General features: G+C 42.0%; 1 protein-coding gene and 1 long non-coding RNA gene across 2 annotated transcripts; both read right to left on the bottom strand.

Moving 5' to 3' along the window:
• Positions 1-2373: 2373 nt before the first annotated feature.
• On the bottom strand, positions 2374-7613 carry LOC144494205 (uncharacterized). Its single transcript, XR_013497832.1, has 4 exons — positions 7562-7613; positions 6765-6852; positions 3482-3511; positions 2374-2493 (listed from the first exon to the last, which is right to left on the bottom strand). It is a non-coding gene; the product is annotated as an uncharacterized LOC144494205 (long non-coding RNA).
• Positions 7614-14263: 6650 nt separating this feature from the next.
• On the bottom strand, positions 14264-58038 carry LOC144494052 (Fc receptor-like protein 3). The gene is made up of 13 exons (XM_078213630.1): positions 57644-58038; positions 42235-42317; positions 39603-39848; positions 37854-38126; positions 35902-36180; positions 34712-34999; positions 30334-30636; positions 28199-28303; positions 26956-26986; positions 25146-25231; positions 18668-18733; positions 16738-16769; positions 14264-14498 (listed from the first exon to the last, which is right to left on the bottom strand). Exons 1-13 carry the CDS (start codon positions 58036-58038, stop codon positions 14367-14369), a joined length of 2319 nt encoding a protein of 772 aa, XP_078069756.1. The 3' UTR covers positions 14264-14366.
• Positions 58039-66839: the final 8801 nt, after the last annotated feature.

The following is a 66839-nucleotide window of genomic DNA, read 5'->3' as shown; positions in this document are numbered from 1 at the left end:
TTGATCACATTGAAAGTGCAAAATGTTCGACAGGCCGAGAAGTCTACTCCGATTCCGAATATTTATGTCCGTAGGCACTTAAGCATGTTAAGTAATTCATTGTTTGTCATCGAAGGTATATTCGTATATCAGTTTAAGATCGTTTTGGATGAAGGAAAGTTCACTTGGCTGACAGGTAGGATGATACCATTACTATGGCATTTGTGAAGGGCAGAGAGAGACAATGCACATAACTCAAATGGACCAGATCAGACACAAGGTAGGGAGAAACAGAGACAGTGAGTTAGAGAGAGACGTCCATAATGCAAGGCTGGGAGATAAACTGTTCATGTTTAGTGCTCAACTGTTAACAAGGTTAGTACATTATCGGCAGAACAACAGCCTTTTTACCCTTTTGCAACACCCTGTGCGATATTTATATTTCGAAAAGCATCACTATTTAGTCATGACCGTACACGTTTACTTTTGCCAAATTTCCTTCTGTGCAATTCAGGCGGGGGATATAAAGTGTTGGATAACGTACTGTTCAACGACAATTCTTTGACTTTCAAACGCTATCATAGAAATCATAGAAACCCTACAGTGCAGAAGGAGGCCATTCGGCCCATCGAGTCTGCACCGACCACAATCCCACCCTAGCCCCACATATTTACCCGCTAATCACTCTAATCTACGCATTTTAGGATTCTAAGGGGCAATTTTTAACCGGGCCAATCAACCTAACCCGCACATCTTTGGACTGTGGGAGGAAACCGGAGCACCCGGAGGAAACCCACGCAGACACGAGGAGAATGTGCAAACTCCACACAGACAGTGACCCGAGCCGGGAATCGAACCCGGGACCCTGGAGCTGTGAAGCAGCAGTGCTAACCACTGCGCTACCGTGCATACAACAGTATTTTGCTTTTTCCTGTACCAATTATAATTGCCAAAGTTCACATACCAATGGTTACCACATCCAAATGCTTGCTTCTCGCCCACCAGAGCGGAGCATTTTTTGCTTCACACGAGTATGATCCTCCACTTCCCATGTTGGCTTTCGTCTTGTAACGTTTATTTGGAAATCCAGGTACAGATTTGCCATCTTTATACTAAAAAAACGTTCTGCTGTGAGCTCACACTGAAGTTCGAACCACTCGCCTTCTTTTAGGAATCCATTCCTTGGATGAATAAAGGAAATTGTTGATCGCCAACCTGCCGAAAATAAACACCATCATATTATGGGCACAGGTTTTAAAACTGCTGTTAGCACTATCCACTGTCGGACTTGCGATAAAATTATTGAATCCCGTCAGTGCAGAAGGGTACCATCTCAGTGTTTATGTCAATGTTTTACATATCGGGTCCATCTGTCAAGCTATGTCATGATGTTTCCTGGGAGAATTAAATGGTAATCCCACTTTACATTGTAATGCCATCGATGTGTCTATTTGTAATGACCTCAGGTTATTCAGTTAGCACAGGAGAAATTGCAATCTGTTTCAATTGATAACTCATATTTACAATGAAAAGCATGATGGGGAACTTGAAGGCAACAATTTATAAATATCATTCACGACCACATGCTACCCCAAATGCAACAAAGATAACTAAAATACCTTAAGCGTAGCAACGTGTGACACGTGACTACCAGTGTTTTGCACAGAAGGCCTTACGGGCAGAAATGTGACAAAAAGGCAAACGCAATATGTCCTCTTTCGTTTGAGTGACATTGAACGACGGATCAATGTCCAGTAAAATACTTCAGTCACTTCCCAGCGATTCACTGAGATTTTTTTTCGGAGAATTGTTTATCATCTCAATAGACATATTAATAACCATGAAGGGGACTGCTAGCCACATTTAGAAATATGTTCACTGAAATGATTAAAAAAGATAGCCCATCAGAAAAATGATGCACATAGTTAACTGCAAGACAAAAATATCAACCAAGGCACCAAATTGTGGGCTGATAGTTTTCAGAAAAAAAATCTCGCAATGAAACAAAGTGAGCCTGTCTAAATGAGAGCTATGGCATTCACATATTGTAGGGAGGAAAATTCTGGAGACTAGTTGGATTTTTCTATCCATGGCTCAGTCTGAAAAGAATAATTAGCTCAGACATCGGACATGAGAGAGATGCTTAATATCTACAAATCCAGACTAATCTTGGATGTCAAGAACAGCTTGTAAAAATAATGAATTAGGCCACCAAACATTATAAATCCTTTGCATTTATTGTTTTTTACAAACAGGCGTGCAACGTTGGTGACTGGCATTTAACACTTGTATATTACACATGACAAAACCTTAATCAATAGTCGTGAGTGGATAGAGATAACTCCTATGCCATAATTGGTATATTCAAATGACAAGTAATCAAATCTGAAAGTAAACCTGCTTTCGTAATCCTGAATCCTGTATACTTCTTCGCTAGTACCAGGCCTTCCAGGGCCCTTGTATTATACCTCGGATAACAGATAGATATTTGAATATCTCTGTGGCTTGGTCGGGCTACTGAAAGTAAACAAAGAACACAGTTGTAGTAAACTACAAAGGTCCAACACAAAATTGTCCCACCATAGTGGGAAATGAATCTATAAAGTAAAGCAAAGAACGGTAACAACTGAGCCATACTTCAAATCCATGTTTCATGGAACGTCGCTCAGTTGCTCAAGGACTACGTGTATTCTGGTGAGCAAACAATCACGAGTTTTACTAGCAAGTGCAGCACGTACGGACAGACACCACATTAGTTAGCGTGAGGTCAGAAGGAACACAAATGATTCTGCGGTCCCCATGAATAAATAATCTGGGCTGTTGTGCTTCCAGACCGTTGCTCTAAGCTGTTTCGAACCTCTCTGGCGGCATTCTTTTGGCACTTATAGGAGAACTCTAAAACATTTAACCCTTAAACTGCTTTGGGAAATTAACTTCTGCAGATCTCAATCAATCCAAATCAGCCTCAGACGTAAAATCCTTAACCCTGGCCAATTCATGCTTGAACGACAAGCTGTCAATTTGCTAAAAAGGCCGACAACGACTTGTGTTAGCACCAACATTTGATGTGAGGTAATTGACAAATACGACTGCTCTGCAGCTCCAAATTATCCAAATTTCAAACCACATCTTTAATTTACCATCTCGTCAGCCTTAAGTTTACCGTCCCATTAGAACCATCATTAACAGTGCTACCTGATTTCGTTTCAACTTGAAAATAGTTACAAGGGTGATGTCATTGTTTCAGTATTGCCTTATTATAGTGGGACGACAGAGAGGATAAGTGAAGTCCAGGTTACGAGGTGCGGATGCTTGTTCACTTGCCCTCAACCCGACACCTTCCCTCAATTATGTCAGTAGCATGTTGAAGGCAAAGCATGTGAATGATGAAAATTCAACAGGATGTTACCTCTCGGCTTGCTGTCAAAGTCGGATTTCACTCTGGCTAATTGAACTCGACTGAATCATTATCAGTAAATGAACATTGTCACTGATACCATACCTTTTGTTTTCAAGTAAGGGATGCTTGTCACTGAAAAACAAAACATATTGGAATATTTGTTTTCTTATCGATAAATATTGCCACATGCATTCTAAACAATGTAAGGCACTTAATTAGAAAAATTACTCTGTGACAATCACACTCTTGGTCGTTAATCCCCATAAACACAACAACCACTGGCTTCAAAGACGATTCGTTATTTTGTAGGAGAGAGTACCGGGCAATTTGTCCCATTGAACGGCACCAATGAGATCATGGATGATCATAAACCTCAACACAAAATCTTCGTGATATCGCCATATCCTCTGATGTTATTAGCTTCCAGAAATCTATGGACTTGTGAACTAAATATGCTCAATGATTGAGCTGCAACATTCACCGAGGTGTAGCATTCCAAATATTCTCCACAATCCGAGTGGAGTTCCACTTTATCACATTCTCCAATAGACCTTCCCTTCGTCTGAAACCATGTCAACTGGTTCTGTGCTCAGAAATCGGGAAAATAAACTATGTGCATCAACATGCCACTAACTATAAGAATTGTATAAACTTTAGCGTGATCACCTCGAAGTCTTCAAATACCTAGAGAATATAGATCATGCCTTCTCAATATCTCCTCTTATGATAATCCTGCCATCCGAACGTGTTTTGTCTTTTGTGGATCTCACTGTACTCCCTATGTGGCAAGTGTATACTTCATGAGATAAAGAGAGGAAAACTGCACATCATACTCCAGGTGCAGTCTCACCAAATCTCCATAATATTTGCAGCAAGGCACCATTACTCCTATACAGGAATTCCTTTGCAATGACCCTACCTGATTTATTCCTGCAGTCTCATATCAGCTCTCATTGAGCCTGAACAGGGGCACTTAACGTCTTTTCGATGGCAACACTTCGCAAACATCTAACCATTTAAGATATTTGCTGACTTCTTTTTGTTTACCAATATGGTAAATTCACACTTCTGCACTCTATGTTTAATCTGCTATGCTCTGGTCCACTCACTTGCTCTGCCTTATTCCATGGAAGCCTCTTCCATACATTGCATGGCTTCCACACCCGACAATTTCTGTGTCATTACAAATTATACAATTGCTAATTGTAGTCAATGTATTTGCGTGGACCAATAATGTTCCAGATTTATCTGATGTGATGCATGTAGTTGTTTAGAAGATTGCAACAATGAATGTAGGAGAGATGTGAGGTAGCTCTTCAAGCAATCTAAAACTGCAATTTCGTATCTGATGCCCTATATTAACAACGTCCGATGGAATGGAAATTACAATTGAGCACGGTCAATAATGGATGAACAGTACGATGTGATGACAGTATGACCAGGCAGCGAGTTGGACATTTAGCATTCACAGATGCCAGAAGCGGAAATTCATCTTTCTCTTCTTCATGGGATGTAAACATCACACTGAAGCAGTCCAGGATCCTGTCATGCCACCTGTTTAATGAATTGTGAGCAACACAACTTTGGAAAGGATTTCTCTCTCAGTAGACCATTTAATACAGTCTTCGCTTGCTATCCGCACACCCACCTTTCTCATTCTGAGGTCAAATATTTACAAAACTAAGCGAAACCAGACGCAAATTAGCATATATGTTACGTTATTCAACTCAGCATTACTTATCGCCTTTGGTTTTGCATTTTTTCTTGTAGAAAGTAAGGAATATGTTAATTTATCACAGGATACAAATCCAAAATCTCACGAAGCTCACGATTAAAGCATATTGTTTCAACAGAAAGTATAGACGGAGCATGAGGAAGAAATTTGTTAACGCAGAGCTCGTCATAGCATGACTAATCAGTGTATTTAAAACGCTCTTTCCCCTGTATTTCCTTGCAGGTAACCATAAGACATAGGAGCAGCATTAAAGACATCGGAGCAGAATAAAAGACAGAGGAACAGACTTAATCCACAGCAATGTTAAATCTTAAATTCTCTCTGAAAGGATGCACTGTGAAAACTTCCGAAGTTATTTCCTGTACATAAGAAGTAGACCAACGCCAACCCGGCCAATTATTGCTGCATCAGTATATTCTCGACCATCAGTTAAATGATGGAAGGTATCATGCAAATTGCGATCAGAACCGACGTTAACTTCACAAATCCTGTCATCACAAGCGTCGGTGAAACACATCTGCATCAGTCGACTTTACACTTTGAACTTTGCAGACTCTTTAACAAATCGTTTTTATTTTATCATATTTAATTTTCGAGAAGCTGGTTCTTTCCATTGAGTCTGATAATGACCTTCTCTATTGAGGTGTAGCAAGTTAAACTTCCCATGAACTCTGCCTCAACATCATAGTCTCAATTTATCCCCATTTAGACTTAATCTACTCGTTGTTTCGTCTTCCTATTGCGTGTCGCCTGTCGATTGAGATTGGTGCCACTGTTTCATGCTGCAGTCTAAGCTCTTCGCCTGCAGTCCCTGAAATTTCTTCTTTTACTTTTTAGCAATTTTGTCTACGTCTGTGCAAACAAGCCGGCGCCGCACTACACAATGGACTTTATTATTGCACAAGTTACTTTCTCCACATGTTTTTGTCTCTATAAATTACTACTTTAAAAGTCTTGAGATTCGGATGGCATTAGTTTCTTGCACGTGAGCATACGTCATTGTTTGTGTAGAAAAATGCCGAATTTAGTTAACTTACTATTTCACCTGTCAGCGTTTGATTCAAATATACAAAGGTTATATTGTTGAAACGGCACATATTGGCCATGCACAATCTGAGTACATTCCCCCGCCAGCATGTTCACCTGTGAATTATGCTTGACGCTAATTGTTAAAATTCAGCATTATTTAGTCTCTATCTATCTATCTATCTATCTATCTATCTATCTATCTATCTATCTATCTATCTATCTATCTATCTATCTATCTTTCTTTCTTTCTATCTATTTATCTATCTATCTGCCTCTCTGTCTGTCTGCCTGCCTGACTGCCGGTCTGTTTGACTGTCTATCCCTCATCACACGCCCCCTACACACACCCATTGTCGATCTGTGCATCGTTGTCCTTGGGTATTTAAGGGGGAAACTTGAGCTTCCAAACACAAAATGGGAGCGACGCTGATATGCTGGAAATTCGTACAACTTGTCTCACAACGTACTGCTAATTGTTAGTGAAATAAAGGAACCAACATGCGTAGAAATGTTATTGATGGACTGGCCTTTGCAAATGACAATTCGGTACTGCACTGCTTCTTATGGAGGCAACATTGCACAGACTTTCAAAGCACACACAAGTTAGTGACATCCACTTACAGAAAAGTTGAAGAAGGATAATGTACTTCATCTTGAATGCAGAATTACGTCAACATCTGTTCACATCACATGTCTTCTGATCCGCGACCTGCAATTCAGAGTCACAATCATTAGTGGCAGGAGCAGTGCAAGAGATTCTTTCGAGAAGTCGTCTTTCAGCATTAACAAACCTAATTTATCGCCCTCCATCCAATTCACACATGTGCACTTTTGATAACAACATGGCATAGAATCATAGAATCCTTACGGTGCAGAAGGAGACCATTCAGCCCATCGAGTCACCATCCACTCTCAAAAGACCATCTTAATCTCTTCTCCCGTCCCTCTCCCTATCCCCGTAAACCCACGCACTTACCTGTTAATTTACCTAACCTGTACATCGTGGGACACCAAAGGGCAATTTAGCTTGGCCAATTAACATAATCTGCACATTTTGGGACTGTGGGAGGATACCGGAGCACACGCAAGAAGCTCATGCAGACACGGCAAAAGCGTGCAAACGTCACGCAGTCACCCGAGGCTGGAATTGATCCCAGGTCCCTGGCGTTGTGAAGCAGCAGCGCCAGCGTACTGCCCACATATATGTTGCGCTTAAAATATTTCCCTTTGATTCAACACAACTTTTTCCTGTTATGGTAGTCTCATCATTTTCAGTGAACACCACAAAAAAGTGGTATCGCAAAACCGCAATAAACAAATCCCACCCGATTTTGTTTGTTTTGAATTATGCATCCTTCCTTTGATTTCATATACTACTTCTTCAATATTAATCACAAACCCCCTGAAATTCGACTTACGTGAATTGAAAAGGAACGGAGGGAGGCAGAGAGCTGTTTTAAAGCAGTTTGCAGCTGTGGACCTCAGTGCCCATGCGCGAGGCGTCAGTGCCGACCACATGAGCAAAACGGGGAAATTCCACCGGACGCGATGATTGAATCCACCCCGGAGCTAAAACACGAACGTGCCCCGTAAAGGATGGAAGTGCATTCTTATCAAAGTCAACAGCTTTATGATAGGGCGCAACATCTGTGCAACTGTTAGAAATATGATTTATTCCAAACCTAACCAGGAAATCAGAGAGTGGCCAAGATGTGTTCTGAAACTGTTGCTGCCTTTATTTACGACCTCGGAAAAGTGTCACAAAAAACTTTGTTTTATGCGCTTTGCTATATCAGATGGATTCGGCATTGGAAGGGAGCAAACCGTTATGAATTATAAACATTGCATACGTTTAACTCTGGCAAAATCAATTTTAAATTTCTGGATATAAATTCGGTACGTTGCAAAGCAGTTAACGATCAACCATTCCTTTGCATCATGTTGAGGCACCAAATTTAAAAAAATCTTACTCCCTCCAGCTCAGCGTTAAAATTCCTCCAACTGACCCAACAACTGGATCTTTTAAAGAAACAGATGGCTTTAAAAATGATTCAGCTGCTCACTGCAGATGTGTGGTGCAATAGAATGGTTCAGCGTCTCTTTGCAGACTTTGCTACAAAATGTATGCATGCAAGGTTTTTTTTTGTGGTGATGTTACATTCGGTGCAATGGTGTGAATAGTGGTAACAGTTGTTTAGTGCTACATGTGGCACCAGTGAAATAAATATCAGCCTGGTGCTATACAAGTTAAGAATGGAAATGGAACGTTCCATCCCGTCTTCAGGTCAAACTTAAACTCTCCTATTTGCTCAAGAATATGTTTTTTTTCCCAGAAATTACCTAATTGGTTTAAGGATACCATTACCACTTAAACACTCCTGTTCATTCAGACATCGGTTGCATCAAAAACTGTCGATTTGTGTACTCTTTCGAATGGCCAGCGATCATGAACCGCAACAACAATCCTTTAGGAGTGGGATTGGTGTTTTTTCTGCTTCTGATGTCTGCAGATATTGCAAATTGATCAGAATTATAATCATTTATGATTAGCAACGGTTATGTTCCCAATGGTTGACGTTAATGTTTAATTATTATACTGCCTTCCTATCGTAGGCCTACAAGTATTAACCATCCTGCCCTACCGTTTTATTTTACTGCACTATTCTTAGAAGTTAATAGGTCGTGCAATTATCCAACTGCAATTATTCCCTACATAGCATGAAAGTTACTGTTGCTAGGGCGTACGCAATCAAAACATAATATATCAATTACCAGTGCAGCACTGTCCTGCTATCAGGGGTTGGTTTAGCTCAGTTGGATGAACAGCTGTTAATGATACATTGCTTGAGTTAGTAATAAAAAGTTAGTGAACATACTCGATCGATCTGAACGCATATAATCAAAAGAAGGGGCCTTACCTATGTGTGAGTGGAGTCTGGGGGGTGGGGGGGATGTGTTGGGGGTGCGGGGGAGGGGGTGGGGGCTGGTGTTTTCTGTTGGATATTGCTCTGTCTTTCAACGTACCTATCCCAATTTTCAGTGGTGTTCTATGAGAGGTCACTCATAGAATACATGGTAGAATAGGTTAGGCAGATTAATGGGATACAACTAAGCTGAGTTGTGGGATGGGTGCAGGCTGCGCGATGAAGTAAGGTCATAATAAGATTAACCCATTAATGATGTGAATAGCAGAACTGACTGGCGGGGAAATTAGCCGACTCCAGATCCTAGTTCTTCCCTGTGTTTCCATAGATGGTCCCTTATTACATAAAAAATAGCAGGGTTTGAGAGTATTACGAATTTATTTTTTATTGAACGAAACAATTCTAAATTACAATTGTATTATTGCTTCTAAATGCTCTAGTCTGGAAAGACACACATCAGAAATGTCATTCAGGCCTGCATGCCTATCCTTTAAACAACCTTTAGAAGTCTATTTGCTTCAAATAGAAAAGCGAGCAAGTGATTCATTCTTCAAACTTTGATAAACGAAATGAGTGTCTCAGAAGACAAAACAAGCTTGTTTGTTCCCTTCCAATGGCATCTTCTTCAGCTTGTGTCAGAAACAAAAAAATGAAAATTAAGTCCACATTTCTGAATGGCAAATTCAAAGTCAATATGGCAATGAACACGCAAGTCAAGTTCAAGCACTTTTCCAGTAATAAATTCCACTCTTCAGTACTAACCCATCAGGTTTACAATCAAACAAATGTTCATTAATGAACGGCAGTGGAGTAGCAAAGGCTCCATCAGCTATGGACATCCTGGCATCAAGCACAAACACAGTTATAATTTGAGGGCACTTTCAGGTGCATTGTGCATTTATAGTTTATCTGCAAACCACAATCTGATTATTGTGTGGAAACATGGTTTAGTGCTTTCTTTTCCCATTTCGCTATTACATGCACTTTCACTTCCTCACTGCATCGCCCGGACCATTGGCTGACCTTCAATAAACTTGACTTCTTCAACGTTTAAATCTTTTTCCTACGTAGTGCATTAATAAAACAATGTTGTCAATTATTCAGCTTGCAAAGCCCCTGGAGGATATGCGCTGACGGGAAAATCAGTTTTGCAGCTGCTTTGTCTTTGGCAAGCTCATCCATTTATTTAGTCAAAACATACTTAATAGTGATCTTCTTTCTCTTAAGCTGTGGAGCAGAAATGACAACAAACTGCAAAATGGTAATGAGATGGAATCTTTGAGGAACATTCCTCGATTCTTCCATGCTGTACATCAAACGATCCAGTCTACTTTTAGTAATTCGAAATGATTACATATTACAATTGATGATAGCTCTCCGTTTCACCGTTACTAAAAAAAATCATTGAATTTCATGATTTACATTTGTTAAATTGAAATGCCACCATTTGTCAGTGGAACACCTGTCCACAGAATATCAGGTGGATCTGAGGAAGACTAGCCCAGTTATATTTCCACTGTAACGCGGTCTCACATTTGCTCGGGCAATCCCCCTGAAGTCAATGAATGTCTCTCCAACTTTTGTGGATCAAAACACATCATAGACTAATTTTGCTTTTGTCTATTAGTTCCTACCGCAACACGTAAATCACAGATCCACATTATGATTACTCAGATTATATTCATTAGAAAGCCACCGATTTGCTGCAGGTTTGTTTTTATAACACACGTCTATTCTGTCTGTAATCGTCAATGGATCCGCTTGATTTTACATTTCAAAGAACTGAGCGTAAAAGTTCTGCATTATAACTTTCACTCGCATCTGTATCAATAACTGAGCCTCTGCTAATGAGAAACAATTTCTATGTTAATAGTATGTCAGTAATTTCGACATTGTAGTATAACGGATCCAAATTTGATGACTACCGTATCTCACCTGAAGTAAGACTAAAGTGTAAGGAGACTGTAAGGAAGTACAGACAGGTTAAATCACTATATATTACTCAGACTGATGGTGAACAATGAACAATGTGGGAAAGTTGCTAACTTGTATCGGCAGAAGGAAACCATCCTCTTCATATATTTTTCCCTGTAAACCTCTTAAACCTCACGATAAGGTTCTATCCCGTATCCATTGATCCTTCAGTTAAATGGAACATACGTTTCCCATTCACCGTATCCATACCCCTAGTGCATAGATCAACCAGGTCCCCCTCTGCCTTCCTTGCTGCAAAGAAAACAGTCCGGTCTATCCAGCCTGCCTTCTTTGCTCAAATGATCCATACCAGGCAACATCCTGGTGAATCTCCTCTTCATCCTGTCCGGTGTGATAATCTCATTCCTATAGTGAGGCAACCAGAACTGCAAACAATTATCCAACTGTAGCCTAATCGAAGTTCTGTACAGCTCCAACATAACCCATGATAAAGGCAAAATGCTGCGGAAGTTGGAATGTGAAGCAAAAACAGAAAATGCAGGACAATTTCAACAGCCCTTACATCATATTTAGAGAGAAAATAGCGCCAACGTTTCGAGACGAGTTGAACTTCAGCTCGAGCTGACAACATAACCTTTCGTCTCTTATAATCTATGTCACAACTGATAAAGGGAGTGTCTCGTATGCATTATAAACTACCCGACTAACATGTCCCGCTGCCTTAGGAGATCTGTGGACTAGCATTCATATATATGTCTGTTCTTCTGAGCATCCTAAAATCTGCGATCCATTGAGTACTCCCTAGTCTTGTTACTCGTTCTCATATACTATTATACAAAATGTATTAATTATAGTGAGGATCAATGTTAGCAGGTGCATGTTTTACAAGCAGAATAAGATTTGTTCCTGCAACAAGGTTTATAGCAAGTAGCTACAGGAATTTCAGGTCTTTTCTGCTTTCTCGGGTGCATATGCTGGGCTACCTTCAAACTCCAGGACGCTCCAATGCCCTGGATACGCATTTAAGCAGGAAGGGTGGGCAACTGCAGCGGCTGGAGCTCCAGGAATTGGAGCTGACGCCGGACCTGGCATCACTGCAGTGTTTTTTTGAGGTCGAATGTTTATGGACATGGTCACACTGCAGCTTATGAATATTCCGAGAGCCAGAGAGACACGGGATGACAACTAAACAGTCAAACAGAATCAGGAAGCGAGTGCAAGAATCCGCTGAAGCCACTCCACGCACCAATGCTATTCGAGTCTGATGATTGATGAGAGGGATGTTGGGTTGACAAATGGAATTGGAGCTTAGACCATGGCCCCACCGCTGGATCATCTGTCGTGAGGGAAGGCGATGAGAGGAGCAGGAAACAACAATGGTGACAGAGGTTCAATAGTTGGGGGAACAAATAAGAATTAAAGTGACCGCGGACGTGAATAGAGAATGATGCACAGAACGGTTGATATCAATGAATGGGTGCAGAGCACCATGAGTGGGGAGGAGGGGGTGGTGAGGGGGGGAGGGGGGGAATGGGGCGAGGGGGTGTTGGAGAGGTGGGGTCTGGAGGTCTGCTGGATGGACAGCCTGGTATATAATGCCACCTGACCAACTGAAAACCAACTTAAATATACAACGTCCAGAGGTGACTTAAAATATATATAAGAGAAGCACGGGGGAAACATGAAAAGAAACTGGCAGCTAGCATTAAACGGAATCCCCATGTGTTTTATAGATATCTCAAATGCTGGGACTATGGCGGGCGGTTTGGGGTTAATACATGGTTTTCTCATTAAGACAGTTGGAGGAACTGGGAGAAAAAAAAGAAACAGTCCGTGGCAAAAAAAAATATTCAACCTAAGTCACAGTGAATTAACAGGTAACGAGTACATGTAAGGGTTCGAATAAATCTTTTATCCTTTCAAGTTTCTCAGATCTGTATTATTTCAAACACTGATATATCCTTTCACCAATTTTATTCCACAGCAATAAGCTCTGCTTAGTTATGTTCAGGTATTTTTTAAGAGACAATCAGCATCCACGTAATTTGTTTATACCCACTTAATTTATTTTACATCCGACTCGCAATATCCCTATTTGTAGCTGTCAATGTAAACTATAGCTGTGATGCAATCTGCGCTGGCCCTTGCATTGCACGTTGCGTGCTAAGGAAGAAACGTCAGACAGCTGAGTTATATTTTTCTGATGTCATTTGGTACAATGGTAAGGCCAGTTTCGTTTCAAATGCATGGACGCCCCAAATGCATTCACAATCAGCCAGTCGGTGTTGTTGAATTTCAATTGGAGATGTAGGATACAGTAGCAGGTGATATCTATCATAAAATGCCTCTGCTTCAGATTATGCAGACTTCTACGCGCAATAAAGAGCGAGGATGCAGGTAGATTGAACTTTTAAACCGTTAAACCAGGGAGAGGTTCGTAGCATTCTCACTGGACTAAAGACACGTAGGCACTCCGCAATGCTCTGGGGACCGTGTTCAAATGCCACCATGACAGATGGTAAAAATTGAATTCAATACAAATCTGGCATTAAAAGTCTAACAATGACCATGAACTCATTGTCAGTAGTTGAAGAAAAATATGGTTCACTATGGTCGTTTAGGGAAGGAAATCTGCCGTCTTTAAGTGGCCTGGCCACCAGCGCCACAGCAATGTTGTTGACTCTTAATTATTCTTGGGCATGCACGCTAAATGTTTCCCCAGACAACGATGCCCGCATACCATGCAAGAATTTTTTTTTAAAAATGAGAATATACAAACCTCAAACAACTGAGTATATTCTGAATTTATCATCATCTTGCCTTGGAACTATATGGCCAGGCCTTCAATGTCACTGGTTAAATTCCTGAAACATCCCTCGCCATCCCCCCCCCCCCCCCACCCCCTCCCCCCCCACCCCCCCCCCAACCCCCTCCCCCCCACCCCCCCCCCCCCCCCACCCCCCAACCCCCTCCCCCACCCCATCCCCGCCCCCGCCGAAACAGCACTGCGGGAGTATCCAATGCACTGAAGCGGTTCAAGATGCCTGCTCACCGATACCATTCTCAAGGACAATTACGTATGGGTGATAAACGCTTATGTAGCTAGTAACACACACAGAACACGAAGGAATAAACAAACTTGATGATGCAGGTTAAATATAGAGAGGCAGTGCCATGCGACGTGCAAAGCCAATATTCACCACATTGAAATCAACTGTGCAATGTGCAGTTTTCCGAATAATAATAGATATTCAGCCTCAGAGCGCCCATGTTAACTTCCGTTTTTAGCATCTTAGAACTGTACAAGCCCCTGCCACATTCATCAGTAGCTGAAATGGTGCAATCACTTTTACTTCCTCTTTCGCTAGTAGCTTCGTGGGAGGTTTTCATAAACATCACCTTCCTCCATTTCAAGTACTTCCAAATGATTGTCCTTCATGCCATGATGGAGAGTGGCATAGGTGACAAAATATTCGTTGTGACCTTCCCTGTTATTCTGAAATTTAAAGAAAAACATCAGACAAGATAAACATACTTGCAGCATCATCGTAATCTTGATTTATAATAACCCAACAGTCAGGGTATTAGTTCAAACGCCACCACAGCAGCTTCAGAGTATGAATTCAATTAATTCGTAAACTGAGGGTTAAAAGGGAAGGAAAAAGGTTTTCTTGCAATTGACAGGGTGGGCGTGGGGAGGTGGGGGGGGGAGCGGTGGGGGGGGGGGGGGGGGGGAGCGACGTAGTGCGGTCGTAATGTTACTGAATTTTTACATAACAAACTAGATAACCAGGCCATTCTCTGGTGACATGGGTTGAATTTCCAACAAAGTAGATGGTGGAATTTAAATTCAACATATATCTCTGAAATTTAAAAGCAATCTCCTAATGTTGAATTTCCATGGACTGTTATAAAGCATCCGCTTGACACATTACTGTCCTTTTCAAACTTCAATGAGGAAATATTTTGATTTTACCTAGTCTGGCCCACCTATGGATCCAGCACCACAGCATCGTAGTTTACCCTTGCATAGCTGAGCAGGATTAATCCATTGGCAAACATAATTAAAGTCGGCATGGAGATTTTTTTTTATTCTCGAGGCAGGACGATTGGAAAATAAAGCACAGTTAAAACGCAAGATGAACCACGGTCATGCTGAACAGGGCAGAAAACTCGATGGACAAAATGATCAGCTACTCCTCTTAGTTCTACTCAGAACTGGTGGAGCATATGCATGAGGTAAATGTGCAGACAATTCTATTCTGCACAATTAGCTACAATTAAGCATAATTGACAGGAATCGTCGTTCCCCCTCCCCTTTATCCGTTCGTGGGGTCTGAACATATCTGGCCAGGCCTGAATTGTTTGGCCAACCTCTGGATTTCTCGACCAGTGACATTACGGCTATGCCAACCTCTTCACCAATGGTTATGTCATTTTACTTCTGATTCATTTTGGCGTTGTTCTTGCAATAAAGGAAGACCCCCAAATAAAACATTTGCAAAAAGATTGCAGGTTGCAGTGTTGGCTTAGAATTTAACAAGGCGTATTTCGACAGCACTTGTCAACCCCGAGACCTTTTATGCAGTACAACAAGTGCAAGAGCTGCATAAAATCACAGGCCTCACTTAAATTCCCTCGGCTTGACAGACAATCCTGGCCAGAAAAATATCTCGTCTTCTTCACATCCCTATAGAAGCACTACAGTGACGTCATTTGTTCCATCAAAGCTGCACTGGATCTGCAACAGAGAACCCCATCCAAGCCCTATGCCCGAAACGTCAAGTATTACATCGCTAATCCCCTAATGCACACATCCTGTGACGTTAATTATGGCCAAACAACCTGCACATCTGTGGACTGTGGGAGGCAACCAGAGTACCCGGACGAAGCCCATGCAGACGCCGGAGAACGTGTACATTCCACAGAGACCCAAGGCCGGAATTGAATCTGGGTCGCTGGCCCTGTGAGGCAGCAGTGCTAACAACTGCCGCCCTCTTGGCTCTGTTTCTGGGACTCCTTACTGATACCAATGTGGATATCCCTTTAGTAAATGCACTGAAGGGTTTGAAGTGGGGAGCCTACCATTGCCCTCCTAAGGTCAATTATGAATATGTTTGATACAAAAATGCCCTCCCTTGGAGCATCTGCGTCCACTGAAGGGACAACGAAAATCCTAAAAAGTGAAGAAAAATAAAACACCCCTTCCAAATGTTCAATAAGATCTTGTTGCAAAACCATGACGAGTGCCTATGAAACCTGCATCCATCATTATTGTTCTGGAAGCAAGTGGGAATGAAATCTCTATTCTAATGAGCATGATATAAGTTATTATTCTGCTGATGCTTTATTTTTTCCGAGCCGATATTTGCCGTTTCTCAACGACGTTGCAAGCAAAAATTGAAAGGATTCATCAATTCGTTTTTTGGACTTGAAATTGGTACTGACTGAATCTGATAGATGAAAATTGGCCATTTTATGTTATATAGTGAAGGTCCTAATTAATGTCCCAGAAGCAAGTTGAATGTTCACTGCACTATAGAGAACGACGTTTCAAAATTGTTGACACTGTGGCATAAAGGATTTTATTTTCAGCACATGCATGTCTTTTCTAAAGTGCATATACACCAATTCGACGATTGCTATACTAATGCTGGGTTTTAATGTTTAAGCTGGAAACGTACCAGTATTTAATATGGTATTTATTGTCATGTTTTTCCATAAATAAAACGTACCTGATTACATCCTGTCTTGCCTCCATGGATACCTGAAAATTAAGCAACAGTATTTAAATAGGACTTAGACGACTCGACAGTGTTTCGTCAATAGTGTGCAAAAACGATTTTAGTGTGTTCTGCCTCAGCAAACACAAAATTTGCACCCATGGATTTTAATTCCTCTTTGACTCAAAGTAGAGTAAAATAAATTGAAAATGATGTCAAACGAACATTCGGCGAGTCCTATACTTTTCACTGAGGCCAAATGTGCCCAATCACATGTGTTATATTTACAAACCAATATTTCGAATGCCCAAGGTGGAAAGCATGAACTCCTTTAACCTTTGCAAAGAATTTCAAATCTCTATTTAACCAATATTATGCACTCAGGGAGACATGGTGGTATTGTAGCTAGCACGGAACTTGCGTGACTGTGTGCAGTTTTCACTTGGGCGGCAAGCTGACACATTGGTGAACATTGCTGCAGCACACCGCCAGGGACGCAGATTCGATTGCGAACTTGGATGCCTGTCTGTGTGGAGGTCGCAAGTTCCCTTCAGGCTGCGTGAGTTTCCTCCGTGGGCTCCCGGTTCTTCCCGCAGTACAAGGATGTGCCGAATAGGTCAATTGACCAGGAGAAATTGCTCCTGAGTGTCTAAATGTGTGAAGGATGGGTGGAATGGCCATGATCCATGTGCGCGGTTATGGGGATAGAGCGGCAATGTGTTCCCAGATAGAGAGTCCATGCAAGCTCGATGGAACAAAAAGCGTTCTTCTGCACGGTAGGAATCTTACGCTTCTATGAATCTACCTATCTAAGGTAGTTCAGCAGCATCAGTATGGTTTTGCGAAACGAAATTCATGTTTCAGCTAATTTACCTGAGCACTTTAAAGAAGTAACTGGTGTTGTGGATAAAATCGTACCAGAAATTCAGAAAACTCTTGTTATGCGAATGTTCTGGCAGTGTGGGTGTTATATATAGGAAGGATCGAAACATTATCAGCTAAGAGGAAACAGAGAGGAGGGAAATGTTCTGTTTGAAAGGATGTGATGAGTGGTGTGTCACAGGCCCGGGGCGGTAGGAAAATAAGTTTGGAGGAGGATATAAGGAGTCTAGATCAGAATATGTATCGGTTAAGTGCGTGGGCAAAGAATGGCAAACGGAACATAAAATGGTAAAATGTGAGATTACCCTTTTTTGGCAGGGCAATTAAACACGCAATGTTTTATCTGAAGGCTGCGACATTTCAGAGATCTGACTTGTCGAGTGATTTGGGTAACTCGGTGCATGAATCGTAAAATGTCAGCATGCAGGCGGCGCAAATAATTATCAAATTTAAGATAATTTTATTGTCGATTGAGAGGGGAATTGAATACACACTGTTCCTTAATACAGGGAATTTACGTGATCACATCTGGCAGTATTGGTCACCATATTTGAGGAAACGTGAATATATTGGAAACAGATCAGAGGAACGTTAGTAGATTAAATCTTGGAAGGGGCAGTTTGTCTTATGAGGAAAAAATGAAAAGTCTAAACTTGGATCGACTGGACTTCGGAAGAGTAAGAGACAAATTGTCGTAACATGCAGATCCTTAGGTGGCTTAACAGTACGCATGTGATAAGGATGTGCCCCGTTATGGGAGAATCTAGAACCTAAAATCTGTCCAACACATTCTCTTAAGACAACCTGCCAATTCCATATATTAGCCTAGTAAACCTTCTGTGAACTTCTTCCAAGCCATTTGCATCCTTGCTTAAATAAGGTGACCAATGATGTATCCGATATTCCAAATATGGTCTCAATAGTGATCAGTGTAACTGAAGAAGAATCTCTCTACATTGTTGATACAATTGTACAAAAAATAACATTTAGCATAAATAAACAAGCACTGACTGGAATTGTCATCTAACTAACACAGAATTCAAAACGTAACAGAGCTTACCAACGTCATGTGTTTTTGCCATTGAGACAAGTGAATAAACCAGATTGACATCGGTTTTCGTAGCGTCTAAATTAAATGAGACAATTGTTAAACTAGCAAGAAGAGAGCAGAATTGCTAAGAAATAATGCAACGCGAATGTTGATGTGTGTGTGTGCGTGTGTGCGCGTGTGTGTCTGTGTGTGCCTGTGTGTGTGTATGTGTGTGCTTGTGTGTGTTTGATTTACGTGTGAATGAAAAAAGGGAAAATGCGAGAGAGAAACAGAAAGATGGACAAATAGAATAATATATAGATAGGTTCATAAGCGACAGACAGATGGACGGTCGGATGGATCAACGATTGTTGGAGGAACGAATGCATAGAGGGAGAGACAAGGGTGCGAAGAAGAGATAGAGAGGAAGGGAGGGAGGGATGCGAGGGAGGGAGACAGAGAGCGATGCAGGGAGGGAGGGGGAGAGGGCGGACGGGTAGATGGATGGACGGATGGAAAGAAGGTGGACAGACCAACAGATGGGTGGGCGGATGGAAGGGTGGAGTATGGTCAAAATAAGGAATGTCAAATATGAAGGAGCTTAATGCTTTCGACTGGCATGTTTCAATATGGAACTCTAGGAAACGAATACTGTACATTTCTGTTTTCAAACATTCAACTTCAAATGAAACCCAAAATCTCTTGGTTCCATGGCGACACCTCCACCACAATTATCCTCAACAACGTTGTACCACAAGGCTGTGTCCTCATCCCCTTACGATATCCCTTACACATATCGCCGTGTGGCCAAACTCCGCTCCAACTCCATTTTAACATTTGATGATGACATCACTGCAGTGGGTCGCATCTCGAACAATGATGAGATGGTGTACCAGAAACCGATAGAGAATCTGATTAAATGTTGCGACGACAAAAAAATTCTTTTCCTCAATGTCAGTCAAATGAATGACATATTAACCGACTTCAGGAAGCATAGTGGAGTACATGCTTCTGTTGGCATCAACGTGGACAACATGGAAATTGGCGAGAGTTGCATGTGTCCAGCTATCCAGATCACCAATAACCTGTCCTAGTCCTCCACGCTGACGCTATAGTTTAGAAGGCCTAGCAAGGTCTTTGCGTTCTCAGGAGGCGAAGGAAATTCGGCATGTCTGCTATGATTCTCACAATTTATTTACAGATGCAACATAATAAACATCAACATTGGATGTATCACACATTGGTATGGCTCCTGCTGTGGCCAAGACCGCAGGAAACTACAAACGGCTGTGAATGTAAAACACGCAAATCGGCCTCCCATCTATTGACTTCGACTACACTCCCCGCTGCCTCAAAAAGCAACTAAGATAATTGAAGACTCCACGCACGCCAGATATATTCTTTTCCACCTTCTTCGATCAAGGAAAGATTACAAGATTCTGCGATCACGAATCAAAAATTCAAGAACAGCGTCTTGACTGCTGCCATCATGCCTTTGAATGGACCTACCAAAGCCGACGTCAGTCAAGGTTGTACCTCATAGAAAAACTAGTAGGAGCCATTCTGGCAGAAATCTTCCTATTCCAGGCTAAATTACACATGGACAGCCACGAGAAAATGATAGCCAACTGCCTCCTGGAACAGTTGAGGAATATGTTTGCGTCGTTAAACTAAAGACGTTGGGTTGAATTTCTACAATCATTCATTTTTCATCTCCTGATATCTACGGTTAAAGATTCATTTCAGGTTGCATCACATATCAGATAACAAATCTTCAATTGGCAGAGGACCTCAAAAGATACATGTGTCTGAAAAGCCATGATGCCTACTGATGCAAACTGCACACATTAAAAACACAAAATACCTTAACTTCAGTCGGGGTACCGACAATGCAACTGAAATGATCAACAGATATAACTTGCAAAATGATCCGAGTGGTGAATTCCCAACAATCAACTTTGCACAAAATACAAACATCGAACTATGGGATCCCTACAGTGCATACAGAGATCCAGGGTGAGGTAGCTAGATGGATACAACATTGGCTTGATGACAGAAGCCAGAGGGTGGTTATAGCGGGTTGTTTTTGAAACTGGAGACCTGCGACCAGCAGTGTGCCTCAGGGATCGGTTCTGGGTCCACTGCTACTTCTCATTATATAAATGATTTGATTGAGAATATAGAAGGCATGGTTAGTCTATTTGCAGATGGCAACAAGATTGGTGGTATAGTGGACAGTGAAGAAGATTATCTCGGATAGCAAGATTTCGGGATCTTGATCAATTGGGCCAGTGGGCGGACGAATGGCAGATGGAGTTTAGTTTTGATAAATTCGAGATGATGCATTTTGGCAGATTGAACCAGGACAGAGTTATAGAAAAAGAGATCTAGCGGTACAGGTTCATAGCTCTTTGAAAGCGGAGTCACATGTGGACAGAGTGGTGAAGAAGGCATTCAGCATGCTTGGTTTCATTGGTCAGAACATTGAATACAGGAGTTGGGACGTCGTGTTGATGTTGTACAAGACATTGTAAGGCCACACTTGGAACACTGTGTACATTTCTGGTCACCCTAGTATAGAAAGGATATTATTAAACTAGAAAGAGTACAGAAAAGTTTTACTCGGATCCTACTGCGACTTGATGATTTGAGTAATAAAGAGAGGCTGGATAGATTGGGACTTCTTTCTCTGGAGCATAGGAGGCCGACGGGTGATCATATAGAGGTCTATAAAATAATGAGGGGCATCGATCAGCTAGATAGTCAATATCTTGTCTCAACGGTACGGGAGGCTAAAACTAGAGGGCATAGGTTTAAGGTGAGGAGGAGAGATACAAACGTGTCCAGAGGGGCATTTTGTCACACAGAGGGTGGTGAGTGCCTGGACCAAGCTGCCAGATGTAGTAGTAGAGGCGGGTACAATGTTGTCTATTAAAAAGCGTTTCGACAGTTACATGGGTAAGATGGATTTGGAGGGATATGGGCTTAATGTGGGTAATTGGGACGAGCTTAGGGCTTTAAAAAAAGGGTGGAATGGACAAGTTGGGGAGAAGGGCCTGTTTCCATGCTATTGAACTCTATGACTCCATGACTCTATGACTCTATAAGTATACCACATGGCCTTCCTAATTTGTACCGAACCTGAAATACCACTCTAAATCAGCCACTCGCCCACCCAATCTTCATAACTCTGGGCATAGATCATGGCCAGTCGACATCACCTGCACATCTTTGGGCACAAAGGGACAACTATGCATGGCCAACCCACACACTCAGAATATTGTTGGACTGTGGGTGGAAACTAGAGAGCCCCGAGGAAACCTGCGGAGACACGGATAAGAACGTGATGAACCTGGAAACGTACGACTCTCAACCATTTCAGGATTGGTTATGGGAGCTATGACGACTTTCTTAATAAGTACATCATCCGAAGCAGCTAAATTTGTGGCTATGATTTTTAAGCCATATTATCGTTTACACGATGAAGTTATGGTTCGACATTAAAATCCGTTATTGCATTACAATGGTTCACTCTGTCAGTTGATTCAAAATTCCATCTCCGCACCAGACTATGACTGCATCCAAAGCTGCAGATGCAAGACATACAACAGGAAGTATTAATCCATCAGAATTATCCACGTTTCATTATTAGAGCCAAATTATCCAAAGGTTTTCTGCATTAAAAATAGGATAATGCTGCATGCTCTGAACATTCCATGGCAGCTGGTGGAATTAAAACTCAACACAGACTTTTCTAGGCGGCATTGCTGCCTCACAGTGCCAGGGAACTGGTCACAATTCGAGACTTGGATGACGGTGTGGAGTTTGCTCTGAGTGTTCCTGTCTCCTCCCGCAGTCCGAAGATGTGCCAGTTCGGTTGATTGGCCATAATAAATTGCAGGTTAGTGTCCAAAATGTGTAGGTTAAGTGGGCTCTCAGTGGTAAATTGAGGGAATCATGGAAGGCGGGGGTGAGCCTGGGTTGGGATGCTGGTTGGGGGGATCGGTGTGATAAATACGCGGGGATACTAGGATAGTGTCTGGGTGGGATACTCTTTTGGAGAGTTGGTGCAGACTCGATGGGCCAAAAGGCCTGCTTCTGCGCTGTAGGGTTTTATGACTTAAAATGGATAAACTGGCTTCCTTTTAAAAATTTAAGGCCCAGCAATGATTATTTTATTACCAATGGGGTTATGCTGACCAGCGGAATCAACCTCTTTTCCCTTAGGTTAGCCATCCAGATACCAGGTATTTCCTTTTTCGAAGAGGAACAGTAGTTTCTCGGAATATTTAATTATGATATTGATGCGAAGTCGGAGCCAAAGGTTCATTAAGTACTCATGGTGTTGTTTAATGTTTTCGACTGTCAGGTTCCGATAATAGCTGTTTGGTGATCTTCTATAAGCCACTGCCCTTAACAGCCCTGCCCGAACCGGAAGAGAAACTTTCAGCAAAAGAACAAAATGAAAAGGTAGTGTTCCAATAAAAGTTGATGTTTCTCCTGGACAGGTCAGTTCTCAAGGTGGAATCCAGCTTGATAGTTCCTATTGGGTTGTCTTGTTTAGAAACGTAAATCAAGGCTATTAACTCATCACATAAATTGCTGATGCATCTCTATCAAAACATTGAAACAATATGACATAGCGAATTGCTTCACACTGCGCCTTCACCTGAAATATTAACTTACAGAAATGCACAGATTGGTATGGCAATGGTGGAATTTGAAATCAATAAAAACAATCTGGAATTAAGAATCTACCGACGACCGTAAAACTATTGTTGATTGTCAGAAAAAAAAACCCACGTGGTTCAATAATGTCCTTTAGGGAAGGAAATCTGCGGTCCTCACCTGCTATGGCCTACATGTGACTACAGGGCCACAACAATGCGGTTGACTCTGAACTAACTTCGGGCAACTGGGGATGGGCAATAAGTGCTAGCCAGCCAGTGACGCCCGTACTCCACGAATGAGTAAAAAAAAACACACTACTCTCTGAAACAAATTGACAAAGATCACCCCAAGCAAGTTAAACGGCTTTCTCATAAATTAAGCTCTGCCTTTCACAAGAGGGATTCCAAACTCTGCTCTGGAACAACACGGCTTGGAATGTTTCCCAAATAGTTTATTTCTTCTGGATGACTTCATAAAGAAACCACCAGACGTGTCCCAAACTTTCCTTTCACTGTTCCTCCCTCTGGAGGACTACATGTGTTTAAACATCCAATACCCACACTCCCTCAGATATTCAGATGTACAACCACAACCCCACTTCTTCGGCGTCCTGGAGTAATGAGTCACCAATCGTTGAGTCTCCTTGAATCTCTGGCTTCTCGCAAATTTATGTCAGTTCAGGCCTGCCGCTTGCAGCCCGACCATTTTAATTACTGTCCATGATCCTCACTCGTACATTAACTTAATAGGAACAGTTTTCCAGACTGTTCTTTCCTATGAGAAAATAATCTTCTTGGTACTCAATTCTATCCTTGCCCCAAATGTTTGGATCTTGAGATTCTTCAGTTGGTGGCCTGCTATCGTCTGACTCCATCATGGCCTATTCGAGCAGAATATGTGAAAGGCTCCTTAATTCTAGTTCAAATTCGTCCAACTGAACTAAAACTGTGCTTTATTCCCTGATAGCCTTACTGTTGCTAGCACAGAACTATAGAAATATAAACTAACCTTCAACGTAAACTGTACCATAGCCCCAACACACAAAAATGCAAACGTAACTCATTTAACTATTTAAATTTCCTGCTAATTTAAACGGAATAAAACTTTCAAAACGGCACGATTTTGTTTAGGCATGCCAAACATGAGGGCAAATTTCAAGGAGGAACAAGCACATTTACAGAGCCCAAAAGAATCAAATTCCTCATACATTTGGATGGTACAAACTTCAACAAATACATTTCCTCTCTATGTGAAACCAAATAATGCTTGACATCTTGACTACAGTGACAGCGAACAACTGCCTAGATCATTCTCATACAAGCTAATAAAGAAATCAGGTATCTGAGGAATGTTTGCCCCACAGGGGCGGCACGGTGGCACAGTGGTTAGCACTGCTGCCTCACAGCACCAGGGACCGGTCGATTCCCGGCTTGGGTTACTATCTGCGTGCAATTTGCACATTCTCCCCTTGTCTGCATTGGTTTCCTCCGGGAGCTCCAGTTTCCTCCACACCTTTCCTCCCAAGGACGTGCGGGTTTGGTGGATTGGCCAAGCTAAATTCCCCTGAGTGTCAGGAGGACTAGCAAGGATTATGGAGATAGAGCCTGGGTGCGTTTGTGGTTGGTGCAGATTCGATGGGCCGAATGGTCTCGTTCTGCACTGTATGATTCTATGATTCCATGATCAGGCAAGGTGGAGGCAGCGGCATAGTGGTATGGCCATGGATTACAGCGCAAGAGCAGGGGACATGTTATCAAATCCCACAACAGATTCAATAAAACTAAATGCAATATAAATCTGAACTAAAAGTCTAACCATGGCAAAGCATATGACTTACCATTATTTTTAGCGGCTCGAAATTGTCCGAAATTGATTGCAGATGCGTCCTCATTCAAGGGTTGAGATCGACTTGCACTTGTCTCACTGTACAATAAAACATGTCCTCAGTTATTAACGAATAATGTCTCAACAACTGAAATTTCACGATAGGTTACGGACATATAAATTTACGAAAGTAATCAGGCATATCTTAGAAGTTTTCTTTTTCTTTTGGAATTTATTAGTACCGTGCAAATGCAAATAAACCACCAAGTTGTACAAAATCATGTACCTGGATGAACAACTTTAAAAATAATTATTTCACGAACTTCTGTCAAATTTGAATCTAAAGTATGAAACCAAAATACAGTGGATGCGGGAAATCTGAAGTCAAAACAGAAACTTAGAAAAACTCAGGAACTGTGGCGATGAATAGAATAAGTGTTTCCTATCTGTAGAACGGTAATTTAGATCCGAAACTTTAACTTTATTCCTCCACAATGACACTGTCAGTCATGTCTGTCCCGCATTTTCTGTTAAAGAGTTATACATCCTGAAAAAGGCCCGAGTGAGAAATATTTGTGCTCATATAATGTGGCAATATTTTAATCCAATAACCTTAATCCAATAACTCCAGGAATTAGTTAGAAACACCATATATTTTCGCCTCCATTCACCTGTCCACATACATCATTATTTTCAAAAATATATCTGGAGATAGAGTAATTCAGAACTCAAACATGTTGTAATGCTCCAAATTAACAAATCCTAAATTTTCCAACCTCTCTTGATAGCTAAACGTTGGTACAAGCGGTGCATGCTGAGCATAGGGTGCTCTTTTCCATCATTACATGAACATTTGTATTTCTCATGCAGTACTGTGCATAAAATTGTCGCCAATACTCCAGATGACTCCTAACCAACGCCGTGCAAACGTTTACAATTCTTTGTTTTATTGCTATTTCATCCACGTTGTTTTCAGTTTCATGTTGTGGGAGCAAGTAATCGCAAAATCGATTCACTTACTTTTGCAACTTCAAGATATGGATATCATAGAGAGAAGAACAATCACTCTAGCTGAATTGTCATTTACTTATATGATAATGCAAACAGTAGCTGAACTTGTTAAAGGAATAAGAAGAAATGGTGATTGGAAAATATTTTTCCCCTACAGATTTGCTGAATTTAAAGCTGTTATTAAGAGTTTCTTTTTCTCATACTCAAGCCAGACAAAGTCACCACTAGACGGCAAAAATTGTAGTAACTGGAACTGGAAGCTCCGCAAAACATGGCCTTATCTGTCAGTGCCATTCAAACAGGACAATTATAACTTGTCAGGAAGCAACAAATAAGAATTAAGATCTGGAAGATGGCTACATAAGTGGGCTTGCACCCTGTTCTGCTGATAAGGATCCACAGAGCATAATCCGTACTGCTATAATATGCCCTGTACTTCAGACAGCGACCAGATGTTTTTTTATTCAGCTCAAAAAGGCGAGCGCGCTTGGGGATAATGAGAGACTATAATAAATACTGAGCTGACAATTCCTGACTGATGAACAGTATGTATTCTTGTGGCTCCATATTTCCATGCGTTCCATCACTTCAATGATGAATTATCTGTCACACGACGTTTAGAACGTGCGATAAAAATGTCATAGTTAACTGTTGTTAACTGCTTATTTTTTAATCTGCTCTGATTGCTTCGGTAATTTGAAGGTCAGAAGTCAAAAAATCTGCTTGTATTAAGAAACGTCACCTGATCTGTGCCCGAGATGAATTCAATGCACTCAATACGAGTAATGCTCTAAATATGTGAATTGACTTACCCTTCTGGCAGGGAAACACTGGAAGAAGTGCCTGGTTAAAATATGAAGAGATAAGCTTCAACAAGATGCTGCATTCCGACGCTTAAATAACTTGAAAACAACAAAAAATTCAATGTACCATAATTATAAACTTTTGAGAAGCATGTTGAGAAGTAAATTAGATATCATGGAACATGTCCAGACACCATGCATTAAAATTTCAAAATCTATTTTGCCAATCGTTTGGAAACTTTAGTTATTGCTGTGCAGGTGGGGAAGGGAGGAGACAAACTGTGGCAACATTTTCTCTTTGACATATCAATACACATCCAGGAAATGCCAAATTTCATGTGGCCAATGTATTTTACTGCATCACAAAACGACAATTTGCAAGTGGACTCTGGTTGGTCGATGATGCCATGGGCAATACACGGAGAACAGTTATCTCACAACTATTTGTCAAAAAAAGAATTAATAAAGGACAGTCGATGCCGATCAGTTCAGGCATTGCCTTGGGGAAAAAATGCCCCCAATACAAATGCTTACTTGAAAAATGCACTATGTCTGAACTCATTGCTTCTGTTTGCAGAGGATAGGGCCTTGCATTTTACAAAAGTAGCAGCTAACATGTCTAAGGGAGCCACATTGCCAATTGTTAGCATAATTCATGGCACACTCGAAATTTGGCAGTTAGTGCTGTCATATCGCGCCCAAAAGTGTGGCGGTGAAGTATTCCCTGATGCACGTCCCATGGCACCATCTCACCCAGAATCGAGTATTCTTTTTACAATATCGTTGGGGATATATGTTTTAACTGTTCCTCGGTGTGTTCCACGGCAACACCTCGAACAATCAGATTCCACTTCCCAACCAATCAGCACATTTTTCCCATACAGTATAATTTGTTCATCCATTTAAAATCAATACGTTTGCACTTGTCCTGAAAGGCGAAGACAGGACTATTGAGCACAACGTCCAAATTTTCATCAATATTATGTTTCTGCACAAAAACGGGAAGATGCATAGTTAGTTATTGGTTCTCATTGCTCACGTCCTCGCCTTTACAAAATGAAGAAGGCATATTTCGTTAAGCCTGCCACTCAGTTGGCGAATATTCCACATTTATCACGGCAAATGTCACTTATTTTCCATTCCCCAATGATCAGACTCTCCAGAAGTAAAAAAATACGTTTGCAATGCTGCACCTAAATACAAAGGAAATTGGAGTGCCTATCGATGCACTCGACTGTCAGACATTACTCACCTTGACTCTTCTTCCGAATCTTGATGAAAAACAATGCAATCATTGAGGAGCTAAGAAGAAGAATTGTAATAATTGCTGGTGTGATGATCGCTGCGTAGCTGTGTGCTAGAACCAAGGAAACATGCAATGATTACAATTATGCTGTAACATACGCAGCTGATACAACACAAAAGTTCCAGTGTTCCAACCCTGCATACTCAGCAGTCTGTCATGCAGCCAGTAAGGCCTGGACAATGCATGCCAGCAAAGAAAAACACCAAAACATATTCCATTTTTTTCCTGCCTAAGATAAATTCTTGTCATCACATCTGCAAATCAGAAGCCCTCGAGGTAGCCAACTTTCCCAACATACAGTGCCAGTTGCGCTTGAGATGGATTGGGCATGTAAGCCTCTTGCAGGATGGCAGGTCCCCAAGAACAATGCAGAATGTGTTTGAGACTCGCACGAGACCCACTTGGCGCTCATCCCCTCGTTTCAAAGATGTCTGCAAAAATGACCTGAAGTCCTATGACATTGACCACAAGCGTTGGAAGCAATTTGCCAGCGTTCGCCAGTTTTGGATGGAAGGGGTGGAAGTAAGATTGGAATGAGGAGAAGAGACGCAGCAGCTGGCAAGGCATGGATCAGGCGGGTAAGTGGAACTGATCCACTTCAGATCAGCCATGATCTGATTGAATGGCGGGGCAGGCTCGAGGGGCCAGATGGCCTACTCTTGCTCCTATTTCTTATGTTCTCATGTTCTGATAAGATAGCAAAGAGTCAGACGTTACCAAACTAATCATTGACCCACTATCGCCCACCCGTTGTCTGTCGAGGTAGGAAGGCAAAAAACATGTTGTCTAGTTACAATACCCTCCACTCTGGTCCCCAAACCGCACGGTTGGCAACATAAAAACAATGACTATTGGTCCTATTTAATACAAAGTGCTATTTGCCACTGTGCCCATTCATTTCTTAACCCGTTTTTTTCAGAGATTTAGCATTAGTTTGACAATCTTCCTCCCAAAGTTTTCTTTTGATTAGAATTGTAATTCAATTAATAAAATATTGGGCATATCCAAATGTTACATCCAACATTGATTTCAGTTAGATTATATTTTCTTTGACTGCTTTAAGAATTACTTCAATTCCGACCCGTGCTCTATCAGTTAGCGTTTGTTTCAAACTTTCCCATTGTTCCAATTTTCTGCCCTTCCTGTCTGCCGCTCTTTTTCTTTCAGCCAGAGCTTTTGGGGCGAATGAGCAGGCCATTTCAAGTCCAATTGCCCCTTCTTGTTTCTGAGGTGCTTTCCTGAGGTACCGATGCAGGCACCATTTGCCTTTTTCCACGTTATATTTTTCACATGAGGGGACAAAAACAGCAAGGCAGGCAATTGCTGTCCATCACTAATTGTCGTTTAACTGGCTAGCTTCCTCATTCCTCTCGGAGAAAGGTGAAGAGTAAACTAACACAATCTGCTTCTGCAGTCAAACATAGGCCAGGCCAGGTAAAGGTGGCAGATTTCCTTCCCAAAAGGCCATTGATGAACCTCATCGGCTGTCGCAATAATTGATGATTGTTTCATGGTCTCCAGCATTGATTCTAAATTCCAATATCAGTATTTTTTGTATTATCATTTATATTCCAAGATCATTCATTGAGGGATTTAAACACATAACCGCAGAGGTTAATCCACTCAATTGATATTACCCAGTGGCACAGTTTTTAGCACAGCTTCTACATTCTGCCAGAGAGGCGATTTCGATCGTCGCTTTGTTTGCATGTCTATGTGGTGTTTGCATGTTTCCCCCATGTCTGCTTGATCCATGATCCTCCAACAATCCAAACATGTGCAGACGAGGTAGATTAGCCATGAAAAATTGCCCCTTTGTATCCAAAGATGTGCATTTACATGGACAGGCCATGATCAATTTGCAAGTTTATACGGGATAGGGCAGGGTGTGTGCCTTGACAGAACATTCTTTCGGAGGGTCGTTGAAGACATATTGAGCTTAATTACCTCTTTTTGCACTGCTGAGTTCTTATGTATTCTAAGGATTCATTCTTCCACGAACTTAACCCGAAGAAATTATTTAAAAAAATATATTTTCTTGTTGATACAAAATGATACCAAAGAAATAATGAATATGTTACCTCTGAACGTGACATCGATATAATTGCTGCTTATATTAAATACCGCTCCATCGATGCCATTGTTGGTCGCTACACAGTGATATCGTCCTCCCTGGCCTTTCTTGAATGAATTAATAATGAATTTGCTCCCATCGATGTTTAAATGATAAGAGTCGCTGAAGTTTTCTACCTTTTGACTGTTTAAGTACCAATGAAATTGTGGTGCAGTGCCTGTCCTCACCAGACATTGGAGAACGAGACGGGTCCCGGTGGAAATCTCACTTGTGTTCATATTTGAAATTAGAAAAGCACCCGACACAGGAACTGGAGCCATAGAAGAAAAAAGATAATGCATTTTATAATGTATGCAGAGTTCAAGATCAGTATTTTTTTTAGTTATCTATTGAACTAAATTGGCATTATAATTGGAGAAGGGTGAGGGATTCCAAATGAGCCAAGATTATGAGGAATCTGGAAAGACTGAATGAGATTTCCATCGATGGCAGGATTATGAAGCCGCCGGCCGAAATTTCAGCTGTTTGCCAAAGAAACAAAGGAGACATGAGAAACGTTTTCCTTTTGCCACGAGAACGTTGTTCAGATGAAAATGTATTTCCAGGGAATGTGTCAGACGTTGGATTAACGACTGTTGAGGAAAGGGGGTCGGATGATTATCTATTTAGGGGCATAGGGACTTGCTAAAACTATACAAGGTGAGAACTGGTATACTGGGAACAGCTTTGGTCCCCTTCTTCATGGAATGATATATTGCCAATTGCGGCGGTCCGGAGAAGGTTGACCAGTTGTTTCTAGTTGTTCCCAGATATGGAGCCATGTTCATATGAGGAGATGTTAAGTTAGTTTGGGTCTGAACTCATTGCAGTTTAGCAGAATGAGAGGCCTGAGTCAGCTGGCTTGCCAGAGTAGATACATAGAGGAAATTTACTTTTGCGGGAAAGTCGAGGACCAGGGGACATAATCTCATTCTAAGGAGTCGTCCAATTAAGACACTAATGGGGGGGGGGGGGGGGGATTTTATTTTTCTCTCTGCGAGTAGTGAATCTGGGAAATTCTTTACATCAGACGGCTCTAAAAGTTGGGTTCTGAGGATGTGCAATGCTAACAGTGGCAGATTTGTAATCTGAAAGGTAATCAACAGTTTCTGAGATACAGCCAAAGAAACAAAGGAAAGCGTAGTTTAAGATTATACCAAAACAGTCATGCTCTGAGTGAATGCTGGAGATTTATTGATGGCCTGAACGGCCAACTTCTGGCCCAATATCTTATGCTCCTATGGTCCTGCCTTGGGGAAAAAGCAGGGATTTAGCAAAAAAAGGTCAGTAATGATTTGAGAGGGCCCTCAATATGCCGGGCTGAAGATATTCCTTATGTGCTGAATGCATTCTATGATGCTGTGGTCTGAAAGTTAATTGGCAGCAGCATCTATATCAATCGGATCCTTTAGTTGCACACTCACTGCGTGGCATATTAGTTCTAAATAATTATTCCTGGTAACTGTGCAAGAAAATAAATTACCAAGCAATGCTCAAAAAATTCAAATTTTCCCTTTATCACCCGCGATGCATTGGTTGCAGAAAATGTAATTCAGCTATTTTTGCGCCAAGTGTCAGGGAGATGATTTGATGTGCAGTTGCCGACGCTTAATATGCGTCAACACTATCTGTCACAAAGAAAAAAGAAAAAAAAAAGAAACGCACAGCAGATTAACAGGCGCTTCAGCACTCCAAGTTGCGACTGATCACGATGCTCTAACTAAACAGAAAATCATTCTGCCCTTGCTCGGTGTGTATGCCTCTATTCCCTCCCTATTCATCAAACCATTCAGATGCCTCTTAAATGTTGCTAATGTGCCTGCTTCCACCACCTTCGCTGGCAGAACTATCCCGGCACCCAGCACTCTCTGCCTGAAAAACTTCCCCGCACATCTCCCACAAATCTTTCCCCTTTCATCTTGAACCTGTGACCCCTTGGAATTGACACTTCCACCCGGCAAAAGCCGTGGAATATCCACCCTGTCCATCCCTCTCATAATTTTGTCAGGACTCCCCTCAGCCTCCTTCCTTCCAGTGAAAACATTCCTAGTTTATTCAACCTCTCCTCAGAGTCAACGCCATTGAGAACATGCAACGTCCTGGTGAACGTTTTTTGTTCGTTCTGCAAAGCTTCCACGTCCTCCTGGTAGCTTGGTGACCAGAAGTACACGCAATTCTCCAAATGGCAAATCGGAATTTTAATGACGGTTATCGTCATGTTCATTCCTTTTCAAATGCAGATGCACGTCTCTGTGCAGCAGCTGCCATGTAAATAAAAATATCCCTCTCGACAGAGAGAATGAAGGTAATGGGATATGATGTCTGACCATCATCGCCCAATCATCTAGAGACCTGTTCTTTGGAGGGAAAGCGAGGACGCTTTTGGCAGGCACTGGGGCACAGTGGTGAGCACATTTGCCTCACAGTGCTAGGCATCGGGTTCGATTTCATCCTTTGGCAACCGTCTGTGTGGAGTTTGCATGTTCTCCCCATATAGGCGTAGTTTTCCTCCCGGCGCTCCAGTTTCGTCCAACATTTAACTGTACGTAGTTCAGGTAGTTTCACCATTGTAATTGTCCCTTAGCGTATCAAGTGCGTAGGTTAGAGGGATTAGCAGAGTAAATACGTGAGGGTGCAGCGATCACGGGCGGTGTAGAATGAGAGTTGCGAATAATATTCAGTCATACAGTTGGTGCGGATCAATGTGCTGAATGGCCTCGATCAGCACTATTGGGATTCTATTATTCTATGATACTATGAATTAAAGTTGCCAGTAGAGTAGAAGCGCACACACTTCAGTCAAAGCGTGTGTAGCAAGAGTGAAGGCGGCAGACATGCAATCGGGATTGACGGGGCGGCACGGTGGCACAGTGGTTAGCACTGCTGCCTCACAGCGCCAGGGACACGGGCACAATTCCCGACGTGGGTCACTGTCTGTGTGGAGTTTGTACATTCTCCCTGTGTCTGCGTGGTTTTCCTGCGGGTGCTCCAGTTTCCTCGCACAGTCCAAAGATGTGCGGACAAGATGGTTTGGCCATGCCAAATTCTCCCTCAGTGTACCCGAACAGGCGCCAGAGGGGAGCGACTAGGGGATTTTCACAGTAAGTTCATTGCAGTGTGAATGTCGGACTACTTGTGATTAATGAATAAACTTTACTTTAGGAACTGGCATACTGGGAGCGAGTACATTGGCTTAGCCACTGGAACATTGAGGATCCAATCGATTGTGTGTTGCCAGCAGTGGCTTAAAAATCCATGCATTCTCCACACCCTGCAACACTCTTCAATTTGAAATGAATTTCCCAGAAAGGTCCAGTCAACTAAAAGTCACAATTTCAATGGGAACGGCTGAATTTGGAAATATAACACATACACTGGAGTGAATTTGAGCATTGGACCGATTCTCCATGGACATGATTTTTTTTTTCTGATGATTGCTTCTGTTGCCATATTTCCTAATGATCGGAGATATGGAAAATGGTAAGAACATTTACATTTAGCATAGCTTTGTGCATATGGAAGATGGGAAACAGGATAATTGATCAAACCAAGTTTGATATATAATGGATGGGGAACAAATTTATCTGTGTTTAGTTTCAATGATGACGAGGTGAAGGGATAATTTAGTTCCTTTTTTAAAAAATATTTTTTGTTCAGATTTTTAAGCCGTGCAGACATCCTGTTCTCTCCATGTAACTCTCTCATTCTCCAGAAACTAGGAGACTTTGTGAGGGATGAAGTAGCTACTCCAGTGTATGCTGCTCCAGTGTACAACTGGTGTGTGTGAGGGGAGACATACTGGAAGGAGCAGAACCATGCTGGATGTTGAAGGACAGAAAGATAACTAATAGTTAAAATGGGAAGCGTGGTGGATTGTGGCATCATATAATACACGTCTGCTGTGACTTCTTGTAAAATGTACCCACTGAAACCTATTCGTGGTCGAGGTTGAATGTGAAGGTCAAGTAAAAGGGGATCAACAAATGTAGGAGATCATTTTCCCTTAATTGGTAGTCTGCGCAGCAATACTGATTGCACTCTGCAATAAAATGACCAGATCTCTCACTGTATCACAAATGATTATTGACTTTTCAAATATGAACTGCGCATGGAGAATGGAGTAACGCTGAGATGAGTCTGCCCTGCACAGTACAGTGGGAAAAAAAACAAATGGAACGTGAGTGGTGACAATTGGGCAAATGCAAATCTTGGTTTGAATGTCACCTGTAATAACTGAAGCAGCTACTTGTTTATTGCAAATATGCTTCAATAGAATTAACATATACACACGGATCTTAATTCGCTTCACGGCATTTATCTGACATCACTTATTGACATTGACTCACCAATCACTGCAATCCACTCGAAATTGCTCTGCAGAGAATCGTTTGTCCATTCATTTGCAACACAACAGCTGTAATTTCCTTCCGAGCTTTTGTTTACTTCAATGATTCCATGTGTAACCATGGTCAAGTTAGTCGTCTCCCAATAGAGTTCCTTATTTCGGTTTTTGTAGAATGCATAGGTAATAGGAGTGGAGCCTTTGGACACTGAGCACGTGAAGGACGCTACATCTCCCTCTATTAATTTGTTTCCGGGTTGTATTGCCAGTCGAGGTTTTGACAGTGGAATTCCTATCAATATAAGAATCAAGTAGTTTGCAATTCAACTTGTAGGAATTTTGACCGTTTTCAGTCGGCTGAAGTCTCGTTAGCGGAGAGACATTATAATTTGTCGTCACTATTGGAACTATCTATCAAAGCCATAACTCTGCAATCGTGCATTACGATACGGGCTACATTATCTAAATCAGTGGGGTGCAACTGTGCATTCCACTTGTGAATGTATTCAGTAACGGAACTTGCTTATAGTTGGAGGAGGTTTACATAATCATTTTCAGGTTTGAGGTGTTTGCTACACATTGATGACTCCTCACACTTATCTTCAGCATACGAGATAATACTTGTTCTCATCGATCGATATAACATGTAAGATAACAATAATAAACGGGATGCCACTTTGATGCATCCCTTGATAAATGTGCTTATGTATCTCCCAATTTTCTCTGATTGTTGTACGACATTCATTTCATTGACAACAGCAGCATTCCTGCCCATCTTCACTCCACTTAGCGATTGACGTTATAGTTAATTTCAGAGGCAGGTTCAGCCGCAACCACATTGCTGTGGGTCTGCACATATGTAGGTCACCTCAGGAAAGAACGGGATATTTCCTTCCCCACAGGGCATTAGCGAACCAGATGGTTTTCTATTTACTATAAAAATTCAGTCTTATGATCACTGTTACTGAGAAAAGCCTTATAATACAGATAAGTCCTGACGCAATGTAAATTCCACCAACGCCATGGTGGCATTTGGACTAATGTGCTTCAAACTTCCATGCCCAGCATCAATACCACCACATGACAATCTCACGTCATTCCAACAACAGACCCACCAATATAAGCAAATCCACCATAGAGCATTTATTGTGGATGTTGTCATCAAAAAAATAAATTCCCACAAATTGCACTTACTTCTGACAGAAACTCCGACCCGATTGCTCAGTTTCTTCACCCCACCATTGAGATCAGTTGCTTCACAGATGTAAATCCCTGAATCGTCCATCCCAACTCTCTCCCGCGTATAATAGTCGTATTCTGCAGTGTTCATGAGAGTTTGCCTGTCTTTCGAAAATGTGTACGTCAGAAGAGAATTGGAGCGAAATATTTCAACCAAGCAGGTGAGGTTTAGCTGTTGACCCTCAAATAACTGCTCACCCGACTCAACCTTCAATACGGGTTTGGAGAAGATCTCTAATAATAAGCAAATGCACATGAACGACAAGAACGATGCATTAACCATCTGTCACATTGAATCTTAACACCGCATATATTTGGATAAAACCGACATTTGATCAGAGCAATGCTATTTCTACTGCAACTCTCAGAATGAGTTGGTCAAATATCTGTGGTAATTTCTTTCTTAAGAGTGACATGAAACTGGCATAGCAGCAACTTTTGCAACTGAAATCTAAACTAACTCCTGCAGATTATGTGGGCACAATTTGAATAATCGTTTGAAACAAATGTAAATAAATTTTACGCTGTAGGTATGGCCATAGGCTGAAGTTGAATTAGGAATTGAGAAGCGCTGATTCATGCCGCAAGTTGAGCTCTACTCTCTAAGCAGATCGTATTTTACATCTAGGTCCTGAACATTTAAGGATACTTTGTGGCCACATTTTAGATGGGATCAGTTCTGCTGCCACGACCATTCTTTGTGAATCAAATGCCATCCAATTTTCTGAATAAAAACCTCCTCACGTCACACTGCCTGCTTCTCTGAAAATTAAAATCTACTGTCAGTGGCATCAGCTTTTTTTTTCACTTCTCTCCCGCTGCAGATCATGGAGAGAGTGCCAAATATGACGTTGGTAGTAGCAGACCCGTTCTCCCTTTATAAATGCAGAGCAAGATTGTATTTCATTGTGCACTGATACGCTTTTGCCTCATAGAATTTAACTTTGAACACTTGAGTTCTCAACCCTTCTGTCCATAGTTTCCAGAGAGATGTCAATCTTAAAGCACCGGCTGACATAATGCTACCATTTCGACCAGCTTTAGCTTCTGTTCAGGCAAGTGGCAATCAACAGAAGAAGTGATTTCAACTTTTGTTCATGGTGTAATATATGAGTTGTGTCGAAATACCAGACCAATGTTTACCACGATAACTGTTTCTTTCACTTGTCGATAATGGAAGATTTTTTGGAGAGGACATTAAAATGGAGACGAACTAATGTTTCGCCTATTTCGCACTTTTCAGGATAAATTGTCCCTCGTAATTGTACATGGTTCACCATGACTAACAAGTCTTAAAAACTGCGGCTTATATAATATGGAGTGTGAATGAACAACATGGTCTGGTGATTACACTACATTATTTTATTTAGTCTTTCATTGGATTGAGGCGTCGAAAACAAGACCAGCATGTGTTGCCCACCCCTAATTGCTCTGGAACCGAAAACGTTTCAGAGAGCATTTACATATTACTGTGGCTATTGAGTCACGAGTACGCCAGGCCAAGCGAGGACAGGAATTTTTCGATTACTGAACCAAATGTTTATTTTTCATGCAATAATGGATGGGTTAAATGGTCACCATTACTGAGAATACATTTCAGTGTCTATGTCATGGATTGGAATTATAGAGGCTTTCATGGTTGGTTTTGAACTGCTATCCCCAGAATTTTAACCTGGGTTTCTTGAAGACGATTCTCTGCCAATACCAGTGAACGTCCATCTATCCAGCTCTACCATCATCACCATACGGTGCAACAGTCAGTCATCGACTAAATGAAACTCCTACATCATGCTTATTTAAATATAATTTGCACAATACTTCTTAATATATAGTGTGTGTGTGTGTGTGTGTGTGTGTGTGTGTGTGTGTGTGTGTGTGTGTGTGTGATTACTGTTGGCTGCACATACCTTTGACGGAAATTGATACCTCATCGCTCTTCTTTTTCAATCCATGACTGAGAGAATTTGCTTCACAGTGATAGGTCCCAGAGTCACTCAACGAAGCTGCCACTTTGTATTTATATTTGGAGACATCATTATAATTTATACACGTGTCATTCTTGTAAAATGAGTATTGAAGCTGCACATGCTTTGCTTGAACAGCACAAATAAGGTTTAATGACTGTCCCTCCAATATTTCATTTACTGGCTCAATCTTCAGTGTTGGCTTGGAGAAGAGTTCTGCAATGACATGAATGGAATTTACAGTTAACTATTGCCATCTCTTAGTTAAATAGATACATGACGCTGAGATTAAGTGCAGGGTAAAGCAAATTATTCCCGGGGTATTTATTACAATATTAGGACATGGTGATGGAAATAATGTCATTGCATCATTTTACAGAAATTCAATCTACGTTAGGTATACGTTAGGGGATCACAACCGAAAAGAGTTATATTCAAACAGGTAAGCTGCAACATTTGTGTCCGTTAGATATCAGCTGCAGTATCTCTGCATCTGTGATGAAAAGGGCGGTATGCCAAATATTAGAATAACCTTAGTCTGTCCATGGACATTCGGCAGCGCAGCTCACTCGACGTGAATTCAAGAACAAAAAGATTGGAACGCCTGAAAAGCAGATTGACCAGAATCATCAACCGAATCGCTCTGATGACAAGGACAGCAAAGGAGAACCTCACTCAAATTATTTGCAGGAGCTGAAATTAAAAGCACCCCAACCAGCTATTAAAAATGACAAGAATGGAAAGGGCTCACTGGCTCATCCCGTCTCCCAAAAAAGCACTGCAGAGGAAGCAGCACTACTGTTGAAGGGACGTGGATGCGGTCAATTTTGTCACGTCAGCTTAGTTGCTGTTGAGACGAGGTGTAAGGTCAAGATGTTGTTTTGTGAGACAAACAAAATCAATCAACAGAAGCTTGTAATGTTGGTTTCGTAATGAAGGAGGATGAACAGTAATGGTGAGGGTGGAAAAGGGTGCGTGAATAAACCTGTTTGGCCAGTTTTGGAGAAAATCATCCTGCCTTAAAATAACCATAAATGTTCGTATTTGTGACCAACACCTGACGATGTCAGGACAGAAAACTATTTTCCAATCATACAAACTTGCACAAATTTACATTATATGTCTATGTCTCTCTCTCTCTCTCTCTGTATGTACCCATCCATCCATCCATCCATCCATCCATCCATCCATCCATCCATCCATCCATCCATCCATCCATCCATCCATCCATCCATCCATCCATCCATCCATCCATCCATCCATTCGTCTATACGTCCATCTCTCTCTCTCTCTCTCTCTCTATCTATCTATCTATCTATCTATCTATCTATCTATCTATCTATCTATCTATCTATCTATCTATCTATCTATCTATCTATCTATCTATCTATCTATCTATCTATCTAACTATCTATCTATCTATCTATCTATCTATCTATCTATCTATCTATCTATCGACATGTCGGTCTGTTTGTCTCTGTCTGTCCATCAATCTATCAATCTGGCTACCTTCCTATCTGTCTTTCTGTTTATCTGTCTGCCTACCTATCGATGTATGTGTCTGTCTGCCTGTTAGCCTATCTGTCAGCCTATCAGTCTGTTTATCATATGTATGCAACATATTGACTTTCAGACCAGTAAGAACGCTTAATATTCAAGAGAGATGTGAGGAAATGAAGCTTTACATGGTACCTTGAACCTGAACATTAACAGCGTCTGACGCATCATTGCCTGCAGCACAATGGTACAATCCGCTGTCCTTTGGACTATTGACTTTAATTTCGAACACATTTCCCGACTTTTTCATCTTCGCTGAAGGAATCGGCATGTCATCTTTGTAAAATGTTACGTATTTTTTCAATATACTTGTGAATTTGCACTGGAGATACAGGCTATGTCCTTCGAAAACTGGAAGCTGTTGCACCACTAACTTTACACCTGATTTGGAAACACAATTTATTGGTTAGAGTAATTTATTTTCTCCCTTCAACAAAAGATCTGCATTAAAATGCCCCAGCACATTTTTTAGATTGTAGCCATTACTCGAGCTGCACAGTCATTTCCATAAACATGCAGGATAGAAAGAAATACGTGGCTCGCTGGTGATGTATTTACTGACAGTTATCATCTGTAACATCATCTGTATATCTATATTAATTCGTAAAAGGAATATGGAACTATCTTAACATTTACAGTAACGAGGAGAATGTTGAAGTCTGTCATTAGGCGAAAGGTACCCTCAAACAACAGGCGGGCTGAATGAGTTACATCTTTCGTTCAATGAATCTATAATATGTTCTCCACTGAGAAAAAAAACATAGAAAATTTGTGGAGTGGGCAGATATGTGCAACTTGACATGAACTGTGCAGAAGTATGGCGTTATTTATTTTGGTGGGTGGAATATAGAGAGACTAAGTATAATAGTAGATAAAATTTATAATTCGGTGCAGAAGGTGAGGGACCTGGATCCTATGCGCATAAGTCATTAAAGGTGGAAGGGAAAGCGGATGAAACAGTTAATAGGTTATATTGTATCCTGGGCTGTATAAATATTTGCTTAGTGTGCACTAGCAGGAAGGTTATGCTGAACATTCACAAGTTAGATCTCAACAGCAATATTGTTTGTACTTCTTGGCATCAGGATGTGAACCCACTGGAGAGAATGTGGAAGTCCTTTACAAGAATGGTTCCAGCGATGAGAAACTACAGTTATGACGATAGATTGGAATGGTTGGGACTGTTTTCTTTGGAGGGAAGATAGCAATGAAGAGAGTTTCTTTTTCAAAATCTGGTAACAGTTGATTGGGAGAAATTGTTGCCGCACGTGAAATTGATCAGCATCGAGAGGACTCATATTTAAATTGATTTTCCAAAGAAGCAAATATGATACGAGAAAAGAAACCATATTTTTCATACAGCGAGAGATTCGGGTCTGGATTCAGTGCCTGGAATTGTGATGTAGACACGTTCGTTCGAGGCATTCAAGAGGACATTCTATTATTGCTTGAATGGGAAAAAAAGATGCAAGATGCAATGGAAAACGGCAGGGGACAACCACTAAACCTTTCGAGAGCCATTCTGGACGTTATGGTCCCAATGGTCTCCTTCTGCACCATAACAATTCTATTCTTCTGTGATTATCTGAACGTTATAGTCTTTGGTTGGTATGGACAAATGAAGCAATGCCACATTTGGATCAATCACTGCAATTTATGCTACATGAGCAAAGGGTTCTGATTGGTTGGCTAGCCTACTCGCCATTGGCGGAGACCTGAAAATGGAAAAATAAAGCCAGTGGGAACCACAGCGTCTAGCTAATTGAAAATGTGGGCCAGGGTTAAATGTATTCGTTATGCTTGCAATTGTGAATAAACCACAAGGGGATCTCAACTTATTATCTTAAAATAGTTGCTAACTTAGCTTTGACAGGAACCAAGAATGTTTAGCAAGTGTTACGTTATAGCAGAATCATACGTAATATTAGACGTATGATGAATTATAAACTTTTAAGTTAGTAAAATCTGACAAAGGCAAGGAAGACGTTTCAAATGGTTACAGTATTGTAGGTTGTTAAGATGGTATCAAACATCAGATTCGTGGAAATTTTTATGCCAAAACAGACACTTTCTGCATTGCACAGACTGAACCTCTGGTGAGAGGTGCAGCTGGAAGCAAATCATTTACTTTGCGCAAAAGGGAACCGTTTGTGATCATCTTTCAAAGCGTCCTTACATTGCTGCAGACTCCAATCTGCCTAAGGATACATTGGTGCCTTTGAAGAGATGAAGCCAACCATTTTCGAAAAGTGCAAAAGTTGCTCTACAAAAGACCTAAGTTTATTTGATTAACTGCCAGCCGATACCGTTGTTTTCGGAGCAGTAAACATTGGTTTACTTTTGTATTGAAATCGTAGAAACCCTACAATACAGAAAGAGGCCATTCGGCCCATCGAGTTTGCACCGACCACAATCCCACCCAGGCCCTACCCATATCCCAACAGATTTATCCACTAATCCCTCTAACCTACACATCTCAGGACACTAAGGGCAATTTTTTTTTAGCATGGCCAATCAACCTAACCCGTACATCTTTGGACTGTGGGAGGAAACCGGAGCACCCGGAGGAAACCCACGCAGACACAAGGAGAATGTGCAAACTCCACACAGACAGTGACCCAAGCCGGGAATCGAACCCAGGTCTCTGGAGCTGTGAAGCAGCAGTGCTAACCTCTGTGCTACCGTGCCGCCCCCACTAACCACAACATTTCACTTCTCTTTCGATACAGGTGTGCACCTGTGGACTAAAGGGTTACATATATCGCACCGTCTGATACATTTGTTGAAAATTCGGAGGCTGTAAATGTGGTCACAGCAGCAGAGTCAGTTAAACATTCCTGGTTCAGAATCCTTTCAAGGCAACAAAACGGAAACAACGTAAAGCATGCTGGATACTAATAGATAATAATAGGGTGCAGGTGTTTTTTGTCGATGGAAAATCGCGTTTGGCTAATTTGATTTTGCTTTGATGAGGTAGCAAGAAGTGTGTATGCTTCTTACTGTTCAAATGATGCCAAAAATAACTTCATAAAATGCCAGTCAATCGATATGCTATACAACGTATATGGATAGGATACATCAATGGGAACCGACAAATGTAATAAACCTGAATTTCAAAAAAAAAATGTAAGGTACAGCATCTTTGGGCTGCTAAATAAACAAGAGCCCAAAGTATTGGGAATGATAACTTCGACCAGATAGAGGATTCGGGAATTGGTCGAAGACAAAGCGTTGAGATACGAGGAACATGTTTAAAATGGCTGGCTGTATCTGGAGGGGTGCCACAGATATCAGTGTTCACGCCACAATATATGAATGACTTGGCAAGGGAAGTAAATGTCTGTTGACTCGTTATTGGATGGCACAAACAATAGGTGTGAAGCAAGTGCACAGTGTGACATGAACTACAGAGATATACATACAGATCAGTTGAGTAGGCTAAAATTTGACATATGGAATCTATTATAGGGAAATTACGTGTTATGCACTTTAGTAGGAAGTATGAATGCCTGAAGATTATTAAAATAGAGAAACACCGCAAGAAAGACGCAGCAAAGAGCAGTTTAGCATTTCTTGTGCGTAAATCACAAAAAAAGTTAGCATGCACATTCACGAGGTAATAGGAAAAGCAACTGAAACTTTGACCTACAGTTCAAAGGCAAAAATAAAAAAGGGTAACGTTGCATTTCATTATCTTTTCATCTCAGCACCGTGTTCTCATGCCCAATAGGCCATCCGAGGCCTGTTGAAGTGTTCCACTGAAACCGAATGCAAACTCGAAGAATAACACCTCATTTTCTGATTAGGCTCGTTAGTGACATCTGTACTCACCACTGAGTTCAACAACTTTGATATGTACACCACCCCCCGCCAACTCCCTCCCTCCCCCGCCCACCCCCCCCCCCCCCCAGCCACCCACTCCATTCAAAACGACTGCTCCCCCGCCCCCATTTGTCGACTATGTAGTTTGCTGTTGATTATTTTTCAGCTCGCTGGCCTGCTCCAACTCTAGCCCACTCCACCCCTCATGAACACATGTCCCCTGCAATTCGAAACCTCACATTAACAGATTATGCTCTTATACTATTTGCCACTATTAGCCATCTTCTTTTCCAAATGGCACCATTAATCGTCCCCGTAGCCTCACTGCCATGGGTGGCGCTGATGCCTTTCAGTATCAGAGACCTGGGTTTAATTCCCACCTCAGGTGACTGTCTCTGTCCAGTTTGCACATGTCCCCGTGTCTGTGTTGGTTTCCTCTGAGTGCTCGCCTTTCCTCCCACACTCCAAAGATGGGCAGGAAATCATTTTCTCATGACACCAGGTCAGCTATTTTGGGACTGTACTCATTAGTATTTTGCAGAATGAGAGGCGAAATTATTGAAACATGTGTATTCTCAAACGGCTTGAAGCTGAAGACGTTGAGAGATTGTTTTCCCTTTGTGGGAGAGTCTATAATCCCAGAGTGAGTCATCGTTTGTTTTAGACAGAAATGAAGTAGAAATACTTCTCTCGGGGGGGGGGGGTCAAGGAAAATATAAACTGTCAGGTTTGATTGACAAGGCAGCAATGGGATATACAGTGTGGGATGTGGATGTCATGGTGGAGGTCTTTCTGTGAATTATTAAGAATGTTGGGGATTATCCTCTCCCAATAATACAAACAATGAAAGAACATTGCGTGGGTATCCTCCTGGTGCTCTGGCATTATCCCAAAGTCCAAAGCTGGGCAAATTAGGACAATTACCCATGCTAAACTGCCCTGTAATGGCCAAAGATGTGTAGGTTAGATTGATTAGCCGTGGGAAAAGTATGGGTTTACGTGGATAAGGTGGAGGAGAGGGCCTTGGTAGGAACCTTTGTCAGGCAGTCGGTGCAAACTCGATGGACTGAATTCCCTCACCTGCACTGTCGGAATCCTATAACTAAGGAGTCGTCCAATTTGTGCCTCGGAACTTTTCATTCATTTAATAAATTCTTAGCTGATCTTGCTTTACCTACATCTCCGCATTAATCCCAGTCAGGCATCCTTCATGCCGCCCCCTCCACCCAACATACCCATCTGCTACCTTGTCAATCAAAAGCTGGTTTATTTCTTTGAATAATTTCCGTGACAGAATTTCTGCTCAGAATTCCAAAAATTAATGACTACCTGAGATGAGACATGCCGTGCCCTCTGTGTTGGATGAGAGGGCCTAACTTTTGAATCTAATTCCCCTGTTTCTAAATAAATAAAAGATCCTCTGAGCATCTGATCGACTAAGCTATCTTAGGTATCTGCCGTGCCTGAATCCTGAATTCGTAATCTCGCTCAATTTGAACCAAATCATATAGATAATAGAGTCCGTACGGTGCAGAAGGAGGTCATTCGGCCCAACAAGTCTGCACCGTCTCCTTGACAGAATGTTCCACCGAGACCCAATTCCCATAACTCCACATATTTACCCCACTAATCTCCCTAAACTAAACATATTTACTGAGGGACAATTTTCGATGGCTAATCCAGCTCATCTGCGCATTTTAGACTGTGGGAGGAAACAGGAGCGCCCTGAGGAAACCCACACAGACACAGGTAGAACGGGCAAAAACGACAGTCACACAAGGTTGTAATCAAACCTGCGTTTCTGTCGCGGTGATGTAGCCGTGCTAACCATTGTGCCACTGTGACATCTACTTCTTTCCTTCCAAATAAAGTGGACAGACTCTCATTTGCACACATTATTAGTCAGCTGACGTTTTGGCTCCATCCATTTAACCTATCTGAATCTCATTGCGGACACGTTGTGTGCTTCCCACAATTTTCCATCCTACCTTTTTTTTGCATCATCAAACTTTGAGATTGTGCATGCGGCCCATTTTCTCAGATCAACAGATGAAGATTTTAGACTGCAAATCAATGAACGTCTGACACGGATCCCACTGGGTCCATACTAGTCAGTTTAGCAACCTGAAAAAGAGTGTTTGTCTTTTGCTTCGTGTTAATTACTGCATCCTCTATGCTTGTTAATGTGGAACAGCGAACATCATCAATTTATCTGGGAAGCTATTATGTGGCACCCTGTCGAATTCCATTTGGAAATTCAGATTCTCTGCAACTCATGGGTCCTCTTTATCAAATATGTTTCTACCATTTTCAAAGAAGTCTAATAAAAATGTCAAGTGTGATGAAACCTTTTGAAAAACCACGTTCATTCTGCAATATGATCTTCTAAATATTCTACGACAGCTTCAAAAAAGAATCCCATAACTTTCCCAACCAGACTTGTCGGGATAACTGGTCGAAAGGTTCATGTATTTTGCCTTCATTTGTTCTTGAGTGCCAATCCGCTACTACCTTTCAATAGTCCAAGGAACGTTGAAGGATCACTACCAATGCAACAGCTAACATCCACCATATGTTACAGGGTTTGAATGCCCAAGGCTGCCAGTCAATGTGTTCAAGTGTCATGGAAGGCGTCAGTCCAGATTTAATCAAGTAATTGTTTCCCTAATTAAAGTAATTGCGTTTTCCATTGCACCCACACTTTTCCACGTGATCTTCCATTGCTGTTAGTCTTGCAATACTTCTTGTGAAGGTTGATCCAAAATATTTGTTTAATATCGCCGCTGTTTCCAAATTTAAGACGTAATTATTTATTTAATTTCGATCATTTCATGGAATGTGGGATTCTCTGTCAATGCCAACATTTGTTGTAAGTCCCTAATTGTTCCTGAACTGACTGACCTGTAAGGCAAATTCAGAGGGCAGTGCAGAGTCAATAAAATTGCTATGGGCCTGGCATCACATGTATGCTGAGCTAGATTTCCTGACATCCTTACCTAGTGACTTAACTGTTTGATCTTTTTTTAAATTTATGCATGCTGACTTTTGGTATTTAATTTATGTTTACCCCTAGGTTACAGGGAGGACGTAGGTTCCCTGGAGAAAGTGCAGATGAGGTTTACAAGAATTTTGTCAGGTCTACAAAATGTAGCTTTGACGAAAACGTGGGTAGGATAAGGTATTTTCCTTGGAACAAAGAAGAGTGCAAAATTATGAGTTGAAGAGATAGAGTGGAAAGGAGAAACTTGTTTCCTTTGGTGAGAATTCAAGAACCAGGCGACATAGATTTAAGGTAAGTGGCAAGAGAGTGGACATGAGAAGTAAATTTAACACAAAGTGTGGTGGATGTCTGGAATTCGCTGCCAGAGTTGGTGGTGGAGGCAATGGTCCGAGACTCGTTTTTAAAAAGTACCTGGATCTGCACCTTAAGTGCTGTAAGTTAGAGGGCTATCGGCCGGGTGCGAGAAGGTGGGCACCTGGGTGTCCTTGGTCTGGCATGGAAAAGATAGGCCGAATACCACCCTTCTGTGCTGTAGCTTTCCTATGGTTCTATGGTTCTGCTTTCCTTCGTTAGTACAAAGAACAAAGAACAAAGAACAATACAGCACAGGAACAGGCCCTTCGGCCCTCCAAGCCCGCGCCGCTCCCCGGTCCAGGATTGAATCCTGAATCCAGGATCCCCGCCCAATTTTCCAGCCTATCTACATACCAATATCCTATCCACCGAGCTGTCCCTCACAGCTACGATGCTTTGTTCATTACAACCTATTAACTCACCCCCACCCCCCCATTCCAGACCATGTGATCTCCAGGGAGAGGCGAAAACCCAGAGTGAAAAACCCCAGGGCCAATATGGGGAAAAAAATCTGGGAAATTCCTCTCCGACCCCCTGAGGCGATCGAAACGAGTCCAGGAGATCACAATAGCCCCGATCGGAAAATGCTTCCCAACCCTAGTCATTTCCACTTCCACGACACCATATGAATTCCCTGCCCCCGAGACAGGTTCTCAACTATCCGCAGTAGTGTGCATTGTTTGTTTCATGTTCCGGTTTTAATTTTAGATAATCTCATTTTACATCGAGGAAGCATTCATTGTAGATACCAAAAACGTGCAAGCTGTTCTCCTGGTAACATTGAAGGCCACGAGGAAATTTGATAGCGAGGTTTTACTTGCTTTGTGGTTTCACTTTACTGAAGGCAAACTGTTTCCAATGGCCTAAGAGCCCATAGCAAAATACCACTAATATAACACGATTGACAAAGACACAGAGACTACATGGGGAATGGACAAACTGATCGGCTCGAATTTCCTACCCCAAAGCACAATTATGAAATATGTTCATTTTCATTCAACAACAACAATAAAAAAGATAGTCACCATTATTGAAACTGGCCTGCAACTCCAGTTTACATTGGATAAATTGAAATTTCACCAGATGTTACACTGGTGTTTGAACTCCGGTCATCAGGGCATCCGTCCAGTAGAAATGCCTCTACACCATCTCTGCGGAAATTTGAGAGTATCAAATTGCAATGGAGCAATGTTGAATTGAGCTACTCTCCTCTTTTTTTCAAGTATTCTCATAAGCAACGATTTTTTTTTGTTATTGCTTCTGTTAATTCTACTCCCATATTCTAGTTTCCCCTTTCCATTCTACCATATACGGAATATGATTTTGATGTTCTTGTTTTCAAAAATGTTTTGGACAAATCACCGAGAGAGAAGAAAGTAAATAAAGGGGGGGAAAAGGTGGCAATAAGAAGTAATCGCATTGCATTTTAAAACATATCCACACTAATGCAGGGTGGTCAATTGGGTTTGAAAATCTATGATATTTTTTGATTAAACCTTTCTAATTGAGGTATATCGACGCATCAAAGCGTATGATCAGCATGTGGAAAATTGAGGACATGACTTTAAGTAAGTAATGACTTTTCTCTTTTAGTCATTCAAGGTCCTTCAACTGGTCTGCAAAATTAACGCTCATGGGATTGCAGGTGATATATTTGCATGGTTCCAAAATTGGTTAGCAGGTAGTAAACAGAAATTAGGAAAACGCCGTCTTTTTTAACATAGAACATAGAACATAGAAAGCCACAGCACAAACAGGCCCTTCGGCCCACAAGTTGCGCCGATCACATCCCCACCTCTAGGCCTATCTATAGCCCTCAATCCCATTAAATCCCATGTACTCATCCAGAAGTCTCTTAAAAGACCCCAACGAGTTTGCCTCCACCACCACCGACGTCAGCCGATTCCACTCACCCACCACCCTCTGAGTGAAAAACTTACCCCTGACATCTCCTCTGTACCTACCCCCCAGCACCTTAAACCTGTGTCCTCTCGTAGCAACCATTTCAGCCCTTGGAAATAGCCTCTGGGAGTCTACCCTATCCAGACCTCTCAACATCTTGTAAACCTCTATCAGGTCACCTCTCATCCTTCGTCTCTCCAGGGAGAAGAGACCAAGCTCCCTCAACCTATCCTCATAAGGCATGCCCCCCAATCCAGGCAACATCCTTGTAAATCTCCTCTGCACCCTTTCAATGGCTTCAACATCTTTCCTGTAATGAGGTGACCAGAACTTCGCGCAGTACTCCAAGTGGGGTCTAACCAGGGTCCTATAAAGCTGCAGCATTATCTCCCGACTCCTAAACTCAATCCCTCGATTAATGAAGGCCAGTACGCCGTACGCCTTCTTGACCGCATCCTCCACTTGCGAGGCCGATTTAAGAGTCCTATGGACCCGGACCCCAAGGTCCTTCTGATCCTCTACACTGCTAAGTGGCAGTGGCAGGCAGCAATTAGTGGCCGACTACTCGGATCGGGGCAAGGCAAATGGCATGTTCCCCACGATTGCAAGATGATTTGAGTACAGGAGCAAGGATGTTTAACGAGGCTGTGTGAAATCACAACTGGAGCATTGTGCAGTTTTGGTGTCCTTCTCGACGTGTCAAAGGGAGAGAGCAGCGTGGTTTCATGAGAATAATTCATGTAATGGTGGCATTGCCGTTATGAGGTGAGATTGTGTCGACTGGGGCTGAATCCACTGGATTTTGGAATGAGAGAGGATCTAATTTAAAGGCAGACAGTTCTGTCAGGGCTGGACAGCGTGGGTGCAGGGAAAATGTTTTCCCTGTCTCGGTGCAGGAAAGGGAGATGTGCTGCTCGAGAACAAGTTATCCCAGTCTCAGGATACGGGCTAGGCCATTTACTGATAGGAGGGGAAACTTCATTACTCAGAGCTTGGTTATCCTGTGGAAGTTGGTGCCACAAAAGGTTTGGATTGCACATTAGTGAATATATACAAAAAAGGAAACAGATATATCTCTGGATTTTAACGGTGTCCAGGGTCATGGTATGTGCGCCGGAGTATGCTGTTAATCTATAGGATTAAACATGGCCATATTGGATAGTGGGGAAGGCTCGAAGAGATGAAGGCCATATTTCTGTTCCTATTTCATAAATTTTCATGTTCCCTCCCCGCCCATTGCTCTTTTTTTGTTCAAGCACTTCTTTGCTTTGGGCCTGGTATCATGAAAAGGGGATCATGGTGGAAGGCCTGAACAGATGAACTCATGTATTGTTTCGCTACCAAGACATAGGATCTCAGATATTGCTATAGACTACGTGGAAATCAATGTCAAAGATTCTAACCTGCTATTTTCTGAATGTTCCCATGAGCAAAATATACTACCCTTCCTCATGTGACGTCATTTAGTATCATAGGATCTTATAGTTAATCAGGTGCATTCTGTCAACCTATTCTCCCCAGAAACTTGAGTATTCTCTTTGAACATTCCTCCCCAATATGTAATGCTTTCCAACTTCAGCATAGTTGTTCAGCTATTGACAGTGAGAGTGTGCCATAGCATTCTGGATTCCTAACGATTTTTGTATTCTTGCAGTTTTTCTCCATGCCACAGCTGTCCATTTTAATCTTACACATTTTACAATGTTAAAATTGCAGCACATATTCAGAGCTATTCGGAAGTCCATGCGGACATAATGAAGTACAACATGGGCCCTTTCCATTGCTTTTATACTGACTGTTCATCTTTCCATTCATCTATTTAGTCATTTACCAGTCATATAGAGTCGGTTACCAAAATCGTTACTCTTCCACGTATCCTCAGTTGAAAGTTGTCGTGCATTGAGTATATTGTGATCGAGTAAATGAGTAGCTTTGAAGCAGATAACTAAGGTTTTAATTAGCTGAGCAGAGTATATATATCCAAATATTTGCAAAGTCTTGTTCAACTGAAACGTTAACTGGACTTTCCAATTTTCTTTGGTCTATAGTCCAACTCTGGCTTTGGATCTTAGGTGGCCAGTTAAAATGTTACGGATTTGAGGATACAGTATGGTTCTAGATCGCAACAGGCCGTTCAATAAATGTAATTATTGTCAGTGATATAAATGATGTTCACCATACCTCCGAAAATCCACTGCTGTGTGATTCGCGCTAAAAGAGGGGAGAAATGAACAATATTATTATCTATGACCACGTTGAATATTGTGTCAGCTGCACAAGGCTGATAACTGGAGGAACTAAGAAAAGGTGGTTTGTAATTCCCTGAAGAGACAAAGAAAATTGTGTGTCGTTATCAATAATAATGTTGAGGTGGGGAGGGCTATAAACAAAAAAATAATGGATGCGTGCAAAAACGGAATGGCAATAATCATGGGGGACTTCAAACTGCATATTGATTGGCTGACTCAAGTTGGAAGGGGTGGGATGGAGGAAAGGTTCTTAGAATGCTGTCGGGATAGTTATCTTGAACAGTATGTTACAGAACCGACGAGGGAACGAGTTGTCTTAGATCTGGTAATGTGTAACGAGGTAGGTAGAGTTAAGGATGTTCTTGTGAAGGACCCTCTTGGGTCAAGTGATCACAATGTGGTCGAATTTCTGATACAAATGGAAGAGGAGAAAGTAGGGTCCCATACCACTGTCCTCTGTTTGAACAGAGGGAAGTACCATAGGATGAGGGCTGAATTGGCTAAGGTGGGCTGGGAGAGCAGAGTGGTAGGTAGGACAGCTGAGGAACAGTGGAGGATTTTTAAATAGATGCTTTCCAGTACTCAGCAACAATATATTCCGGTGATAAAGAAGGGCTGTAAGAAAAGGGATAACCAGCCGTGGATAACAAAGGCAATTAAGGAGAGTATTAAATTAAAGACCGATGCGTACAGAGTGGCCAAAAATAGTGGAGAATCTGAAGACTGGGAAAACTTTAAGAAACAACAAAGAACGACTAAGAAAGCGGTAAAGAAAGGAAAGATGGGTTATGAAGCAAGGCTAGCTCTAAATATAAAAAATGATAGTAAAAGCTCTTACAAATATATAAAAAGGAACAGAGTGGCAAGAGTGAATGTTGGATCCTTGAAGGACGAGAGGGGGGATTCAATAGTGGGAAATGAGGAAATGGCTGAAACTTTAAATAAGTTTTTTGTGTCGGTCGTCACGGTGGAAGACACAAATAGTTGACCGAATATTAACGATAGGGGGTTGGTACGAGGAGAGGTACTCAATACAATTAACGTCACAAGGGAGGCAGTGCTTGGTAGACGAACGGGACTGAAGGTGGACAAGTCCCCGGGCCCGGATGGAATGCATTCCAAGGTACTGAAAGAAATGTCAGAGGTAATAGCGGATGCGTTAGTGGTTACGTATCAAAATTAGTTGGATCCTGGGGTAGTTTCAGTCGGATTGGAAAACGGCTAATGTTACGCCGCTGTTTAAAAAAGGAAATAGACAAAAGGCGGGTAACTACAGGCCGGTTAGCTTAACGTCTGTAGTTGGGAAAATGCTGGAATCCATCAGTAAAGAGGAGATAGCAGGCCATCTGGATAAGAATGGTCCGATTAAGCAGACGCAGCATGGATTCATGTGGGGAAAGTCGTGCTTGACGAACTTGTTGGATTTTTATGAAGATGTGACTAGTGCGGTTGATGGAGGGGAACCGGTGGATGCGGTGTTTTTGGATATCCAAAAGGCGTTTGATGAGGTGCCTCACAAAAGGTTGCTGAAGAAGATTGGGTCACACGGAGTTGGGGGTAGAGTGTTAGCATGGATTGGGGATTGGCTATCCGACAGGAAGCAGAGAGTCGGAATAAATGGGTGCTTTTCTGGTTGGCAGATGGTAACTTGTGGCGTGCCGCAGGGATCGGTACTGGGGCCTCAACTATTTACCATTTATATAGACGATCTGGAGGAGGGGACTGAGTGTAGGGTAACAAAGTTTGCAGTCGACACAAAGATAAGTGGAAAAGTGAATCGTGTGGAGGGCGTAGAAGGTCTGCAGAGAGATTTGGACAGGCTGAGTGAGTGGGCGAGGATCTGGCAGATGGAGTATAACGTTGACAAATACGAGGTTATTCACTTTGGAAGAAATAATAGCAAATTGGATTATTATCAAAATGGAAAGAAATTACAACATGCTGCTGTGCAGAGGGACCTGGGGGTCCATGTGCATGAGACGCAAAAAGCCAGACTGCAGGTGCAACAGGTGATCAAGAAGGCAAATGGGATGTTGGCCTATATCGCAAGGGGGATAGAATATAAAAGCAGAGATGTCTTGCTGCATCTGTACAGGGCATTGGTGAGGCCGCAGCTGGAATACTGTGTGCAGTATTGGTCCCCTTATTTGCGGAAGGAAATATTGGCCTTGGAGGGAGTGCAGAGAAGGTTCACCAGGTTGATACCAGAGATGAGGGGTGTTGATTATGAGGAGAGATTGAGCAGATTGGGTTTGTATTCGTTGGAATTTAGAAGGCTGAGGTGGGATCTTCTAGAGACCTATAAGATAATGAAGGGGCTGGATAGGGGAGAGGTGGAGAGATTCTTTCCACTTAGAAAGGAAACTAGAACTAGAGGGCACAGCCTCAAAATAAAGGGGGGTCCGTTTAGGACAGCGTTGAGGAGGAACTTCGTCTCTCAGAGGGTGGTGAATCTCTGGAATTCTCTGCCTACTGAAGTGGTGGAGGCTACCCCGTTGAGTATGTTTAAATCACGGATAGATTCATTGCTGATCGGTAAGGGAATTATGGGGATCAGGCGGGTAAGTGGAACTAATCCACTTCAGATCAGCCATGATCTTATTGAATGGCGGGGCAAGCTCGAGGGGCTCGATGGCCTACTCCTGCTCCTATTTCTTATGTTCTTATGTTCTTATGTTTGATATCAGGTTATGCTACCCCCCTAGATATTCCGTTCCATGATATGTGAACATATAGGAATGGACGGGCATGAATCCGCGCCCCCCGCAGCCCCCCCCCCCCCCCCCCCGCCTCCCCCCCCCCGCCCCCCGAGAGAAGAAGTTCCTCCTCAACGATTTAATGTATTCCAGATAATGATTTTCTCACGAAATTACAAGTCGAGCAAATATTTACTGAGAGATGAACATGGTCCCATCAATGCTCACGTTAGTTGAACAAATTATCAAATACGTGTCTATAAAGTTAATTTAATTATATTTATCTTAAACAATGGTGTATTTCGTTTTGGTCCAAAGGGTAACTGCCAGATCAAAGCAGGCTGAGTAAGGATGTAAATGTTCTTTGCGGGAAACAATCAGGGTTCTTTCTCTCTCTTGAAATTAACTCTTGAAGTTAATAATACTCGGTTGAGCATGAAAACTATGAAGTACACTTTCACTTTTTTTAACGGGGAACTTTTCAAGCAAAATTAAACATTCTGGAGTCTGTCGTCACGTGTAGCATTAATCACGCTGATTAATGCATTGCCGATGTATAATGCATCAAAGAATTAGCCACCAGCCAGCATAAGGGTACGAAAAACAATGTCTATTTCAATGGAAATGAATGTTCGAGGCACTGAATGACCTACAATGAGAATCGTGGTTTACGTTTTCAACTCTTGCAACTGAAAACTAATGAAAAGTGGAACTTTTTCAAGGAACAAATACTGGATGTCCTTGAGAGGTATGTCCCTGTCAGGCAGGGAGGAAATGGCCGAGTGAGGGAACCATGGTTCACGAAAGAGATGGAATGTCTTGTGAAAAGGAAGAGGGAAGCTTATGTAGGGATGAGGAAACAAGGTTCAGATGGCTCGATTGAAGGTTACAAGTTAGCAAGGAATGAGCTGAAAAAGGGGCTTAGGAGAGCTAGGAGGGGACACGAGAAGTCCTTGGCGGGTCGGATCAAGGAAAACCCCAAGGCTTTTTACTCTTATGTGAGGAATAAAAGAATGACCAGGGTGAGGTTAGGGCCGGTCAAGGACAGTAGTGGGAACTTATGTATGGAGTCAGTAGAGATAGGCGAGGTGATGAATGAATACTTTTCTTCTGTGTTCACCAAGGAGAGGGGCCATGTTTTTGAGGAAGAGAAGGTGTTACAGGTTAATAGGCTGGAGGTAATAGATGTTCGGAGGGAGGATGTCCTGGCAGTTTTGAATAAACTGAAGGTCGATAAGTCCCCTGGGCCTGATGAAATGTATCCTAGGATTCTTTGGGAGGCAAGGGATGAGATTGCAGAGCCTTTGGCTTTGATCTGGAGAATGGCGAATGTTGCTCCTCTGTTTAAGAAAGGGAATAGAAATGACCCTGGTAATTATAGACCGGTTAGTCTTACTTCGGTGGTTGGTAAATTGATGGAAAAGGACCTTAGGGTTGGGATTTACGAAAATTTAGAAAGATGCGGATTAATCCAGGATAATCAGCACGGATTCGTGAAGGGCAAGTCGTGCTTTACAAATTTGATAGAATTTTTTGAGGAGGAAACTAAGTGAAGGTAGGGCAGTTGATGTCATATACATGGATTTTAGTAAGGCATTTGATAAGGTCCCCCATGGTCGGCTTATGATGTAAGTGAGGAGGTGTGGGATAGAGGGAAAGTTGTCCGATTGGATAGGTAACTGGCTGTCTGATCGAAGACAGAGGGTGGTGGTGGATGGAAAATTTTCGGATTGGAGGCAGGTTGCGAGCGGAGTGCCGCAGGGATCAGTGCTTGGTCCTCTGCTCTTTGTGATTTTTATTAATGACTTAGAGGCGGGGGCTGAAGGGTGGATCAGTAAATTTGCTGATGACACCAAGATTGGTGGAGTAGTGGATGAGGTGGAGGGCTGTTGTAGGCTGCAAAGAGACATAGATAGGATGCAAAGCTGGGCTGAAAAATGGCAAATGGAGTTTAACCCTGATAAATGTGAGGTGATTCATTTTGGTAGGACTAATTTAAATGTGGATTACAGGGTCAAAGGTAGGGTTCTGAAGACTGTGGAGGAACAGAGGGATCTTGGGGTTCATATCCACAGATCTCTAAAGGTTGCCTCTCAAGTGGATAGAGCTGTGAAGAAGGCCTATAGTGTGTTAGCTTTCATTAACAGGGGGTTGGAGTTTAAGAGCCGTGGGGTTATGCTGCAACTGTACAGGACCTTGGTGAGACCACATTTGGAGTATTGTGTGCAGTTCTGGTCACCTCACTATAGGAAGGATGTGGAAGCGCTGGAAGGAGTGCAGAGGAGATTTACCAGGATGCTGCCTGGTTTGGAGGGTAGGTCTTATGAGGAAAGTTTGCGGGAGCTCGGGCTGTTCTCTCTGGAGCGGACGAGGCTGAGGGGAGACTTAATAGAGGTTTATAAAATGATGAAGGGGATAGATAGAGTGAACGTTCAAAGACTATTTCCTCGGGTGGATGGAGCTATTACAAGGGGGCATAACTATAGGGTTCGTGGTGGGAGATACAGGAAGGATATCAGAGGTAGGTTCTTTACGCAGAGAGTGTTTGGGGTGTCGAATGGACTGCCTGCAGTGATAGTGGAGTCAGACACTTTAGGAACATTTAAGCGGTTATTGGATAGGCACATGGAGCACACCAGGATGATGGGGAGTGGGATAGCTTGAACTTGGTTTCAGATAAAGCTCGGCACAACATCGCGGGCCGAAGGGCCTGTTCTGTGCTGTACTGTTCTATGTTCTATGTTCTAAAACAGAGTGCAGCCATTTTTTAAAAAAAAAATTGCTTCCGCATGTCAGGCACCTGCTGCTAAACGTAAAGATATGGTGATCGAAAGTAGTCAAAGAATAATGCATTTCATTACTTTATAGTGGATGGGAATATATTGTAGATCTTCCAGTATTAACCACTCTAATTGACTGCTGCAATTAAACGTGGACAATATGCGTTTTCAAACAGCGGACAATGGGTCATGTAAAACACAAACACTAAATCTGAGAAAAAAATGTGCACACCGACATTTGAAATCTGACTTTTCAAATTATGTGTAGATTCTACTTTTCCAAAAATATCACTTGAACTATTCCATCTGGCAGATCGTCTCTGAGTCTCTGTGACCTGGGTTTCTCACTTCCTTTTCTCAATTTGATTAATTGACGTTGTCACTCTCTTTCTCTCTCGTTCTCTCTTTCTTCTCTCTCTCTCTCTGGCCTTATGCCTTACCTACTCATTGGCAATTCTCTCTGAATCCATCTCCCTCTCTCTATCCACAGCTTTCACTTTCTTTTTGTCGCACTTCTCTCTCTCTCTATCTCTCTCTCTATCTCTATCTCTCTCTCTCTCTCTCTCATCTCTCACTCATTCACTTTCCTCCCACCTCCCTCCTTCCCTCTCTCTCTGGTTCTCCCATTGTTTACCTATCTCAGTCTCCGCTAATGTCTCTCACTGTCCCACTAAGTCTCCCACTCTTTCGCTAAGTCAATGCCCCCGAATGACACTAAATAATGCATACATCAATAAAGAGGGAGCAGTTTCGGTGATGCATCTAGTATTTGTGAAATGAACACTCCTTAGGTCAGCAGCAACATCTTTAAATTCTGATTTTCTACCTAATTATAAATAGGTTGGAAATAAACGAACAGTGATTCCATTGAATGCATGACCTTAGAAACCCACGTGAGGGATTCAGAATGATACTCGCTCTGACAGAACCTGCCTTCTTCTCATGGCTCAAAATACGCGCTAAATGGAAATGTACTTCAAGCGTTTAAAATACCAGACGTTCACTTACAGAATATTAAAAGGAGGAAGAATGAAATGTGTCTCTGCAACATTATGGTCAGTGCAACTCCCTTCGTGCGTACGCTTCTTTGGATTAACTCTTTATTTTCCCTGCACCTGAAATGCACAGGGAGATAATCAAGCAGGGCTCCACATTGACAAATCAGCCCTTCGACAACATTATGATGGAACTGGACTTTTAGACTCACTCCCCTGTATTTGGGCGGAGACTTGCTCTTTGTTTTATCAAATTGAAGCTATGAATACAAAATTCATTCCATCAAACGTGTTAAAGTTATTCCAAATCTCAACGGCCCAATTAAATCTGCACCTCTCTTTCCTACATAAATATCCACCTACATTCAAATACTTACCTTAGATATTCTCCTGAAGAGCTTGCACGTACATATACCAAACAGGTTCTGAATGTGGAGTCAGGAAGTAGAGGCCGCAGTCTGCAGCTGCAGAACTCACTCATGTGGGAAGCGATTGCGCAGTACGATCGGTATTGTATTTCGTCACACTGGCGAACAGAATAAATCCCAGCGGACACGTTATTCAATTCTAACTTAAAGCTGAACAGGTATTTTTGCCCTGGCAGTTCAAAAATAACGGTGCCATCAGCATGAGGTAGTCGGGACGTAGCGCTGATGTGTTTCTCCATCTGTTTGACGGGTGATTTATTCCAACCGCATCCTGAACCATGCAAGCAAAGAGTCGCCTGATCTGAAGCCCCAGCCTTCTGTACTTCCGACCAAGGAAAGTACATCTGCGCGTGTGGCCGTTGCACAATGGTAGTGACTGGGCGAAGATTGATGACTGATTTCAGTAGGAATTTTGAAGGTTACAGTTGCTTCACTGCACCAGGGTTAACCATTAATGCACCGAATGTTTAAGCAAATTATTAAAATAGGAGTGATTCAACTCACAAATTGTTGATGCACAAAACAAGGCTTACTCCCGAGTGCGCATCAGTGTGGTGCAAATGTTGATTTCCATTACCTTCCTCATATCGTTTCACCATCAGTAGGCCTGCCAGAGGAGCTAACGAATTTGCCTTCCATAACAACGTCTAAGGTCTGGGATAGTTTAGGCGCTCGTACACACGTGCATGGCAATGGGTCATGTAAACTTCGCCTTGCTGGAATTGTGTTGTAACAGGTATTCATGCAATGTCCTCTGATTGCCATGTAACATTCTAATAACTGCGGAAGAGTTTATAAGTGGATTAACTCTATCATTGACTCCATAGGTAAATATTGCAAGCGAAATATTTCCATCCCATCTGGAGAGTGCACTTTTGGGACCTTATTGGTTGAACTTGTGATTGATGTGGAAAGTTCTTATTGTTTCAGCCACTTGATTATCATCGACCTGTCATGTTGGAACAGACCCTGACACTGTCCCCAAACATTATTTTTGATTCACTTGTAAGACGAGCAGCGAGTCTATCCTCTCATTACATGAGTATCCTGTTATGAACTTTACTTGTTCGGTTAGATTTTTTTCGTAATATTAACTAAAATGTTACCCTTTGTGATAACTGTTGAGTTGGTTCTACCTGAAAATTTGCACCGATAATACCTGAATTATCAACACTCAGCTCCATGATTAGCATCTGTGTTTGTTGTTTCATTGTTAAAAGTTCGTGATTATTTTGTATGTTATACGCCTGATTCAATTCTATATCGACTGCACTGTTCTTCTTCAACTCTATGTAATACAACAAGACCTGCTTGTGCAGAAAAATGCCATTAGCTACTTAATTGGCATATTCCTAAATGTCATTAGCAACCTTGTCCTACTGGTACAGATCTGTGACCTCTGCATTAACAAATGGACATTTTATTTATCAATGTTTAAATGTTAGATACTCACCCCAGAATCCAATTGCAAGGGCGCTGCATTCCTAACGCTGCCAAAATCTTTCTAAAAAACGACAATGACAGATAGTGCGAGTGCTAAAGATTCCTGGTCAGACACATGATGTAAAAAGATGGGAGAATCAAAGTCATTATCTGCAGACGCACGCATTGAGCTGCATGTCAATGACTGTGTTGCCACAGCAAGGTCAACAAATTGAGGTGGGGGAAGGGGCGGGGACTGGTAATGGGGAGAGAGGGATAATGCAATTAAGGACTGGTGGGGATGGAGGCTGTATGGAATGGAGTCGTCTGTCCAGTCGAGTGGTTTGAATCACATTGTGGCAACAACTTGTATTGTATCGTGGGGCGGCACGGTAGCACAGTGGTTAGTACTGCTGCTTCATAGCTCCAGGGATCTGGGTTCGATTCCCGGCTTGAGTCACTGTCTGTGTGGAGTTTGCACATTCTCCTCATGTTTGCGTGGGTTTCCTCCGGGTGCTACGGTTTCCTCCCACAGTCCAAAGATGTGCGGGTTAGGTTGATTGGCCAGGTTAAAAATTGCCCCTTCGAGTCCTGAGATGCGTAGGTTAGAGGGATTAGCGGGTAAATATATGGGGGTAGGGCCTGGGTGGGATTGTGGCCGGTGCAGACTCGATGGGCCGAATGGCCTCCTTCTGCACTGTAGGGTTTCTATTATTTCTAAGTTGGGAAGGTGTCGATTCTGGATGTGATTCCTTGCCCTACCCGTGGAGGCGTTGGTGTCAATGTGGAACGCCGCCCTGATGCAGAGAAATGAAGAATATTGTATCCTCAATTTACCATGTCACAGATTTACAACATTGTAACAATGTACAGCGTCATTTTTCTGCCTTCTCCCCGTACACTTTTACATTGTTTTCTGTCTCCAAATAAATATATAATGCCCATGGGGTATCAGAGTGTTCGGAGGGACACACAGGAAGGTCAGGGAGGTGGTGTAGCTCTGAAATTCAAGGATGACATCAGGACGGTAGCAAGAGATGATGTCGGTTCGACGGAAAAAAACGTTGAATCCATTTGGGTGGAAATTAGAAATTGTAAGGAGAAAAAGTCACTGTTAAGCGGAGTCTGTTGGCGACCAAATAATAACATTACGGAGGGGTGAGAAATAAACAAAGAAATAACTGATGTATGGAAAACTGGTACAGCAATTATTATGGGGCATTTTAATCTGCATGTCAATTGGTCAAACCAGGTCGGACAAGGCAGCCTTGAGGAGGAGTTCATAGAATGTATCCGCAATAGCTTCCTTGAACAGCACGTAATGGAACCGACGACGGAGCAAACTATCCTGGTCCTGTGTAAAGAGACAGGAATAATTACTTATCTTGCATCGAGGGATCCTCTCGGAACAAGCAATCACAGTGCGGCTGAATTTAAAAAGCACATGGAGCGTGAGAAGTTAAAAACCAATACCTGTGTCTTGTGCTGAAACAAAGGAGACTACAAAGGGATGAGGGAGGAGTTGGCTAAGAGCAAAAACTTTATGGTTGGACAATTGAGGAACAGTGGAGGACTTTCAAAGTGATTTTTCACAGTATTCAGCAAAAGTATATACCAGTGATAAGGAAGGACTGCAGAAAAGAGAAATAATCAGCCATGGATATCTAAGGAAATTAAGGAGGATATCAAATTCAAAGAACATGCATACAAAGTGGCAAAGATTAGTGGGAAACTAGAGCGCCAGGAAACCCTTAAAAGGTCAACAGAAAGCCACATAAAAGGTACAAAGAAAAGTAAGATGGATTATGAGAGTAAAATAGCTCAGGTTGTAAAAACGCATAGCCAAAGTTTCTACAAGTATGTTAAACGTAAAAGAGTGGCTAAAGTAAACATTGGTCCTTTAGAGGATGAGGAGGGGGATATAATAACTGGAAGTCAGGAAATGGCTGAGGCATTCAACAGGTATTGTGTGTCGGTCTTCACAGTGGAAAGACGAATGAAATGCCAAATATTGATGACAAGAAGGTTATGGCAGGTGAGGACCTAGAAACTATCATTATTACGAAACAGGTAATGTTGGGCAAGCTAATGGGGCTAAAGGTACACAAGCCTCCTGTCCCTGTTCGAATGCATGCCAGGATATTAGAAGAGATGGCGGAGGAAATAGCACTCGTGGTAAATTACGCAAATTCGCTAGGCTCTGGGGTTTTACCCGCAGATTGTCCAACCATAAATGTGATGTCACTGTTTAAAAGAGGAGGGAGACAAAAGACAGGCAACTAAGTCAGTTAGCTCAACTTCTGCAGTAGGGAGAAAGCTTGAATCTATCATCAATGAAGAAATAGCGAGACATCTGGATATAAATTGTCCCATTGGTAAGACGCAGAATTGGTTCATAAAGGGCAGATCTGCTTGACTAAAAGGTAGTGTTGGGCAAGTTAATGGGGGCTAAAGGTAGACATAGAACATAGAACAGTACAGCACAGAACAGGCCCTTCGTCCCACGATGTTATGCCGAGCTTTATCTGAAACCAAGATCAAGCTATCCCCCTCCCTATCATCCTGGTGTGCTCCATGTGCCTATCCAATAACCGCTTAAATGTTTCGAAAGTGTCTGACTCCACTATCACTGCAGGCAGTCCATTCCACACCCCAACCACTCTCTGCGTAAAGCACCCACCTCTGATATCCTTCCTGTATCTCCCACCACGAACCCTATAGTTATGCCCCCTTGTAATAGCTCCATCCACCCGAGGAAATAGTCTTTGAACGTTCACTCTATCTATCCCCTTCATCATTTTATAAACCTCTATTAAGTCTCCCCTCAGCCTCCTCTGCTCCAGAGAGAACAGCCCTAGCTCCCTCAACCTTTCCTCATAAGACCTACCCTCCAAACCAGGCAGCATCCTGGTAAATCTCCTCTGCACTCTTTCCGGCGCTTCCACATCTAGACAAGTCTCCTGGTCCTGATGGAATGCATGCCAGGGTACTAAAAGAGATGGCGGGAGAAATAGCAAATGCACTAGTGGTAATTTACCAAAATTCTCTGGACTCTCGGTGTAGTTCACGCAGATTGGAAAACAGCAAATGTGACGCCACTGTTTAAAAAAGGAGGTAGACAAAAGGCAGGTAACTATAGGCCGGTTAACTTAACTTCTGTAGTAGGGAAAATGCTTGACTCTATCATGAAGGAAGAAATAGCGAGACATCTGGATATAAATTGTCCCATTGGTAAGACGCAGCATGGGTTCATAAAGGGCAGGTCATGTTTGACTAATTTGGTGGAATTCTTTGAGAACCTGCCATTTGCAGTGGGCAATGGGGAAGTTGTGGATGTGGTGCACCTTGATTTCCAGAAGGCATTTGACATATTGCCGCACCAAAGGCTGCTGCATAAGATAAAGATGCATGGTGTTATGGGTAATGTATTAGCATGAATAGAGGATTGGTTAATTAACAGAAAGCAATGAGTGGGGGTAAATGGGCGTTTTTCTGGTTGGCGATCAATGACTAGTAGTGTGCCTCAGGGATCAGTGTTGGGACTGCAATTGTTTAATATTTACATAGATGATTTGAAGTTGGGGACCAAGTGTAGTGTGTATGATTCGCAGATGACACTAAGATGAGTGGCAGAGCACAAATTGTGCAGAGAACGCTGAAAATCTGCAAAGGGATATTGATAGTTTAAGTGAGTGGGCAACGGTTTGGCAGATGGAGTGCAATGTTGGTAAACGTGAGGTCATCCATTTTGGTAGGAATAAGAGCAAAATGGACTATTATTTAAATGGTAAAAAAATGCAGCATGCTTCTGTGCAGAGGCACCAGGGTGCTCTTATGCATGAATCACAAAAAGTTGTTTTGCAGGTGCAGCAGGTAATTAAGAAGGCAATTGGAATTTTGTCCTTCATTTCTAGAGGGATGGAGTTTAAAAGCAACGAGATTATTTTGCGGCTGTATAATGTACTGGTAAGCCACGCCTAGAGTTTGGGTCTCCTTACTTGAGAAAAGATAACCTGGCACTGGAGGAGGTGCAGAGGAGATTCACTCGGTTGATTCAGGAGTTGATAGGGTTGACTTATGAGGAGAGATTGAGTAGACTGGAGCTATACTCATTGGAATTCAGAAGAATGAGGGGAGATCTTATAGAAACATATAAGATTATGAATGGAGTAGATAATATAGAAGCAGGGAAGTTGTTTCCACTGGCCGGTGAAACACGATTTCGGGGGCATGGCTTCAAAATAAAGGGGAGCAGATTTAGGACTGAGTTGAGGAGAAGCTTCTTCACGCAAAGGGTTGTGAATCTGTGGAGTTCCGTGCCCAGTGAAGCACTTGAGGTTACTTCATTGAATGTTTTTGAAGGCAAGGATAGATAATTTTTTGAACTGTAAAGGAATTAAGGGCTATGGTAATTGGGTAGGTAAGTGGAGCTGAGTCCACGAAAAGATCAGACATGATCTTATTGAATGGTGGAGCAGGCTCGAGTAGCCAGATGGCCTACTCCTGCTCCTAGTTCTTATGTTCTTATGTTCAGCCTTTGTGTCTCCAGGGCGAGACAACCTCTCCAATATATTTTTGTATTTTATGACATTCGGCGCATTTGTTCCATGATTTGCACATTCCGATTTCTTACTGGACGCTATTAGCACCATTCTCATCTTTTATCAGCAACACTTAAACCCCCTTTGTCTTCTTGTCTATGACTTACTGGTCAATTACACCAAACCCCTGTCAGCTCACCAACTCCCTGCTACCTGATCGTTACAGTATGGGTCTCGACTCATTTTCACTGCCTTTAGCTCGGAGGAAGGGTCATTAAAAAAAAAAAGTTAACTCCATTGTCTCTCCACTGATGCTGTTAGACCTGCTGAGATTTTGCAGCATTTTTGTTTGGTGTCCGCACTGTCCACATCATTGAAGTTCCTTAGCCTTGGAACTATTCTTGCAAACCTCTGCTGCTCAACTTCCAATGCGTTTATATCCTTCCTATAGTGTGGCACTCAAAACAATACACAATATTTCAGCTGAGGTCTCACTAATGTCTTGTACACGTTAATCATAGCCTCCTTGCTCTTCTACCCGATATTCTTATAAATAAAACCCACTATAATGCATGATTCATTACCTGCCTTCTCCTGCTACCTGCCACCTCCAATAATCTACATATACATGCAGACATATCCTTCTGCCCCCTCCATACCCTTAAGAAAACGACCATTTATTTGATATCATTTCTCTATGTTCTTCCTAGTAAAACGTGTCACTTCATATCTCTTCATATTGGACTGTATTCGCCACCTATCTTCCCATTCCAACAAAATGCCTATGCCTTTTGAAGTTCGACGATGTCCGATGTCACATTCGATAATATTTCCACCTTTCAACAGCAAACTTTCAAATTCCCCCTGCCCTCAAGATCAAAATCATTATTATGTTCAAAAAAAAGCAAAGGACCCATACTGACGCCACCCAACAGCATCCGCCCCGCGGCCCCCGGCCCCCACCACCCCCCTCTCTCCACCACCCCCCCCCCCCCCCCCCCGCCCCACCCCTTCGCCCCCAGGCCACACAGCCATAAACATTTGCACCAGTACAAAAAAAGGCCATTGTCCATTACGTTTTGCTGGCTTTTATTCGGCCAATTTTCTATCCACGTTGCGACAGTACTTATTCTATCATAAGCTATAACGTTTCGCACACGTCTGCTGTATGGCACTGTATCGAATATCTTTTGAATGTTCTTCTGCATTACCCTCATCAATCCTTTCTGTTACGCCCACAAACCTCCAGAAAATTAGTTATACAAGATTTTTCCTTCATAAATCTATGCTGGTTCTTCCTACTGAACCAATACTTTCCATTTACCTCCTAAAGTGTGTTCAATATAATTGTTTCTATAAGTTTGTTCACCAATGACGTTAAAGTAGCTGGTTTGTAAATGTTGCTGATATCTTTACAACATTTAATGAAGAAGGTCATAATATTTTCAATTGCACAATTCTCTGACTTTATCAATGAAATAACAACGAACGCAACTAGAAACAATTTCAGATTGTTTCATAACATTGACAATGAAGGAGCACCAACATGATTCCAGCTCAGGATGGCGTTTGCTGAAGGTGACCTTGTAGCTGATGGCGCTCCTATTATCTGCAGTTAGTGTCCTTCTGGGTGATAAAGATCACAAGGTTGGAAGGTCGTTTGAAAGAAGTCTTGGTGATTTACGTAGTACATTTGGTATATGACACACGTTATCCATTGTACATCAACGGTGGGGGGAGTAAAGTTTAAGGTTGCGGATTGAATCTCAGTAAAAAAAATATATACAACACGGTGCTGACCTCTAAATGGTGGACAGATTTTGGACAGTAAATAATTGCGATATGTATCACAGAATTCCCAGCCACTGAACTTTTCTCGTGGCTGGTCTATGAATACAGTTGGCCAAGTTTGGTTTCTGGTCAATGGTATCCCACAGGATGTTTTTTTTTTGAAATTAATAGAAATCTGACTTTCTGACGAATGTACTACATTTTTACATCAACTAAAAATACTTTATTTGCACAAGCAAAAATACATTAAACTGTATAACCTCCCAAAATCGAATAGAGGGCACTTATGGTGCATGTGAAAGCCAACAATCGATTAGCTCCTCAACGTGTTTACAAGCAAGAAGTCGTGACTTGTGTTACCCTTTCACTACCGCTCGTCTTCTCACGTTCTCACTGTATCTCTCGTACTTAACTGGTCGTGCTTCATGATGTCTCAATTTGTCATGATTGCAAACCTGGCCACGTTGGCGATTAACAAAAAAGTGTAATTTTGTTTGTTATTAATATCCCCAGAAGCTTTTTTGTTGATGGGAACATCTGGTGGGAAACAGCGTGCATGTAAAACAGCATTGCAGTTGTTTTATCTGTATCAGGATCCCTCTGCTTATGTTTCATGCCGACATTTGTCCTTCCTCAAAGCTTGTCAGTGAGATACCTTTAGAAACTGCAGCTTGAGGATCAGATGGAGAAGTTAAGCTATATTGAATCCTTAATGTTGTATATCCCTCTCGTAAGTAATTTGTCAGTAAAGTACGCTGGTATGGCATCCGGCTGTCTGTCCATCTGTTGCATCATTTTATCCTCAGTTAGTAGCTAATCGCTGCATCAAAGCCGTGAGCTGAAACTCAAAGTAATGTCTCCATTATAATTGTGTTGGTTCCAGTGTTATGCTAATACGAGTGCCAATTATCTCTGCAGGAATTTCTCAAATACCAGCTACAATAAGAGTTTGGCCTGTTTGCGTATTGAATTAACGATAGCTGAGTCCCAGAATTGAAACGATGCCCAAACACTTGGAATCCTAAATTGGCTGATGCATCTTAAAATGTGGCATTTAATTTCACCTCATCAGACTACAGGGCGAGTCATTCATTCTGAAGTCACACAATACTCCTTGAAATTGGGGGGAGGAGCCAAGCATTACTAATATTATACAACTTTGAGGCCTTTCTACTATTATGTTGGCATCAACTCTGTGTATTGACACTTAATCTGTAATTAATTGAATTAACATTTTGTATTTTCCTCAGGTCATCTCCCGATTACCACAATTCTGAATCAATTAGCAACTTCCTGCAATCTGCTTGACTTGAACATCACGCTCAATAGAAATTTTAGCTGTGTTAAATGGCTTATGATGAAAGTGAGGAGGTGTGGGATAGAGGGAAAGT

Source organism: Mustelus asterias, chromosome 5, assembly GCF_964213995.1.
Source record: "Mustelus asterias chromosome 5, sMusAst1.hap1.1, whole genome shotgun sequence".
Taxonomy (NCBI): Eukaryota; Metazoa; Chordata; class Chondrichthyes; order Carcharhiniformes; family Triakidae; genus Mustelus; species Mustelus asterias.
This window is presented reverse-complemented; position numbering and strand designations above follow the sequence as displayed.

What these genes read in the sequence shown, in the direction of transcription:
- LOC144494052 (XM_078213630.1), bottom strand. Translation starts at nt 58,038, where the DNA reads ATGTACTTTCCTTGGTCGGAAGTACAGAAGGCTGGGGCTTCAGATCAG. An exon ending in TCTTCAGGAGAATATCTAAG is followed by an intron (nt 42,318 to 57,643) that starts GTAAGTATTTGA and finishes TTGCCTTGAAAG; the next exon opens with GATTCTGAACCAGGAATGTT. An exon ending in CGAGTGGATTGCAGTGATTG is followed by an intron (nt 30,637 to 34,711) that starts GTGAGTCAATGT and finishes CTATGGCTCCAG; the next exon opens with TTCCTGTGTCGGGTGCTTTT.